Below are 72,089 nucleotides of genomic sequence, written 5' to 3'. Positions count from 1 at the left end.
GAGGGGACTTTTGGAGAATTTTGAAGAAGAGACCACTGTAGCTCTTTCTTCTTAAAAAGAAGAAAGCAAAAAAAAAAAAAACCTACGGGACTACTGTTCATCATCTTCTTCTTAAACAAGAAGAAGAAGCAGAAGCAAAAACTCCATCAACGGACCATCTTCCTCCTGTCCAAACAGCTACCCCACCGACACACCTCCACTGTCCACCTCCATAAAACCAACCAGTTCCAACCAACGACGAAACAACCACCTCCATCGTCGAACCCCCTCCTCCGCCATCGTCAACAAACCACGCGAAAGACCCACCAACTCATCTCCGTCGTTACTGCCCCAAACCCTCACTGTCCAAGCCAACCAGTCCTACACCCTAAAACCATCGTCAAAACCACCCGAACCAGCTTCCCCCGACGCGCGAACCACCGGCCCCGTCGAGCAGCAGCTGTTGCTGCTGCTGCTGCTTTGTCACCTTCCCTCCGTCGACCATGACCACTCCTCCATAGCTGCTTCTTCTTCCTGAAGAAAGTAGAACAAAAACCCTACGCCCACACGTCCGAACCCACCAGCTCCTCACCACAACCCAACACCACGACCAACAGTTTCCCCCCGTCGTCAAGTCCTCCATTTTCAGTCCAAGGTCATCAACCTCCAAGCAGTCGTAACTGCGTTTCGCGAGCAGTTGTGGGTCGCTGCGATCCCGCCGTGCCGAGTTTTCTGTTTTCCGTCGAGGTTCGGTACGTCGAGGTTGTTGTCCGAGGTTTCGTCGCAGGTCCAACGCACCGGACGTCGATCGCAAGTAGGTATCCCTGCCCGTGTCCTTCATGTTTTATGTTAGTAATATATATATGTGTTTGTTGAAATACAATCCTAGTTCATGCGAATAGTATGCAAATGAGCGAGACATATTCACATGATGTTTGTAAGTTGCTATTCCTTGTTAATTAACTCCGTATGATATTGAAATTTGTTCGGGAATGTATTTCTTTTGTTCCGTCATGTTAAGTAGTTATTCGGCATTTTGTTTCTTCACGCTCAGATTGTTGTTATCTCAATGTTTGTCTTAATAGTTGTTTGAACATGTAGTAGCAGTGTTAAAATCATAGTAGTAATTTAATCCCGCGGAAAAATACTCGTTTCATCAAATAAGTTTAATCTACGATCCATGACCTCGCGAAATAGCAAAGAAATGTAGTCATTTTAGCCTTGTCTTTTTTTTAAAAAAAATAATAATAATATAAAAAAAATATATAAAAAATAAATAATAATAATAAAAAAATAATAAGTAAAATGAGACGAGCCTCGCCAAATAAAAGGGACAAATTGCGGGGCCCTCTAAGTGTATATATTAAATACTTAGATTCCGGGACAGGCCGTTAGCAAATTTCACGGCCCTACCCAAAATAATAATGCGCTAGTTGCTCTAGGCGCGCCTTTAATAATTTAATTTTCCTAAATTCGGGTGCACATTTATGTGACCCAAATCTAAATCTCAACGAAATCGAAATGTGTCTTTAATCACGGGTACATTGACTGTGACGTGGTATGAGATGCATTTCCATGACGTTGCAAATTCCTTTTAAAAAATAAGAACGAGATGAGCCTCGCCGAATAAAAAACACAAATTGCGGGGCCCTCAGTAAATACTTGTTTAAAATTACTTAGAATTCAGGAGGGTCGTTTAGCAAATTTTACGGCCTCCGCAAAAATAATAACGCGATAGTCTCTTTAGGCGCGTGTTTAATAATTTACTTTCTTAAACTTGGGTGTGCATTTCATGTGACCCAAATCCAAATCTCAAAACATCAAATAAAATGCGTTCCGGATTGTGGGTGCATTTCATGTGACGCAGTCCAAAGACGCGTTTTAAGCGATGTTCACATTCTTGTAAAAAATAATAATAATAATAGCGGTCAAGAGTTTAAAACTTGCACATAGGTTTAACATGTATAAAATCAGATAATCAAGCCAAATATAACAGTTGAGCGACCGTGCTAGAACCACGGAACTCGGGAATGCCTAACACCTTCTCCCGGGTTAACAGAATTCCTTATCCGGATTTTTGGTACGCAGACCATAATATAGAGTCATTCTTTTCCTCGATTCGGGATTAAAATTGGTGACTTGGGACACCCTAAATCTCCCAAGTGGCGACTCTGAAATAATTAAACCAATCCCGTTTCGATTGTCCTTTAATTGGAAAAACTCCCCTGCGCCCCCTGTGGCGCGGAAAAAGGAGGTGTGACAGTCGCCCCCTCTTCGTCCCCAGTTGTCCGCTCGGGTACCCCAAGTCTAGACCAAAACCCCAGGATTTAAACCTAGAAAAACAAAGCCTCATGTCGGATCCCTAGTAGGAACGTTTGATTGCATCATGTGCATTTGACTTAGGGGACTCAACACAGGGGTTAGGTCCATCTAGGACAGGTGTACCCAAAATAACAGACCATCTTGATGCATCCTATGTGCTACATGTTGCATTTATTCAAGGGTAAAAGGGTCATTTGGCAGACCAATGATAGTTGAGGGCAAATGAAAAAAGAAGAAAAAGAGGGTGAAGTGTGAAAATAAATCGAGTGGGGCCCAATTATTTTTTCTGTCACATTTTTGTTAAGAATTAAAAAAAAAGCTTGAAAATTCAAAAAAAAAAAGAAGAGATTTTGCACTTTTCATCATTTTCCGAAAAATCAAAAATCAAAAAAAGAAGGAAAAAGAAAATCCATAAAAAGATGTTGCATGTTTTATCATTTTCAAGGAAAAGTCAAAAAATATATTTTCTCTAAATTAGTTGTTCTTGTTTTAATTCTCGCCCTTATCCAATCAGCCCGAACTACGCATACCTGATTCTCGTCTTTCGGGCGGGATACGTAGGCAACCCACATAGGGTCCGATCTTCCTAGTAAATCTTATGTTCTTGGTTTTGCGGGATCTTAGCCAAATTTTGCACTTCTAGCCACCTTTTGGCCAAATAAGTCATTTTGCAAAAATAGTCCCAATTATGTCTTGCATGTATTTAATAGGGAGTGTTATTATCTCACATCGTGCTGGTTAAAGTTTTCTCATAAAGGTGTGGATTTACACCCCGTGACCATCCGGTCAGGATCACTCAGTCAGGAGTTGCTTAAGGAGATTTATTTTATTTTTATGTTTTGAGTCTGTTTTTCATTTTATGTCGTCTTTTACTTTCTAGTTTTGCACAGTAATGTCAAGTCTTTTGTTATTGTATTTTCTGCTTTATATTTGAAAAAATGTGTTGTAACTCAAAATATAAAAAAAAGATGTTAGCATTTATATTTCCGTTATAAGTTTTCTTTAGAATGCTAATTCTAGAAATGAAAAAAAAATTAAGGTTGTTTTTCCTTTAGGCAATTAATATCTAGGACATAAAATGAATTGTTTTTATGTTTCCTTTAGTATATTAGGACCAAAATTCAAAAAAAAAAAGAATTTTATTTTAGTACTTCTTTAAAAGCTTTCTTTAAAGTGTTAATTCCAAAATCCAAAAAGATTTTCTTTTGAGGTGTTTCTTTGGGAAATTAGTTAAAAATGAAAAAAATTCTTTTTATTTTCATTAGAACTTTAGGATATTGTACATAGAAAAATACTTTATGTTTTGTTTATCATTAGAATTTCCCCTTTAGGTAATCAAAAACTGAAATCCAAAAATATCTTTTATCTTGTTCATTTGTCGTTTCGAAATCCTTCTTCAGGGATATCAAATGCAAGTTCAAAAAAGGATTCTCTTCTAGGGTTTGTTCCTTAATAATTTCCTTAGAATATTTGTTTCAAAAAGAAGAAAAATTCAAAAAGGGGGTTTGCTTCTTTTATTTCTCTTTTCTCATCAGATTGTCAAAAAAGGGGGAAAAAAGAAAACGTTGGTTTGTTTACTTTATTTCCGATCTTTCAGAACTACGCAAAAATCTGATTCATGCGGCGTCATGATACGTAGGCAGCCTACATAGGGTTCAATCGAATCATTTTTTTTAAACTGTTAAAAGAAAGGAAAAAAAGGGAAAAAGGAAAAAGAGAAAGAAAAAAAGAGATGAAATTATGGGATGTGAGAAATGAGAGAAAGAAAAGAGTGATGATTAAAAAAAAAGACAAGAGGAAGGAAAATGAGCGAGCTAAGAAGTGCTAGAAAAACAAAGAAAAGAGAGGCTAAAATGAACGAATTGGGATGATGACAACTGACCTTTGTACCCTCGAAGTCATTTTAGAACCGATAACTATGGCTAGGTGCATTGCACATGAAGTGAGATTATCTTATGTTAAGTGCCCTAACGCTAACGTGATGGTTTCATTTTGTTATATTCATAGAAGAATCAACCGTTTGGTTTGTGGTTTTAAAGTGGTAACTCTTCTCTACAACATAAGGTCAAAAGGCAATGGCAGACAACAATATAACTGAGTTGGTTGATATCGGCACTCAAAAGCAGTTGGTTGAACAGGACAATGGATTGGTTGAAGAGGTAAAGATGTTAAAACAATACATGGCTGACATGTATCAGTCTTGGATGACTGGGAAGGTACCACCCCCGCCACCACCTAGCCTCCTAGATGTCGTCCTTACCCAAGCTCCAAACACAATGCCAGATGATCCTCCATACTCTCCAGATCTACCCGCTTATCACAGCTTTCCCAACCGTCTTAGTAGCTCCATTACTCATCCTCCAATTACCTCTCCCAAAATTGTCCTCCTGTCACATCTACTATCCCCGACTATGAATACTCATTCAAAGCTCATGATGCCCAATATTACCCCTCAGAGGTTGCCCACAAGGTTCCCAACTCATATAAGCAGGGTCCGCGGAATAGGTCTCATGTTGTAAATGAAGAGTTCACAGGAAGAAAAGGGCGAGATGGGATACCCAGGAGGCTGAAAGGCATAGAACAGTCTTCAAAGAACAAGCAAGGAAGGGAGACCAGGGTAGCATGTCTTATAAAGAATTGTCTATGTCCCCCGATGTTCATCTGCCTGCGAAGTTTAAAGTGCCAAAGTTTAACTTGTATGATAGGTGTGGGGATACGGTAGCCCATTTGAGGGATTACTGCAATAAAATGAGAAGTGTTGGCAAGAAAGATGATTTGTTGATGGCGTACTTCAGTGAGAGCCTAACTGGGGCAGCCTTGGAATGGCATAATCGCCAAGATGTTGGTAAGTGACCTACATTGGGTGACATGGCTCAAGATTCTGTTCGATACTTTCACTACAGATCAGGTGTTACCCCAGACCGCTCCTCCCTATCTAAAATGGAAAAGAAGCTGGAGAAAATCTTTAGGGAGTTTGGGCTCAGATGGAGGGAGCAAACTGCTCGAGTCAATACCCCGATTGGTGAAGAAGAAATGGTTGAGCTTTTCCTACAAGCCCAAGGGCCCACCTACTTCAGTCATTTGATCCCGGCCTTGGGAAAGTCTTTCAAAGATGTATTAAAAATAGGGGAGCTAGTGGAAGAGGGAATCAAGTCAGGCAAAATCATGAGTTGTTCAAAAGATATTCAGAACATCCTAGTAAGCTTGGGTGGAAGAAAGAGAAACAGAAAAGATGATCCGATGGGCTTTCCCGATCAACACTTCCAGCCTCGACATCGTCCCCATGGATATCCTGATGCCCCAGATGATCCTCCCCAATGCCACTTCTCTCCACAGAACTCCCAAAATCGTACATCACTCTCCCAGTACCTAGCTCCACAAAATGCCTATCCACCCCCACGAGCCTATCGAAAACCCCCTGGATCAGGTTTTCGACCCAATCAAGCATTTAAGAATGAGAGGTTGCTGAAAAAAGAAAAGGCTTTCACCCCATTGGGAGTGTCATACGCCAGTTTGTTCTAAAAGTTAAAGCAATTGGACATGTTGAAGCCGATCTAGATAAAAATGCCAAATCCTCTTCCAAAGAAGTTTGATTTTTCTCAAAGGTGCGCATATTGCTCAGATTCCCCGGGGCATGACATAGAGAAGTGTTGGAATCTGAAGAAAGCAATTCAGAAGCTTATTGATGCAGGTGACATTGTCGTGCAAAATCTAGATGCAGCAGACACTAGCCAAAGTCCATCGCCTGCTCGCAATGAGACGCATATGGTGAGTATGATTTGTTTTGGAAAAGAATATGAAAATTCTTCTGAGATCCTCGAAGGTCCACGCGCTGCAAAGTTTTTAGTGCTATCAGAGGCTGATCTTAAGAACGAGCCAGCAAAGGGAACCTAAAAGCAATTTGTTAAGAACAATGTGATGGAAGTTTGTGAAGGTCCTAGTAATGTTGATGCAGAATTCAGTGGCTAAGATACCGAGCTTGGCAATTGGAAATATGCTCCTGTCTTGGTTAGCTAGGGGGAGTTTTGGTGGTTTATTTTGTTGTCATTTCTGTTGTCCGGGTTATTTTAGGGTTGTAATCAAGATATTGTCTTGTGACTCAAACCCTTCTGTCCTCTTATTTTGCCTAGTTTGTTTAGTCTAGTAGCCTGCTTAGTGTTTTCTAGGTTTGTTCTAAGTTTGTAACCCCAGTCTAGTTTGTCTGTTTTGTTGTCCAAACCCTTTCACCATCCGTCTAATGCAAGTTTCTGTTTTCTGTTATTTCCAGTCATTTTTGTTTAGTTCTCTTTTCCTTTTATGGTCCTTTTCTTGTTAACTCTAGTGACGTGACATGCACGCATAATTCTCAGTCTGGTTTTAAAAGTCAGTTTAATCATGAAGCAATGAAATAAGTAAAGACATTTTGAGATTACTTCAGGCCCGAATTGTGTGAAATCGGGGCAGGTAGAACATAAAAATATACTATTGAAATGCATCATGCTGCATCAGGTGAAGATAATGACAAGTTTGCCCCAAATTTTTAGGGGTCCATTCGCGGTAATGAGAGTGAGAATGTTGTCTAATGGTGTTTTGTATATAAAAAATGTAGAAGGCGAATGTGTGGGTATGGTCATCAAGTCTGGCGCGACCAAAGGATGTTACGAATGTTTTTCTTGATTTGCTTAATTGTGTTGTTTGTACTTAGCAGGTTTTGAAGGTTGGAATGACGAAGGCATTTTGTTCCGCTATCTAAACACTTTATCCCTCATCACCCCTTTTGAGCCTTATTTATTTTCTTTCATACCCCTCTTTCGGAATCAGTAGCGAATATCAGAAACACAAGCATGAAAGATAAGAAAAGGAAGAAAGAAAGAGAGAAAGAAAAGGAAAGAGAAAGAAAGAAAGAAAAAAAAAGAAAAAAGAAGGAAAGAGAAAAGAAAAAGAAAAAGAGAAAAGAAGAAAAAGAAAAAAGGAAAAAAAGAAAGAAAAAACAACAAAACAACAAAAAGAGAAAAAGGAAGAAAGAAAAGAAAAGAAAAGAAGAAAAAGAAAAGAAAAATCACAACAACAAAGAAATTCCTATGTCATGAACTACGTTTGACCTGATTCCTTTTAAGGATACGTAGGCAGCCTCACGGTTCGGTCTCATCAAAATAAAAATCCAAAAGTTCCCAAGCAAGAAACTGGGGCAGAAGTTGTGGTTGTTGTAAGAAATTTGGTTCCGAAAGTTGTAATTTTGAACGCATGATGAGTTGTTTTGAGCCTTTTGATACCCTTTCTTTTTAACCCTATCCAAAAGCCCAAATTACAGTCCAAAGAAAGACCTTCCGATCAGTTTTCGAGAAATGCCAAGTCAAGCAAGGAGAGGTAATGCATATCGGGGGCAACACTCTGGTCCAAGCAGAAAAATATTGATAATGAGAGAGTCTTATTGATGAAAACCCTTACAGACACCGTACGGCGACAGGAGCTGAGAGAAGTCAAAATGAGAGAGTCTTATTGGTGAAAACCCTCGTGGGCACCGTAAGACGATGGTAAGTTGAGAAAAAGAAAAAAATGAGAGAGGCTTGATGGTGAAAACCCTTCCGACACTACAAGTTGAATAAGGATTGTGAATCAGATTGGATAATCGGAGCATTGAAGCCCAGTTTCACTGTTTAGAGGTATAACATGAGTTGAACATCAGACTTGCTCAACATAATAGGCTATAGGTGCATGTCATGGTCATTAGAGTTGGTATCCACATCTGATAGGTTTCTACTTTGTAGTTTTTTTGTTAGGAATCACCTCTTTCCTTTGTCCTTTACTCTGTTCCTTTTGTCTTGTTTACTTCCTCTTCCTGAGTATGTTTGGTCAAAACAAGGAGAAATGGCTTCAAAATCTGCCACCAACTTTCCAATTGCACAAAACGGGATTTGGCCAGCACATCAGTATCATAAGTCAGGAAAGAACTATAAGTGCACCGCGTTGGTAGCAATCAACATGCTTTGGGGTCTATGAGAAATACAAAGGTTTGGTATATTTCAATTCGCGAACAGTGCAACAGATAGAGGATGTTAGGTGAACGGGTCAAAGGTATTCTCTGTGATGATGTCAACAAAGAAAGTGTTTAACCAGTGACAAGCGAGGTCTTCCAAGCAGAAATCAAAGTTATCGTGACAAGCGAGGAAACAATAGACTTCAAGGCTAAGGCCAGTGATTTACGTCAGGAAAGAACAGCATGCACACTAAGTGGATGGAAATTAACGTGCTTTGGAATTCATGAGAAATACAAAGGTGCAGTACATGTCAACACAAGAGCACGATGCAACAGATGGAGGATGTTAAGTGAACAAATCAAAGGTATTTTCGGTGAAACACAAAGGTTGGTAAATGTAAGTTCATGAGCAATGCAACGGACAAAGGGAATTGGGTATGAACAGAGAAGGGGTATTTTCTGTGATAAGGATGACAGAGAAAGTGGTTAGTCCATAAGAAAGCAAGGTCCTCGAGTGGAATCAGTTATCATGGAAAGTGAAGGAGCAATCGCCCTCAAAGTCGAGGCCACAAACCAACCACCACATTTTAAACTAACAAGATCTTTCTTTGATTGAAACAGGGGCAGGAAGTTTCGGTTGTTTCGGAGAAACCCTTCGTGGAGAAAGGTAGTCACCAAACAGGTTTGGTTTTTTTTAATTTTCAGGACCCTCCTGGAAAATGGGACCTAGTTTAAAGTTCAAAAATAGCATAATCTAGCATAAATGTATCCCAAAAAATATAAGTCAGCTTAGAAGTTTGCATGTTCGAGATAGGATTCAATTAGGAGTTTCCAGGACTCTCCTGAATAATGGAACTTAGCTTTAAGATTTCAATTAGATAACAACATTTAGCGTAAAGTCTGTTGTAGGGTAGTATAATTCAGCCATAAAAGTTGTCACTCTTAAGATAAAATTGGACTTTTGATTCTCAGGACCCTCCTGGATAATGGGGAGTAGCTTAAAGATCCTCTTAGATAGAAAGATTTAGCAGAAGTCACACCTGTAGAAGATATAACTTAGATTTAAAATTGTCATTTAGTTAAGAGTTGTAGGGACCCCCCTACATAATGGGATCTAGCTTTCAAATTCTTAGTAATATTTGGCAATATGATTCAGTTTAACAGTCACATATGTGCCCAGTTACCAAACTGGGGCAGAACAATTTTCTTTATTTTTGTCTATTTTGTTGAAATCAGGTACCCGCTTGGAGAACATGGAGAAGACATTCAAGTTCAGCAGTCAAGAGCCCGCCTGGAGAGCAAGGAATACATTTCAACACAGCAGTCAGGAGCCCACCTAGAGAGCAGGGAATACTTTCAAGTCAGCAGTTAGGAGCCCGCCTGGAGAGCAGGGAATACTTTTAAGCGCAACAGTCAGGAGCCCGCCTGGATAACAAAGGAGTACAATTTAAGTTTTAGCTTTCAAATTCTTTGTTTTGTCTATTTTGAAGTCAGGAGCCCGCCTGGAGAGCAGGGAATACTTTCAAATGCAGCAGTCAGGAGCCCACTTGGAGAGCAGGGAATACATTCAAGCGTAGCAGTCAGGAGCCCTCCTGGAGAACAAGGGAGTACAATTTAAGTTTTAGATTTTAAATTTATTGTTTTGTCTATTTTTGAAGTCAGAAGCCCGTATGGAGAGCAGGGAATACATTTCAAGTTAAAGTCAGGAGTCCGCCTGGAGAGCAGGGAATACTTTCAAGCGTAGTAGTCAGGAGTCCGCCTGGAGAACAAGGGAGTACAATTCAAGTTTTAGTTTTCAAATTTGTTGCATTGTCTATTTTGAAGTTAGGAGCCCGCTTGGAGAGCAGGGAATACATTTCAAGTCAGCAGTCAGGAGCCTGCCTGGAGAGCAGGGAATACATTTCAAGTCAGCAGTCAGGAGCCCGCCTGGAAAGCAGGGAATACATTCAAGTTTAGCAGTAAGGAGCCCGCCTGGAGAGCAGGGAATACATTTCAAGTCAGTAGCCAGGAGCCCGCCTGAAGAGCAGGGAATACATTTCACGTCAGCAGTCAGGAGCCCGCTTGGAGAGCAGGGAATACATTTCAAGTTTAGCGGTCAGGGGCCCCGCTTGGAAAATAGGGCCAGTCTTTACTTTAGTCAAGCTTAGTTTATAGTTTTCCTTGTCTATTCTTTAGTTTACTCTCATCATTGCATCAATAGTACAAGTGGTTTACAATTTTGCTAACAACTCACAAATCTTCTTAGTGCAAACTGGGGCAGAAAAAATTTCTTTTGTTTTGTCTGTTTTGTTGTAATCAGGTGCCCACCTGGAGAACAAGGGAAGACAACTCAAGTTTTTAGGGAAAATAGTGTTGAAGGAAGACAACTAGAGTTTCAAGGGAAAGTAGTTTCGAAGAAAGACAATTCAAGTTTCAGGGGAAAATAATTCAAGGTGCAAGGTGAAATAGTGTCAAGTAACAAGAGAAGACAGTTCAAGTTCAGCAATCAGGCACTCACCTGAGAAGAAAAAAGTGGAATTCAATTCAGAATGCAATTCGGGTCAGCAACAATAGAAGCTCGCGCCAAGAATGTGAGTCAGCAGTCCTAGATGATCAACAGAAGTTAGTCACAATCCAGAATAAAAAGAAAAAAAACAAAAAGAAATACAAGAAGTGAATCCAAATGCAGAAATTAATGAAAGATGTGAGCTGATCAAGACATGGCTGAGGTCACAAGCTCTGCATGTCCCGTCTTGATTTGAAAAGATGAAGAAGATTGAACCAACACCTGCAGCTAACAAGCATCAAGATTCAGATCAGGGTCTGCATGAAGAATCAACCAATACTCAAGATCAAGCTTTAGAAGACTCATAGATAGGAATCTTGTAACTCGTAGCTGATAGGCTTGGTTAGTCTTTTTCATTTTTGATTTTGATGTGATAACATGGACCGCGGACCGGAACCTCGGTGGAATGGCACCTCGACCGAATCTCCACCTCGGCATACTCCGTCATCTCACTCATTTCTGAACTACACGTGGCCTGATTCCTTTATAGCCAAGGATATGTAGGCAACCCAGATACCAGGGCTCGGTCACATTCCCCTTTTCTCTTAGTTTTAGTCTCTCCAAATAAGGGTCGGGTCAAAAACCTGTCTAGTCAGTCTTTGTCTGAAAACTCCGTACGTTTCCAGTAAAGAGGGGCAGCTGTAGACATGTGATTTTTGACCCTCCCCAAGATTTTTTATATATTAGCGTAAAATATTTAATTTAGGCATAATATAGATATTTTAAGTAATTTTGACTCTTTTACTCTATTTTATTACAAGAAAACAAAATTTACAAAAATAGGTTCATTAAGGTTTTGTAGTCATTTTTAATCCAAAAAATATACAAAAAAATGTATCGTATTTTTATTTTAATATGATATTTGAAAATACCAAAAATAGATTTGTTTTAATGATTAGTTTTATTTTAATAATTATTTGAATAGTAGGACTGATTAATAATTGAGATCGTATTTTTAGTCTTGTTTGCGAAGAAAGGATAGAACTTGGGCTCGAGCAACCCGCTTTTAGGCCTAATTTTGGACCTAGCCCACAATTTCCAAGCCCACAATTCCTAGGCCCATACCCCTTAACCTAAAAACCCTACCAAAAAAACCTAAACTATATATAAAGAATAAGAACGAAGAAGGTTTAGGAGAAAATACGCAGGGCTGCGCAGACAAAAACGACCCCCCGCCCACCCCCGCGTCGTCTTCTTCAAGCACCCCCACCCCTGGCTTTCCATCTCCTTCCACACACTCCATCCTCTCAAAGAACCAACCACATACATCAACAGATCCCTCCACACCGTTCTGTTTCTTCGGGAACCAAACGACCTTCCCCATCGACACCGGGTTTCTTCCTCGTTCTCAAGACCAAAACGAACAGACCCTTCCCTGTCGTCCTCATCTTCTTTCAAGTTAAATCTTGTGTTTGTGAGTTCCTTTTCACTTGACAAACAAAACAGGGAATGAAATAATAACATAGAGCTCTAATGGAGTTTTAGCCGCAACAACCATGAAAGAAGCTCCACCCCAATGTCACTGCCTCACCAAGCAAACAACCCTCACCATGCCAGAAATCAAACCAGAGCCTCGGCCACACATTACTGCTTCTTCTTCTTCGTCCGTCACTGCTCAGCAACGCACACACATACATAAATACAGGGGATAAATAAGAACGAAACCAAAAAAAATGCAAAAGAAACTAAAAAATATATGTGTACATATATAAAAGAGCTTCTATTGTTTTTCTTCTTCATTTGATTTCGGTTTTGGATTCAAAATCATGGAGTTTGTTTAAGGTCCGAAAGTCTGCTGATTCTGGTTGCCGATGCGAGGTCCGTCGTTGAATGTTGTCACGTTCCCGGCTAGCTTCAGGATATAGGTTGTAGTTCCGTCGAGGCTTCCGACCACTGTTTTGGTCATCAACGGCTCGTTCCATTTCTGTTGGAGATCCACTTTGAGGTCCATATCCTTCACCTTTGTGTTCTATACTGATGAATGCAAATATGTTATTACTGAAATTTTGTTGAAATTTGACTTGATGCAAATGCAAGAACATTTTGTGTAAAAAATAATTCAATGAGTAGACCTAGTGGAGACTAAAAAAAAGATCAGCAGCCGTGGCTTCTTCTCTTCTTCGAAAAATCCCTTCTTTTCTCCTTCTGCCTGTGCACATACATAAAACTCACACACAGTTTTCTCGTGATAGCTGTTGAATTACAAGCTGTTAGTGAGTAAAAAAGCTAATCTTCGTTCGTGTAGTGCACCTTGCGAAAGAAGTTATTGCAAATTTCAAATTAAACCAATTTGATTCCCTGGAAAGGTTTGTGCGTTTTATTTACTAACTAATTGATATCATAACATTTTCTTCCTTTTTCTAATCACGTCTATGTGGTATTGTCTTTTATTTGTTTTTTTTTCATTTTTTTGTATATTAGATTTCAACTGTTCTGCTAATTTGGATAGTTTTAGTGTACTTAACGCTATGTGAATTTGCTATTGGTTATAGCCTATAAGATTTCTATTGTCATTATTTTTTAATTCGATTTGATTTGCTACACCTAGATTAAGATGTCCAAATTAAATTGAGGTATGCGTTCGTGCAACTTCGGCCAAACTTTCTTACTAATAACAAAGCGTTATTAATTGTGGACACGTTAGCGTGACAGGATCTTTGACATGCCAAACAAATAGGTACACATACGCATGACCTGTTTCAAGATAACTTCCTAATTAAAAGCGGCTAATGCACGTAAGATCTAAAATTAGGTAATTAAACAATTTGATTAAGCCAAGTATGATCAAAGCGACCGTGCTAGAACCATGGAACCCGGGAATGCCTAACACCTTCTCCCGGGTTAACAGAATTCCGTACCCGGATTTCTGTGTTCGCAGACCGATAATAGAGTCAACTTCCTTGATTCGGGATTTTAAACTGGTGACTTGGGACACCATAAATTATCCCAAGTGGCAACTCTGAATCTTTAAACAAATCCCGTTTCGATGGTCCTTTCATTGGAAAAACTCCCTTATATTTATACCCTTCCAGGGGTGTAAGTAAAAAGGAGGTGTGACACCTGGTATATCAAAAGGAAACACATCGGAGAACTCCCACACCACGGGCACTGAAGTAGTGACAAGGAGTCGACATTTACACTTACTAGTGGGCAACTTACATAATGTACAAGAATATTAAATAGGCATGACATACAACATCAATAATGGAATAAGAGGCAACAATTAAATGATCCTTTAGCAAAATAACAATTAAACGTCCCTAAACATCACATTCTAATCTCAATAAGTAAAGCCAACATGTATTTATAAATTCTCAAGTCATGGGAGATATATCAAGTATAATCAGACTCCGAGTGGCAACACGCACGAGTTATGCCAAGGTTGTACGGCCTGATCCATAATAATCGTGTACATACACTATAGAGGTCGTACGACCCGATCCATGGATGCATCTCATAATATTTATAACTATTGCTGAGGTGTTTGGCCCGATCCACATGAATAAGGAAACTCTTCGAATTATGGATTATGTATTTACAATCTCTAAGGTAAACCCATACAAGAACATAAATTTCCATCAATAATTAAATATTCTGTCAAATCTCTAAGTAATGAAGCTCGATTTAATATAATCTTTAACCAAATTCTTACTTATTAATACAAGAAATTAAACAAGCAAATTGAGTTCAAATAGTTCAAGTATTAGCATAATAAAGGCATATGTCTACTCGGACATAACATGAGTTTGATCTACGCACTGACTCTTTCTGTGTACGTAGCACCCACAAATATGTAGCAAATAATAATTTAAATAGTTATGGGGTTAATTCGATCTTACAAGGTTAGGCAAGAGACTTACCTCATTTTCAAGTCCACTTTTTGTTCCACAAATCACCCTAAAAGCCTTAAGTCAGTGCCGAACAATCCGAAACTAGCTAAATGTTGTACAAACTAATCAATAATTGCTCTAAAGTTCATAATTTAATAATTAGAGTGATTACACAACCCAATCTAGAAGGTTCCTAAAAGTCATCCCCGAGCCCACGTGCCCGGATTCCAAAAGTTTTTGTAAATAATTGTTACCCACAACCTCACGAACACAAATATACAATTTTTACCCAATTCTATAATTATTTTTGTGGTCTAATCTCATTTTTATCAAAATCTAGGGTTTTTTCAACAAACTCCTAAAATTTTATATTTTTTCATGTTAAAATCTACCCATAATCTATGTATTTAACTTACATTGAATAAAAATCACTTACCTTCAATAGCTAGGTGATAACCCCTCTCCAAGAAGCTCTAAAATCATCCAACAAATGAGAGAAATGAACAAAATGGCCAAATTCCCGACTTTTTAATAAAGGTACAGCCTAGTTATCCCTTCTTCGCGATTGCAAAACGGATCTCGCGATCGCGAACGCGATAGGGTCCTTCGATCACGAAGGCGAGACTAGACCAAGCATCCCGAACACAACCAACCCTTCGTGAATGCGAAGAGCAATGACCCACAGTACCTGACCCTAGCCCCATAACCCTTCTTCCCAAACCCCGACTAGGCCATCGCGAACGCGAAGGTCACAAGTCTTAAAGCTTCGCGAACGCGGTTTCTTCTTCGCAAACGCATGGAGAAAAAACACCTAGTCCCCAAATCTTTCATCACGAATGTGAGGGTCCTTCTACACTCGGGAAGAAGGAAACCAGAACCAGCATACCAACAGTTTTGGATTTAGCTCTGGGAAGTCCAAAATACACCCGAGCTCCAGATACCCCGTTCAAATACACCAACAAGTCGATAACCATAATACGAACCTGCTCGAACCCTCTGAACACATAAAACAATATCAAAACTAAGAATCGCACCCCAAAACAAAGTTAAATCAACTTATGAACATCAAACTTAACTGACTCTGAACGCACCGAATCAAACATAGACTACTCGGAATCACCCCAAAATTTGTGTACAAGTCATAAATCACCATACAAAACTATTCCCGGGGTCATAATCCCAAATGAACCTCGATAACACCAAGGTCTACTCCAAACTAAATTTAAAGAACTAGAAAACCTTTCAGATTAAGCGTCGAAATGCTCTCGGATCACCCGAAACCCAGTCTGAACAGACGTCGAAGTCCAACATAATCATATGAACCTATTGGAATCGTCAAATCCCAGTACCGAGGTCATTTACTCAAAATGTTGACTCAAGACAAACTTGGCCATCTTAGGCCACTATTAAGGAACTATGTGTTCCGATTTGAACCCGAACCTTTTCAAACCTAAACCAACTATCTTTGCAAGTCATAAAATAGTAAAATAATATATGGATAGTCTTGTGAGTAAAGGAAGAACACAACAAAATAACTTTAACAGGAAAAAAAACAACCGCCAAATTGAAGTCTACAACAAAGAAGCAGAACTGTTATGAGTGCGGAGAGCAAGGTCAATACAAAAGAGATTTTCCTAAGATGAAACAGAAAAGAAGGAAGCAGAAAGTAGGTAATTGTACAATATTGTTGACACTTGCAATAATTCCGATGATAGTAACTATGTAGGGGGAGTTTGTGTCGTGAGTTCTAGTCATGGAAGAATTTCGGGGTTCTTGATTCTGGTGCTACTTTCCACATATGTCCACAAAAAAATTGGTTTGCAACTTACAAATAGATGAGTGGGACTGTCTACATGGGAGATGATAATCCATTACCAATAGAGGGGATTGGTAACACCAGATTGAGAATGTTCGATGAAATTATCAAAAATATTGAGTGTTAGTATGTTCCTCGAATAAAGAAAATTTTGATTTCCCTTTCGACTTTGGATAATCAAAGGTATAACTTCCACTTAAAGAATGCAAAACTTTGGGTGTATTTGGTACGAAGGAAAATATTTTTCAATTTTTCCATATTTGGTTGGCCTAAATGTTTCGAAAAATATTTTCCTCATGAACTCATTTTCCTCCAATTGGACCTTCCCCACCCTATCCCTCATCCTCACTAACCCACCCTCACATCCCATCCAACCCTGCCCCACCTCAACCCCAAACCCCGCCCCACCCCTTTCACCCCAACTCCATCCTAAATAAAAATATTATTAATAGTACTTTCTTTTCATGTTATAGATATATTCTTTTCTTCATTTCAATATGAGTATATTTTTTCATGATATAAAAAGAATTCTTTTTCATTTTAACAAAAAAAAATTCTTTTCATGTAGAAAAATATATTTTTTTATTTCAACAAAAAAATATTTTTTTTCATTATGTAAAAAAAGTATTTTTTTTCATTTCAACAAAATGAGTATTTTCTTTTCATAATCTAGAAAAAGTATTTTATTTTAATTTAATAAAATAAGTACTTTATTTTCATGTTGTAGAAAGAGTACTTTCTTATTCAACCAAAAAAAAAATATTTTCTTTTTAGTTTTTGAGTGTAGACATGTGATTTTTGACCCTCCCCAAGATTTTACATATTTTAGCATGTAAATATTTAGTTTAGACCTAATATAGTTATTTCAACTAATTTCGACTCTTTTACTTTATTTCATCACAAAAATAAAATTACAAAAAAATATTTTTATTTCTATGTACCTTTCATAGAGCTAAACAAATATACAAAAATAGTACCTTATTTTTATTTTAATATGATATTTGAAAATACAGAAAAAATAGGTTTTTTAACGGTTAGAATTTCAGTCAATCAAAGTCTAATTTTCAGGTCCATCCCTTTTCTTTTTTCACTGTTCTTGTGAATTTAGTGATTGAAATATAATATGAGCCTACAGTGTAATTTTTATACGATTTGTGATTAAGTTCGAGCATAGAGCATGGCTTTGATTCACTAATTTGAGTGCTTTTAGCTGGTCTATATGTTTAATGAGTTATATGTTTCTCCTTTATTTTCAATTATACTTTGAAGTATTAAAATATTTTGGAGCTATTATGATGTGCTAGGAAATTTGCATCTTAAGTATTTAAAGCTTCAGCATCGCTTTGACTAATTTCTTTTAAATATTAATACTAACTTTCCATGTCCGAAAGATTAATGTTGAAAGGTTGAGTTGGCTAAAGTGCTTGAACCACTGTTTTGGAATGCAAATCCTTTTAGATTCAAAAGAGAAGATTTCTTCTAAGTGATTATAACTCTTGAGTCTAGGGACATATTTTCTTGGATATTAAGTTCAGATCATTTTCTTAAGCGTTGGTCATTCCCGTAGTATCGAATTAGGCCACTTTTCTGGATGATATTGTCGGTCGATGTAATTCTTAACTTTAAGATGGGATCATATTATATTTTAATCATTTTTATTGTTGTTCTTATTTTAGATCCATGATTGTTTAACTGTTCTTGTATGATTTTATTTGTTTAGTTGTTCTATGACGTTATCCATGAGAAATACATAGCACTTTGCGTAGGTAAAGGGTTAAAATATTGGCGTGAATTAAATTTTCTTTTATTTAGTTTCCTTTTATTCACTTTACTTGATTATATTGTTCATCGTATCTTGCTTTAGGCGCGACTTAATCTATCATCGTGATTGTGTACACGTTCGCATGACAAGATTTTGATCCTAATAACAAAATCGAGGTATGCGTTCACGCAACTTCGGCAAAATTTTCTTAATAATAATGTAGTGTAATTAATTGTGAACACATACGCGTGACATGATTCCTGACACACCAAATGAAATGAGTACACGTACGCGTGACTTGTTTTTCTTTTAAGATGATTCAATAATTAAGAGTAATTAAGCAAATAAAAGCAGTAAAAAGGTAAATGCACATAGGTCCTAAAATAAGTAATTAGACAACTTAAGCCAGGTAATAATCACTAGTGACCGTGCTAGAACAACGGAACCCGAAAATGCCTAACACCTTCTCCCGGGTTAACAGAATTCCTTATCTAGAATTTCTAGTTCGCAGACTTTAAAAAATAAATTTTTTCTCGATTTAGGATTTTAAAATAAACCGGTGACTTGGGACACAAAATAAACTATTCCAAATGGCGACTCTAAAAAATTAAATATTCCCATTTTGAATAATATCACTTTAACTGGAAAAACTCCCTTGTACCTTCCCTCGGGCGGGTAAAAAGGAGGTGTGATAGCTCTGGCGACTCTGCTGGGGAAAAGAACCCAAAATTTCTTATTTGGCTTTGTTATCGATATCACTGTATTTTGTGGACGTAATGTGCTATACCGCTTTGATATTACTTGAACTGTATTTAAATGTCTTCTTAAGCCTCCCTTCTGAGTCTTATAAAAAACGGTGCTCACGTTCGCGTGACCCACTTTTCTGTTAGAGTTATACCAAATAGAATGGGGATGGGACATCAACAAGGCCGGGTAGACTTTCGTGCTTCCGGTACGCTTCCCTCTCTCGGCTCGAGTTGTTCGCTTGAATAAGCTAGGTCTAGAACACAACCCCAGGTTTAAACTTAGAATAACGCAACCTCATGCCGCATCCTTAGTAGGAACGATTATTTGCATCACGTGCATTTGACCTTGGGGACTTAACACAGGGGTTGGGTCCGTCTAAGACAGGTGGACCCAAAACAACCGACCATCCTGATGCATCTTACGTGCTATGTGAACAATTTTTTGTTTCGGCTTGCATGTTGACCGGCTAGGAAAAGAAAATCAAGAGAAAAAACAAAAGTGAGGTATGTATTTGAAAATCCTGAAACTCTGCCGAAAGTTTGAAAAAAAAAGAAGAAAAAGAAAAGGTCTCTTCAAAATGAGCCAAAATTTTTAAGTGTCATATTTTCCGTGTTCTGTTACCAAACTACGCGGGTCTGATTCTCACCGGATGTGAGATACGTAGGCAAACCTTATTGGTTCTCGGCCCAATTTAAAATAAACAATTTCCTTTAATGTCGTCCCTAGAAATATTTCCTTAGAAAATTCAAAAACACATATATTTTAAACTCAAAAAAAAGAGTTTCCTTCTTCATGAAGTCTTTCATATGATAAAAAATTAATCAAAAATCAAAATTCAAAGTGCGGGTTTCCTTTATTTTGAAGTATTTTTCTCAAAAAAATTGAAAAAAAAAATGAATTAAAAAAAAAACTTTTCCTTGTTTAAAAGTCTTTCTTTAAAAAAAAATTTGAAAAATCGATGTCCAAAAATATTTTCGCTTTTCTTTAGAAGTGCTTTTATAAATAAATAAAAACTCAAAAATCTAAAATATTTTCTTAGAAGTCCTTCTTTCGAAAATTAAGAGACAACATCCAAAATCAAAAAATATTTTCTTTCTTCTTTAGAAAAAGAGAAAACAAATGAAAATTCAAACAAAAATATTTTCTTTTTTACTTTTAAAATTCCTAAAGTTCAAATCAAAAACAAATGAATTTTTAGAAGTCTTTCTTTCAAAAAAAAAATCAAAATCAAAAAATCAAAAAAAATATTTCCTTTCTTGTTTTAAAGCATTTCTTTCAAAAAATTCCAACCAAAAAAAATTAGTTTATTTACTCCATTTTCAATCTTCCCGAACTACGCAAGATCTGATTCATGTGGCGTCATGATACGTAGGCAATCCTCATCGGATTCGATCATAGCCACAAAATTATATGAGTCAAAAATAAACTGAAAAAAAAGAAAGAAAAATTGAGTGAAAAACCAAAGAGTGAAAAATAAAGAGTGACAAAAACAAAACAAAAAAAGAAAAGAGAGTGCCAAAAAATAAAAGAGCAACAAAAACAAAAACAAAAAAAAAGTAGAAAAGAGAGTGCCAAAAAAAATAAAAGAGCGACAAAAACGAATTGAAAAAAATCAAGAGTGATTAAGAGAGACAGAAATAAATGAAAAGGGGTACATAGTGAAAGGGTTAACTAAGGCCGGGATGAAACATGCAACCGTTCAAACACATGGTAGAAACGTTTAACTGTTTAGGTGCATTGCATCCAAACGTGCGATTTCCTATCTGTTAAGCGTCTCAAAACTAACAAGGTTGTTGGGTGTGCAAACTAGCCAGGTTTTGGTGGTTGGTTTTGTAGGTAGTCTAGTCTTCCCCCTCCACAAGATCCAAAGGCACAGATGTCCTCTGCAAGCAATCTACCAATCATCGGTCCTGAGGATAGCCTGGCATCGGCTATTCTGTAGCTAGAATCAGCAGTTGCTGAAGAGAATAAGATGTTGCGTCTCCACATATTGGAAATATGGGACGCCTAGTCTAATGGTAGGGAACCACCAAGTGCAATCCTTGGGTTCCCTGATTTGATCCCCAGGTCGGGTGAGGTTACCAATGCCCATGTGCCCAATCAGCTTATCCCATGCGGGCACCCTCTAATGCCGTTCAATGATCCTCGCATGCCTTCTGTGGTTCGCCCCCAGGCTCCAGTTTTCTGAGCACCTCCAATATTGTTCTCTGGAGCACCAGTCTACACCATAACACAACCAACTTTACAACGACTGTATGTTGAGCCTCCAATGTTCAGCTTTCAGGTCCACAACTTCAATCAGAAATAACATATGTGACCCCGTACTCTTTCACTCAACCTCCGCAATATGATCTCTGGGGGGAGCAAGAAAAGGTTGTTAAAACTCCTGAACAATAGGAAATGGCTCGGAAGATGAAGAGCCTAGAACAAAGTCTGAAAAACATGCAAGGCCTGAGTGGCCAAAAGAGTATCTCATACTCTGACCTCTGTATGTTTCCCCATGTCCACTTGCCATCTGGCTTCAAGATGCCAAAATTTGAAAAGTACAACGGGCACGAAGACCTGGTCTCTCATCTGAAACGATAATGTAACTAGTTGAGGGGTGTTGGTGGAAAAGAGGAGCTGCTGATGGCCTATTTTGGGGAAAGCCTCACCGGAATCGCTTTTGAGTGGTATACGGATCAAGAAATTACCCATTGGCACGTGTGGGACGATATGGCCCGAGATTTTGTTTGCCAGTTCCAGTATAATGTGGACATCGTTCGCGACAGAAACTCTTTGTCCAATTTGAAAAAGAAAACCACGGAAAGCTTCCGCGAATATGCTATCAAATGGCGTGAGCAAGCTGCTACGGTAAAGCCTCCAATGGACGAAACTGAAATGGTCATAGTTTTTCTGCAGGCCTAAGAGTATGACTAATTCCAGAACATGATTTTTGTTGTGGGTAAGCTGTTCGCTGAGGCTATCAAAATTGGGGAGATGGTAGAAAATGGGCTAAAAACGGGTCGAATCTTAAGTCATGTTGCTTTTAAAGCCACATCACCAGATGTTCAAAATGGTTCAGAGGATTTGATAAATGGAAACGGGAGAGAAGAAGGAGCCATGATAGTTTCGAACTCGAGGGGGACCCGCAGGTCATCCAGCCGATCATATATGCTTCCTAAGGTCCCTCAACATTATTATCCTCTTCAAGATGCTGCTTATGCCGTGGAACCACCTCTTATGCAGTGATGAACGCGCAACCTTACACGCGGCCACAACATCATACACAAAATCGAGCTTCACCTCCCATAAATGCCCATCTTTACCAAGCTCCATATAATCCCCAACCAGATGTTCCCCAGTACAATCCTTGCCCAAGAGAACCTTTCAGAAAGAATCAGTTCACCCCTATTGGTGAATCGTATTCAAGCTTGTTCCAAAAGCTAATCAGGCTAGATCTATTGCAACCAGTGGCCCCAAGCCGACCGAACCCCGAGTCCCCCTCGCACCGAGCTGATGCTAGATGTGAATACCACTCAAAAGGGAAGTTGAAGATTTGATTAAAGCTGAAAGAATCATTTTTCAGGATGAAGAAGCTCATGATGTGATGAACAATCTATTGTCTGTCCACAACATCAGGCCAATAGTCGGAATGATTTGTGAAGATGAAGAATTTGATCTGGCACTGAAGGCCATTGCAGCCATAGCCGAAACAGAAGAAAAGCCGAAAAATGGTCGCCAAGCCTGAAAGTTCCCCATCAGACGGGAGTATCGGTAGCCAGTCTTGCTATCCTTTCTATGTCCGGATTATCTCAGGGTGTGATCTGGATGTTTTACTTTATTGTCTTACTGTCCAATGTAAACCCTTCTATCTTCAAAATTTTTAAAAAAAATTAATAAAAAAAAAAACAAATAAAATTAATATTTCACTGTTCAGGAATTTCTTTTTTTCTTAATCTTGTCGCTTTTCTTATTCTCTTTTCAGTTATGTTAAATGCAGATTTCAATAACATGTCATGCTTGCGGACTTCATTCCTAGATCCTGAAATGTTGTCAGACATCGAAATAATGAATCAAGAATTGGATCGCAATGAAGATAAGTTTAATGAAATAAAATAAAGAGTTGGAACAACTGAAGGAAAATTGGTTCCAGATTGGAAAGGTCCATATATTACAACAAGAGTACTGCCAAAAGCGAGCGTTGTACCTGGGAAACATCGAAGGAAATGTCCCCAAAGCAATTGTCAATGCAAATGCAATCAAAAGGTACTATGTTTAATCCTCCGTATAATATTAATATTCTCCGGTTGGGATGACGAAAGCTTTCATTATCCTTATCCAAACATCATTAACCCTTTTGTAAACCATTTGAGTTGGTTACTCTTCTTTGATTACCCTCTTCGGAACCTGCAAGTGTTATTGGAAAAAAAAAAGAAAAAAAATTGAATTGAAAAAATGAGATGAAAAAAAGAAGAGAAGAAAAAGAAAAAAAAAAGAGAAGGAAGAAAATACAAAGAAAATGAAATGAAAAAAAAAAATAAAAAGAGAGGAAAAAAAAGATAAAACAAAACAAAACAAAAGAAAATAAAAAAAACAAAACAAAGTTCGCTGAACTACGTACGCTTTGATTCCGAAAGGAAACATAGGCAGCCTCTCTCTGGGGTTCAGTCACACCAAAAATAAAATCCAAATTCCCCCAAAAGTGAAACTGGGGCAGATGTTATAATGGCTCGGCGATGATCCCGCTTGAATGGTTCTAAAGTTGTAATTCAGTCCATATTCTTTTTGCCCCAAACCCGGTTCAAGTCCTTCCAATCAATCATTGAGAATATTCAAGGATCGGAGAACGCAGCTACTTGGGTCCGATGCAATCAAAATGAGAGAAGTAAAATGAGAGAGTCTTGTTGGTGAAAACTCACACGGGCACCGTAAGGCGATGGTAAGCAGAGAAATGGAAAATGAGAGAGTCTTGTTAGTGAAAACACGCAAAGAGAACTATAAGGTGATGGTGAGAGGAGAAATGAGAGAGGTTAGGTTGTGAAAACCCGCAAAGGGCTCCCCTGATCAAAAAGAGGATCCTCACAGCCATCGGCATCGATAAAGTCCTAGCAAAGTTCCTTAATTTTGAGGCAAATGTTGTGATGAATTTCTTAGAGTCGGACGGTTTACACAGATCAAGCATCCAGTCCAAAAGGCATGTCATGTTCATTGAAGTCCGCATGTACTCCGGATAAGTCCTTATTTCCTTTCCTCGAAAGGGACACTTCTTGTTTTAAACTCATTCTCCATTCCATTGTTTGTTTTCTTTGAATCCCTTTCGGTCTAACTCTGTTCCGAAACTAAGACAAAGAAAGGATGGTAAGACTGATTTACAGGGTTCTTATTTGATACAAGCCATTATGCAAAAAGGCACCCAACCTCGTCAGGGGCATCAAGTTGACCTCGACCGGCCATGGCAGCAAATATTTTGAAATTGAAAAACTACTGAAAAGAAAGGAAATCAAAGTCAAAGGCCTATAAAGGCAAATGAAGTTGAAAAGGTTAAGTCCCGCGTGGCTCGCTATCTCGGAAAAGGTTTGAAAAGCCAATGTACCCCAAATGCTCTGAAATTGAAGTTGGAATAAAGAATCCATAAATGAAAGGCCTATGAAGGTGAAATAAAAATGGAAAAGCTAAGTCCCACACGACTAGCCGTTGCAGCAAGTTTGAGGAGCCAAAATGTTCCACGATGCTCCGAAGAAAAAAAAAAGAAAAGCAAGTCAGAAAGGAAAGGCCTACGACGGCAAAATAAAGTAGAAAAGGTTGAGTTCCACCGACCAACCGTCATGGAAAAGTCTGAAAAAAAATCAGAGGTTCTCTAGGGCCTGAAATGAAATCGGTCCTCAGGGAACAAGCAGTTGCAGTTGAGATCTTCATCCAAGAAGTCGGACTGAGATCGAGTGATTGAAACAATCAAGGCCACAAAACCAACCACCATTTCAAACTAACAATTGTTCTTTGTTTGAAAATATGAAATAGGTGCAATCCAAAGCAACATTGCAAGAAGCAGGTGCAACCAAAAGAAACTGCGCAAGGGCTAGAAACAGTTTTGCAGCAATAATCAATCCAAAAAGGAAGTCTCTTCCAAATTCTTTCCTGCATTCTTACTCATTGTTTTCTTAAATAAAGTAAATAAATAAAAAAATAGAAGAAAGTTCAAAAACATGGTAGACTAGGGTCCCCAATCTTTAGTTCTGTTTTTCCAACATAGGGTTTTCACTCCCTAGTTGATCTTATTTTAGGCATAGGGTCTCCACTCCCTAGTCTGCTTTTCCAACATAGGATCTCCACTCCCTAGTTGAATTTATTTAAGGCATAGGTTCTCCACTCCCTAGTTGATTTTATTTTAGGTATAGGGTCTCCACTCCTAAGTCTGCTATTCCAACATAGGGTATCCACTCCCTAGTTGATCTTATTTTAGACATAGGGTCTTCACTCCCTAGTTGATTTTATTTTAGACATAGGGTCTCCACTCCTTAGTTGATTTTATTTTAGGCATCGGGTCTCCACTCCCTAGTCGCTTTTACAACATAGGATCTCCACTCCCTAGTTGATTTTATTTTAAGCATAGGGTCTCCACCCCTTAGTCTATTTTTCCAACATAGGGTCTCCACTCCCTAGTTGAATTTATTTTAGGTATAGGGTCTCCACTCCTAAGTCTGCTATTCCAACATAGGGTATCCACTCCCTAATTGATCTTATTTTAGACATAGGGTCTCCACTCCCTAGTCGCTTTTCCAACATAGGGTCTCCACTCCCGAGTTGATTACATAGGGTCTCCACTCCCTAGTCAACTTTTCCAACATAGGGTCTCCACTCCCTAGTTGAAGTTATTTTAAGTCATAGGGTCTCCACTCCCTAGTCGCTTTTCCAACATAGGGTCTCCACTCCCTAGTTGATTTTATTTTAGATATAGGGTCTCCACTCCCTAGTCACTTTTCCAACATAGGGTCTCCACTCCCTAGTTGAAGTTATTTTAGGCATAGGGTCTCCACTCCCTAGTTGATTTTACTTAAGACATAGGGTCTCCACTCCCTAGCCGCTTTTCCAACATAGGGTCTCCACTCCCTAGTCGCTTTTCCAACAAAGGGTCTCCACTCCCTAGTTGATTTTATTTTAGACATGGGGTCTCCACTCCCTAGTCGCTTTTCCAACATAGGATCTCCACTCCCTGGTTGAAGCTATTTTAGACATAGGGTCTCCACTCCCTAGTCGCTTTTCCAACATACGGTCTCCACTCCCTAGTTGATTTTATTTTAGGCATAGGGTCTCCACTCCCTAGTTGATTTTATCTTAGACATATGGTATCCACTCCCTAGTCGCTTTTTCAACATAGGGTCTCCTCTCCCTAATTGAAGTTATTTTAGACATAGGGTCTCCACTCCCTAGTCGCTTTTCCAACATAGGGTCACCACTCCCTAGGTTATTTTATTTTAGACATAGGGTCTCCACTCCCTAGTCACTTTTCCAACATAGGGTCTCCACTACCTAGTTGAAGTTATTTTAGACACAGGGTCTCCACTCCCTAGTTGCTTTTCCAACATAGGGTCTCCACTCCCTAGTTGAAGTTATTTTAGACATAGGGTCTCCACTCCCTAGTCACTTTTCCAACATAGGGTCTCCACTCCTTAGTTAATTTTATTTTAGACAAAGGTTCTCCACTCCCTAGCCTCTTTTCCAACAAAGGGTCTCCACTCCCTAGTTGATTTTATTTTAGATATAGGATCTCCACTCCCTAGTCGTTTTTCCAACATGGGGTCTCCATTCCCTAGTTGATTTTAGTTTAGATATAGGGTCTTGACTCCCTAGTCATTTTTCCAATATAGGGTCTCTACTCCATGGTTGATTTCATTATAGATATAGGTCTCCACTCCCTAATCTGTTTTTCCGAATGATACACCATCCTGACTTTTATTGCTTTCAATAAAGAAATAGTTTAGATTTTTGTTATAATAAATCATGAAATTTTCCTAGTGAAAACTGGGGCAGAAAATTTCGTTCGTTGGTTTTCTTTGGTGCATGAAAATGTTTTCACCGTGAGGCACAAGGTTTGAAATGACCAAAAGAAGAAGTCTTAACCCAAATAAAAGAAAAGAAGAACAAGAAAATAAGTGAACTCTAAGTGTAGAAGCGAAGAAAAGACGCGGACTGCTCAAGATATAATTGAAGTCACAAGCTTTGCATGTCCCGCCTTGATCTAAAAAGCTGAAGAAGAAAGAACTAGAACCTGCAGCTAACATGTATCAAGATTCAGATCAGAGTCCGCATGAATAACCAACCAAGACTCAAGATCAAGCTTTCGAAGACTCATAGATAGGAATCTTGTACCTCGTAGCTGATAGGCTTAGTTAGTCTTTTTAATTTTGATTTTGATATAATAACGGGACCGCGGACCGGGACCTCGACGGAATGGCACCTCAATCGGTTCTCCACTTCAGTACTCCATCACTCTTCCTAATTCTGAACTACACGTGATTTGATTCATTTATAGCCAAGGATATGTAGGCAGCTCAGATACCAGGGCTCGGTCACATTCTCCTTTCTCTTAGCATTTGGTCTCTATAAATAAGGGTCGGGTCAAAAAATCTATCTCGTCGCTCTTTGTCTGAAAACTCTTCGCGTTTCCAGTTAAAGAGGGGAAGCTGTAGACATGTGATTTTTGACCCTCCCCAAGATTTTACATATTTTAGCATGTAAATATTTAGTTTAGACTAATATAGTTATTTCAACTAATTTCGACTCTTTTACTTTATTTCGTCACAAAAATAAAAATTGCAAAAAAAATATTTTTATTTTTATGTACCTTTCATAAAGCTAAAAAAATTATACAAAAATAGTACCTTATTTTTATTTTAATATGATAAAATACCAAAAAATAAGTTTGTTTTAATGGTTAGTCTTATTTTAATAGCTATTTTACATAAGTAAGATTAATTAGTAAATGAGGTCGTATTTTTAGTCTCATTCACCGAGAAAGAATAATTTTGGGCTCAAACAACCCATTTTTAGGCCTAATCTTCGGATCTAGCCCATAATAACCCAAGCCCAATACCCCTAAAACCCTAGACTTAGACTATAAAAAGACCTAACACCCTAAAAAGACCTAGGACCTAGACTGATAGAAAAGCAAAAAATGAAAACATCGCATAGGAAAAACGGCAACCACTGCCAAGGCCAACCATTGCTAAGATATTCTTCTTGTTTGTTCTCATAATGGAAAGAGAAAGAAACACACACACAAAACAAAAACAAAAGCAGCACATACACCAAAAACAAAAAGAAAAGAATGGCCACCCCATCCTCTCAAAAAGCTCATAGGAATTTACTACCCTTGTTTTCCATTTTCAAGTCAAAAAAATATCAAAAATCTACACAAGCAAATTGCCGTTCATTTTGATTTTGAATTTCGAGTTTGGCTTCAAAAAGAAATGGAATTCAATTGAGGTTGAGGTCGACTCGAGTTCATCCGTATGAAGCTCACTCGTGGTTCCTTCCGAATTTCTGTCATATTTTAGTTTCGGCTATAGCGTTTGGTTCATTTGCTCGTGTAATTGCTGAGAATTTCAGTCAATCAAAGTCTAATTTTCAGGTCCATCCCTTTTCCTTTTTTACTGTTCTTGTGAATTTCATGATTGAAATATAATATGAGCCTACAGTGTAATTTTTATACTGTCTGTGATTAAGTTCGAGCATAGAGCTTGGTTTTGATTCACTAATTTTAGTGCTTTTAGCTGGTCTATATGTTTAATGAGTTATATGTTTCTCCTTTATTTTCAATTATACTTTGAAGTATTAAAATATTTTGGAGCTATTATGATGTGCTAGGAAATCTGCATCTTAAGTATTTAAAGTTTCAGCATTGCTTTGACTAATTTCTTTTAAATATTAATACTAACTTTCCATGTATGAAAGATTAATGTTGAAAGGTTGAGTTGGCTAAAGTGCTTGAACCACTGTTTTGGAATGCAAATCCATTTAGATTCAAAAGAGAAGATTTCTTCTAAGTGATTATTACTCTTGAGTCTAGGGACATATTTTCTTGGATATTAAGTTCAGATCATTTTCTTAAGCGTTGGCCATTCCCATAGTATCGAATTAGGCTACTTTTTTGGATGATATCTTCGGTCGATGTAATTCTTAACTCTAAGAGGGGCTCATATTATATTTGAATCATTCTTATTATTGTTCTTATTTTAGATCCATGATTATTTAAATGTTCTTGTATGATTTTATTTGTTTAGTTGTTCTGTGACGTTATCCATGAGAAATACATAGCACTTTGCGTAGGTAAAAGGTTAAAATATGGGCGTGAATTAAATTTTCTTTTATTTAGTTTCCTTTTATTCACTTTATTTGATTATATTGTTCATCGCAGCTTGCTTTAGGCGCGACTTAATCTATCATCGTGATTGTGTACTCGTTCGCATGACATGATTTTGATCCTAATAACAAAATCGAAGTATGCGTTCACGCAACTTCAGCCAAATTTTCTTAATATTAATAAAACGTGATTAATTGTGAACATGTACGCGTGACATGATTCTTGACGCGCCAAATGAAATGTACACGTACACGTGACTCTTTTTTTTTTAAGATGATTCAATAATTAAGAGTTCTTGAGCAAATAAAAGCGGTAAAAAGGTAAATGCACATAGGTCTTAAAATAAGTAATTAGACAACTTAAGCCAGGTAATAATCACTAAGCGACCGTGCTAGAACCACGGAACCCGGGAATGCCTAACACCTTCTCCCGGGTTAACAGAATACCTTATCTAGAATTTCTGGTTCGCAGACTTTAAAAAATAAAATTTTCCTCGATTTGGGATTTTAAAATAAACCGGTGACTTGGGACATCAAATAAACTATTTTAAGTGGAGACTCTGATAAATTAAATAATTCCATTTCGAATAATGTCACTTTAATTGGAAAAACTCCCTTGTATCTCCCTTCGGGTGGGAAAAAAGGAGGTGTGATATTGAGCACAAATTTCAACGTTATTTTTGTGAAAAAGAGTAAAGCAGCACATTAGTTCCTTTGGGTTTGTGTGAATTTTTAGAGACTTGGGGGAGGGGGAGAGGTGTGGAGAGTAGCTTAAAAAAATATTTTCCTAAAAAAATATTTTTCACTCACCAACCAAACAAAGAAAAACAAGTGATAAAACCATTCATTTTTCATGAAAATATTTTCCATGGAAAATATTTTTCTTCATACCAAACACACCCTTAAAGAGTGTAAATGCTCCATTGTACTCATGAAGGATAAACTGCATTCTAAATTATATTATCTTTACGCCAGTGTAATTGAAGGGGGAGCTGCTATAGCTTATAGAAAAAGTATTTTGATTCAGTTTCAGTTGTGGCACTTGCAACTTGGTCATACGAGTAACAAGAGATTGTACTTGTTGAACAAGTAGAATTTGTTGTCAGTACAAAAATTAAATTTTGAATTTTTGTGAGCATTGTGTGTTTGGTAAATAGACAATAATAAAATTCAGTAAGAAGGAAGGGCACAAGACCAAAGACAAGTTAGATTATATACATTCATATTTGTGGGGTCCAAACAGAGTTTTCTTGAAGAGTGGTGCAAGGCATTTTATGACATTGATTGATGATTACTCAAGGATGATTTTCTGAAAATAAAAGATAAGCATTTTCGATATTTGTTAAATGGAAGACGATGTTGAGAGGTAGATAGAAAGAAAAGTTAAGCGTCTTCGGACTGACAATGGGTTGAAATTTTACACTTTTGTGTTAAATAATTTCTACAGCAGAGAGGGCATGGTGAGACATCGCACTTTCGTTGGAACACCATGTTACATCCCGTATTTTAATATTAGGATAAGTCGTAGTAATTTATATGAGTTCTAAGGGATTATGTCTATTAGAAGGTTATATAGGGTTTAAGACATTATTATTATGAGACCCTGTAAATTTACAACCTTAATATCGTTAGATATTATGTTAGTGTAGTATTTTCTTTTAAGTGGAGTATTTTAGTAAAAGTTTTATTAGTATAATTTTGGATAGTTACCATTATTACTATTTTCGTATATGATAAATTATACACATAATATAAAAAAGTTTATGAGATTTTTGTTATTGTAAAGATAGAAATTATTTTCTCACAAGAAAAGAAGGTTTTTCTTTTTACCGTTTTAAGAATTAAGCGTACGATAATTTTTACTCTTTATATGAGATTAGAAAAATTATAAGTTGAAAAAATATATGTATTTTTACATTGATGTTTTAATATAAAAATATATGTATGTATTTATTTTATGTGGTACCATATGATCATGATAGTAGGATGTATAAAATATCTTAAAAATAAATAAAATTTTAAGTAATTTAAAATAATTTTTAATTATATTGGTAAATTATTAGATAACGAAATATTACCTAATTAATTAATTAGTTATGGGATAAGATTAAAACCCCTCCCCACCCCCACGTGGCAGCAAGTAGAGTTAGAGTTAAGTGACTCTTGCCTTTGCACAAGGTAATTAGTAGGCACTTGGATAACATACCTTAGGCCATTTACACGTAAGAAGTGTAATTACATTAGTCATCCGTAACTTTGCCTTTATATCAAGGGTTCTTTTGTTGTTTTTGTTGGCAAACAATGGTTCTTTAAATATCATAAATTCATAATTGGTAGTGCTAAGTAGACTACCTACTTAATGCTCCTGTTTTACAAGGTTGTTGTAGCTGGTATGAATTCAACAACTTCGGGTTATTAATTGCTTGTGCAAGTACTAGTAAAGTGAAAAATTTAGTGGTTGAGAGCACCGAGGCAGACAAAGCTCAGTGAAAGAGTGTAAGACAAATAAGCTAGAAACTTTCCAAGTTCTTAGTGAATGAAAATGATAAATTATGGTTGGGAAGGAAGTGTAAAGTTCTAGCTAGGGTATAGGCATTTCATAACTCCTCTTCCCGATAGGGAAAGTGAAGTATCCGTCAAAGTGGGGTTGGGTGAGTTCTTCTTAACAATTTTAATGGTTTTTGGATGAACAAAATTTTGTTGCGAGGACATAAGCTGGACATTCTAAAGGGAGGAAATACAGAACAGAAAGAAAAAAAAAATCTTTGTCAAAAGAACCGGCCCAAGTATGTTAAGACTATCCCAAATATGATAAACTTATTTTAAAGTGGCATGTCATATTTCCAACATAAAATATAAAATTCACGTGATATTCATTTTTTGGTTATTTAGTCAAAGTTGAATGACTTTTATGTGATAAAAAATGGAGAAGTGACTTTTTATTATAAACTTAAACTTAAATCTTTTTTATGTAACGAAAATTTAAAATATGACTTATGTATTACAAACTCAAAGTTGAATGAAAACCGATAAAATTTACCCTCATTCACAAGAGTATAAGTTTATAAATAGTGCACTATCGTCACGGCTTCTAATTATTGAAAAAATATATGCATGTATACTGAAACTTATTTTCTATGACCAAACTTGTAATTAGTTAGCAAAGAAACCATATTCTTACAAAGCCACGACAAGAACGTTGGCAAAAATTGCATAGGTGCATTCAAATCCTTGAAGGCTGGTAGATATGATATAAAATTTTCATTCTCATTTCTTTTGCTTTATCTATTGATTTTGGAAACGATTGAATGTCATTTTTAAAGAGTCAATAGTCAGTGATCACCTAAAGAAAAACAGCGCCATCTATTTATTCTCTGTTTGACTATAAACCTTAGGTCAAAATAGAAATAATGGATTGAGTATATTTCTTCCTTAGTTTTCTGTAATGCCAATTGGTAACAATGGTTATTTTATTTATGAAGTTAACCAATTGCAATACGGATTCGATGTTTCATTCGCTCTAATGACATTCCGAAATTTTTTATTAACGTACTTCTCATGTATTGCATTCATTTACATGTGCATTTACCCATGACACATACGATGTTATATACGCGTATATATGTATATATATGCATATGGGATATGGGAAAAGGTTACAGCGTTATATATGCATCACCACCTGATCAGCTGGTATACTGTAACGATCCGACTGGTCGTTTTACTTTTTAGAACCCCGTTGCCTTAAATAAAACATCCCGCACTTGCTTTAACTAATTTACGACCTGCGGGGATGGTTGGTTCCGGATTTGGAAGAGTTTGGGTTGAAAAATACTCATTTGACCCCTTAAGATTTTCTTAAAAGGTTGAGTTTGCCTTTGGTCAACATTTTTAGCAAACAGACCCGGATTCGTATTTTGACGGTCACGGAGGGTTCGTAGAAAAATAGGGGACATGGGAGTATGCCCGGAATCGAATTCCGAGGTCCCTAGCCCGAGTAATGAATTTTTATTAGAAATTGTTAAACTGAAATTCTAAGGATTTAAAGAAGATGATTAATGATTGATCACGTTGGTATCGGGCTCGTATGTTGGTTCCGGAGCCCAGTACAGGTCCAATATAACATTTAAGACTTGCCCGCCAAATTTGGTGTCAATCCGAGTAGTATAAGTACGTTTCGGCACGTTATAAGTGATTCATAAGTTTGATTCCATTTGTTTTAGGAGGTGATTCGTAGATTTAGCGTTGTTTCGGGTGTTCCGAAGGTTCGAGAGGGTCCGTTTCATGATTTAAGACTTGTCGGTATGTTCGGGCGAGGCCTGCCCCGAGCGTCAATCGGACGAGGCTCGAGTGAAGTTGGAAAAGTTGAAAAAGGCTGAAGCATCTAGTATATGTCATAACCGCACATGCGGTTGGACGACCGCAGGTGCGAGACCGCACAAGCGGTAGCCCTATCGCAGATGCGGCCAAGGCAGGCCAGGCCAAAAATCGTAGAAGCGTCTCCCAAGCCACAGAAGCGGCTCCGCAGAAGTGGCTTCAAGACCGCAGAAGCGGTCCCAGCCCGTTTGGCATATTCCGCAGATGCGGTCTCTTCCTTACAGAAGCGGGACTGCAGATGCAGTCCTCTGACCGTAGATGCGGAAATCGTTGAAGTAGTGAGCTTCATTTAATACGGGTTCTAAGTCATTTTTACCACTTTTCAATCCTCTATTGGCGATTTTGGGGGCTTTTGAGAGAAGACTTCCACCTAGCATCTTGAGGTAAGTTATCACACCTATTCCTAGTCTAATACTTGTGTCTTAGGTAGATTAAACACTAGGATTAAGTTAAAATTATGGGGTTAGAGCAAAACCTAGGGTTTTAACAAAAGTTAGATTTAACCACGAAATTTGTTATGAAATGAATTAGAAATCGTATATTATTGGCCTTTATATTATAGAGAATAACTTTTTCAAAAAACTTCAGAATTCGGGCACGTGGGCCCGGGGTCGAATTTTAGAAAACTTGTGTTTAAGGGTGGGAAATTGCTTAAATAGTTAGAATGAGATCTTGTGGGCTTGTATTGACTAGTTCCTACCTCGTTTATTTAGTTTGGGATCGTTCGGCTCCAACGGGCTCGTTCTTGGCATTGGAAGTGCACTTTGGAGCGAGGTGAATCTCCTATCTAACCTTGTAAGAGGGAATTGTCCCCATATGTGGTGTAATCTAATAATTTTCCATTAAATGTGGGGCTACGTACGCACTAGGTTACGAGAGTTCGTACGTAGCTACTATTATGCTAAGTCCGTGTAGTTTAGGGCCCAGAAGCATGCTTTATGTAGTATTCTTGCAACCCTATATTTAATTTGGATGGCTTAAATCATGGTGATTATGATAAATGAGACTAGTTAAGAGGAACATGATCTTTCTTGGCCTTTTTAAAGAGAAGTTGATAACTCAGTGAGTAATTTCTCCCCAGTCATGGGTTCTTGTCTTCTTGTTGCTGTGTTTAATTACATCGATCGCGTCACATGGTTGATTCGCGAGCGGGGAAATAGATGCATCTATGATTCGTGTCGTTCGACCCTCGGCAGTGCACAATTTACTTTTATGTTGGATAGGGTCGTACGATCTCAGCACTACTTGCGCATGCTTTACTCAGTATTATTCTATGAATTGAGTTTATTAGTTGTCCTGAATGGGAGTTGCCAGCTGTGACATTATCTAGGAGAGGACTTGTTAGTTCTTTCTATACACTGCTAATTATTTGTTTTATCCATGCTCAGTATAATTCATCTCTCATATCATTTGACCCTAGTAAGTGTCAAGTCGACTTCTCGTCTGTACTTCTTTGAGATTAGACAGGATACTTATTGGGTACATATTGTTTATGTACTCATACTACACTTCTGTACTTAATTGTACAGGAGTTGAGGCAGGTTCATCTGGCTGTCAGACCGATGCGCGTCCCTGATCCTAGTTCGAGACTTTCACTGTGAGCTACTTCCCTTCCTGTGCCGATCAACAGCTGGATGGAGTCTTCTTTACTTTTGATTGTCTATTCTGTTCCAGATAGTAGGATAAATGTATTATTTTATATATTCTACTAGTTGCCCACAGCTTGTGACACCAGGTCTTGGCACACACATTAGTAGACGTTTCTTTTGGATTGTATGATTATAATTGAATGTTGCATATTATCAGCAGCTTTTAAATTGCAGATTAAGAAAAATGTTGTAACTGTTTTGGGTAAGTAAAATAAGAATTCACTAATACTTTCGCATTGGCTTGCCTGACAATGGTGTTGGGCGCCATCATGACCTATTATGAAAAATGGGTCGTGACAACATGGAATCAGAGCACTAGGTTCACGTAGGTCTCACAAGTCATGGACAAACCTAATAGAGTCTTGCGGAACTGTATGGAGACGTTTGTATTTATCTTCGAGAGGCTATAGGGTGTTAGGAAAACTATTCTTTATTCATTTCTATCGTGCAGTGGTTGGTATACTAAATTTTCCTCTTCTATTCTCTCACAGATGGTGAGGACACGCACTGCTGATGTTCCACACTCGGGAGGGGCTGCTCCCCCCGTTGGCAGAGGCCGGGGGAGGGCACTGGCCCGAGGTAGGGGACGAGGGAGTCCTAGAGTTATCCCAATAGTACCACTAGTAGACCCTGTAGATGATCCTATCACCAAGGAGCAGGGTGAGGTGCCCGCAGCTGAGCCTACCCCGACGAACTTTATGAAAGTACCGGGTTTCCAAGATATCATGGGCCGTATGCTGCGGTTTATGGATTCCATGACTCAGGTTGGTTTATTTCCAGCGGATCCAGCTACATCACAGGTAGGAGGGGGAGCACAGACACCTATTGCTCAAGCTCCTGGTCATGCAGCTATAGTATATCAGACTCCGGGTGCACTACCCGTAGATAGGGCCCAGCCTGTTACTGCAATGGTGCCCCAGCCTAGGCCAGCTGCGAATAGAGACCCGCAGAAGTTGTTGGATAGATGGACCAGACTTCACCCTCTTATCTTCGGTCATGAGCATCACGAGGATGCCCAATACTTCATAGATATGTTTAGGGACTGACTACACAACATGAGGATATTGGAGTCGCATGAGGTTGACTTTACTACTTTTTAGCTAGAGGGCAGGGCCCATAGATGTGGCAGTCTTATGTTCTTGGCAGGCCAGCAGGTTCTCCTCCCCTCACTTGGGGTCAGTTTCACACAGTTATTCTTGGATAGGTATATTCGACCCTCTGAGAGGGAAGTGCTGCGGTATCAGTTTAAGTATCTTGAGCAGGGTCAGATATCTGTGAGCGATTATGAGGCGAGGTTTTCAGAGTTGTCTCGCCATGCACTCATGATACTTCCCACAGATGCAAAGAGAGTGCAGAGATTTGTTGTGGGGTTGCATCCCGGTATTCGAGCTAGCATGGCCCAAGAGGTGGAGATGGGTACTGAGTATCAGCTAGTGGTAGAGGATTGAGGGATATTGCCAGAGGGGTAGAGAGCAGATTCAGCAGGACAAGAGGGCCTGATTTTTGGGAGAGTTCAGAGGTGCCCCAGCTAGGGGTAGAGGTCACTTCGGGAGGGGTAGGCCCAGCAAACCCCCGTATTCAACACGACCACCTCCCCGAGGTGCTCCAGTGAGACCTTATTTTAGTGCGATGTCGGAGAGTTCTTACCACCCACCAGCTATTCAGGGTTCCTCCGACGGGTATTCTGGTTATCAGGGTTCTTTTAGTGCTCACTTCAGTGCCATGCCAGAGAGTTCATATCGCCCACCAGCCATTCAGGGTTCTTCTAGTGGATATTCGGGTCAACGGGCTCAGACTTCAGGGCAGCAGGCTATGGTGTCGAGAGGGTGCTACGAGTGTGGAGATCCAGGTCACATGAAGAGGACCTGACCTAGACTTCGGGGCAAGACAATACAACAGGGTCAGTAGCCATGATTTTAGCACCGGTTGCCCAACCTCCCAGAGGCGAGGGATAGATAGGTAGAGGCCTCCCTAGAGGTGGAGGCCAGGAAGGGAGAGGTCAGTCAGCTACTACTCAGTCAGGCGGAGGCCAGCCAGCAGGCTCTCCAGCTAGTATATATGCCCTTCCGGCCAGGCCAGATGCATTGGCCTCAGATACCGTCATCACAGGTATTATTTTCGTCGGTGGTAGAGATGCTTCGGTATTATTTGATCCCCGGTCTACTTATTCATATGTATCATCTTTGTTTGCTCGTTTCCTGGTTATTTCTCCTGAGCCTTTAGGCACTCATGTTCATGTATCCACTCTTATGGGCAATTCTGTGGTTGTGGATCGGATCTACCGGTCTTGCGTGGTCACATTCTGTGGTTTCGAGACTAGAGCAGATCTCCTGTTACTTGATATGATCAATTTTGATGTTATCCTAGGCATGGATTGGTTATCTCCATATCACGTCGTCCTATATTGTCATGCCAAGACTGTTTCATTAGTAATTCCACGGTTGCCAAGGTTGGAGTGGAAGGGTTCCACAGTTGATACATCTAGTTGGGTTATCTCTTTCCTGAAGGCTCGGCATATGGTGGAGAAGGGGTGTTTGGCTTATCTAGCTTATGTTCAGGACACCACCGTAGAGTCTCCAACGATTGATTTAGTTCCAGTAGTTTGAGAGTTTGCCGATGTGTTTCCTTCTGATCTTCCTAGCATGCCACCGGATTGTGATATTGATTTCTGTATTGATTTGGCTCCAGGCACCCAGCCTGTATCTATCCCATCGTACCGTATGGCTCTGAAAGAGTTGAAGGAGCGGCTTAAGGAGATGTTAGACCCAGTGTATCGCCTTGGGGTGCACCAGTGTTATTTGTGAAGAAGAGGGATAGGACTATGCAGATGCGCATTGATTACCGCCAGTTGAACAAAGTCACCATCAAGAACAAGTATCTGTTTCCTTGTATTGATGATTTGTTTGACCAGTTGTAGGGTGCTAGGGGTTCTACAAGATCGACTTGAGGTCAGGGTATCATCATCTGAAGATTCAGGACTCGGATGTTCCGAAGACTGCATTCCAGACTAGATATGGCCATTATGAGTTCCTGGTGATGTCCTTTGGCTTGACTAATTCCCCAGTAGCATTCATGGACTTGATGAATAGGGTATTCAGGCCTTATATTGATTCATTCGTCGTCCTCTTCATTGACGACATCCTGATATACTCTCGTAGCTTGGGGGAGCACGAGAAGCATTTGAGGGTAGTGCTTCAGACCTTGCGAGTGCAGAAGCTATATGCTAAGTCCTTCAAGTGTGAGTTCTGGCTAGACTCAGTGGCATTCTTGGGGCATATTGTGTCAGGAAAGGGTATTAAGGTGGACCCCAAAAAGATTGAGACAGTTCAGAGTTGGCCACGTCCTACTTCGGTGACCGAGATCAGGAGTTTCCTGGGGTTAGCAGGCTATTATAAACGATTTGTGTACGGTTTTTCATCTATTGCATCATCTCTGACTAGATTGACCCAGAAGGGTGCTCCCTTCCATTGGTCTGATGATTGTGAGGCGAGCTTTCAGAAGCTCAAGACAACCTTGACTACAACACCAGTTCTTGTGTTGTCTTTCGGCTCAGGGATATATGTGGTATATTGCGATGCTTCGCACGTTGGATTGTGATGTGTATTGATGTAGGAAGGGCGAGTTATTGCAAATGTTTTGCATCAGCTAAAGATCCATGAGAAGAATTATCCCGTGCACGATTTGGAGTTGGCTGCAATTGTTCATGCTCTAAAGATATGGAGGTATTATCTGTACGGGGTATCATGTGAGGTTTATACTGATCATCGCAACTTACAGCATTTGTTCAAGTAGAGGGACCTTAATTTGAGGCAGCGCAGATGGCTCGAGTTACTGAAGTATTATGACATCACCATTCTTTATCATCCGGGAAAGGCAAATGTAGTCGCAGATGCCTTAAGTAGGAAGACAAAGAGCATGGGTAGCTTGGCATTCATTCCAGCAGGAGAGAGGCCACTAGCTTTGGACATTCAGTCCTTGGCTAACAAACTTGTGAGCCCAACCGAGTTCTTGCGTGTGTGGTTGCTTAGTCTTCATTATTGGAGCATATCAAGGCCCGACAGTTTGATGATCCACATTTGGCAGTTCTCAGAGAGACGGTGCTATAGGGTAGTGCCAAGGAGGTTTCTATCAGCGAGGATGGTGTTTTGTGACTCCAAGGTCGCCTATGTGTTCCTAATGTTGAAGGTTTGAGGGAGAGGATACTAGAGAAGGCACAGAGTTCGTGGTATTTCATTCATCCAGGTGTTACGAAGATGTATCGTGACTTGAGGCAGCATTATTGGTGGCGGAGGATGAAGAAAGACATAGTGGAGTATGTGGCTAGGTTTTTGAATTGCTAGCAGGTCAAGTACGAGCACCAAAGGCCGGGTGGCCTACTTCAGCAAATGCCTATACTAGAGTGGAAGTGGGAGCGCATTACTATGGATTTTGAAGTTGGCTTGCCTTGGACCTTGCGGAAGTTTGATGCAGTGTGGGTCATCGTGGATAGGTTGACCAAGTCGGCACACTTGATACCGGTTGTGACTACTTACACTTCGGAGAGACTGGCTCAGATTTACATTCGGGAGATAGTCCGGTTGCACGGTGTGCCTGTTTCCATCATATCAGATAAAGACCCTCAGTTCACTTCTCATTTTTGGAGAGCTGTTCAGGGTGAGTTGGGGACCCGCATGGAGCTTAGCATAGCATTTCATCCACAGACCAACGGGCAGTCAGAGCGGACAGTTCAGATCTTGGAGGACATGCTTAGAGCATGTGTGATTGACTTTGGAGGGTAGTGGGATCAGTTCTTGCCTTTGGCATAGTTTGTTTACAACAACAGCTATCAATCCAGAATTGAGATGGCTCCATTTGAAGCTTTATATGGTCGATGGTGTCGTTCTCCTATCGGGTGATTTGAGCCAGGTGAGACTAAGTTATACGGTACAGATTTGGTGCAAGATGCCTTGGACAAGGTAAAGTTGATTCAGGAGAGGCTTCGCACAGCTCAGTCCAGACAGAAGATCTACGCAGATCAAAAGGCGCGTGATATATCATTCATGGTTGGCGAGAAGGTTCTCTTGAAAGTCTCACCAATGAAAGGCATTATGAGGTTCGGGAAGAAGGGCAAGTTGAGCCCAAGGTTTATTGGCCCCTTTGAGGTGTTAAGTCGAGTTGGGGAGGTTACTTACGAGCTTGCTTTACCCCCCCCCCCAACTTATCGGGAATTCATCCGGTTTTTCATGTATCGATGCTTCAGAGGTATCATGCCGACTTATCCCATGTGTTGGACTTCAGTACTATTCAGCTGGATGAGAGTTTAGGTTATGAGGAGGAGCCAGTTGCCATTATTGATAGACAGGATCGACAGTTGAGGTCCAAGAGGATATCTGCAGTGAGGGTCCAGTGGAGGGGCCAACCGGGCGAGGAGGCGACCTGGGAGTCCGATGAGGACATGCGGTGCAGATATCCACATTTATTCAGCAGCTCAAGTACTTTTCTATGCTTGTTTGAGGACGAATGTTTGTTTAAGAGGTGGAGAATGTAACGACCCGACTGGTCGTTTTGCTTTTTAGAACCCGTTCCCTTAAATAAAACATCCCACGCTTGCTTTAACTAATTTACGACCTGCGGGGACGGTTGGTTGGGGATTTGGAAGAGTTTGGGAAGAAAAATGCTCATTTGACCCCTTAAGATTTTCTTAAAAGGATGAGTTTGACTTTGGTCAACATTTTTAGCAAACGGACCCGGATTCATGTTTTGACAGTCCCAGAGTATCCGTAGGAAAATATGGGACCTAGGCATATTCCCGGAATCGAATTCAGAGGTCCCTATCCCGAGTAATGAATTTTTATTAGAAATTATTAAACTGAAATTCTAAAGATTTAAAGAAGACGATTAATGATTGATCACATTGGTATCGGGCTCGTATGTTGGTTTCGGAGCCCAGTACATGTCCAATATAACATTTAAGACTTTCCCGCCAAATTTAGTGTCAATCCGAGTAATATAAGTACGTTTTGTCATGTTAGAAGTCAAATTAAGAAATTGAAGTTCATAATTTTGATTCCATTGGTTTTAAGGGGTGATTCGTAGATTTAGCATTGTTTCGGGTGTTCCAAAGGTTCGAGCGGGTCTGTTTCATGATTTTAGACTTATCGGTATGTTCGGGTCTGTTAAATTCGTAGGGATTTAACAAAAGTTAGATTTAACCACGAAATTTATTATGAAATGAATTAGAAATCGTATATTATTGACCCTTAGGTTATAGAGAACAACTTTCTTCGAAAAACTTCAGAATCTGGGCACGTGAGACCGGAGTCGAACTTTAGGAAACCTGTGTTTAAGGGAGGAAAATTGCTTAAATAGTTAGAATGCGATCTTGTATTGACTAGTTCCTACCTCATTTATCTAGTTTGGGATCGTTCGGCTCCAAATTGAGAGTTCGGGCTCGTTCTTGGCATTAGAAGTGCACTTTGGAGCGAGGTGAGTCTCATATATAACCTTGTAAGAGGGAATTATCCCCATAGGTGATGTAATCTAATAATTTGCCATAAAATGTGGGGGCTACATATGGACTAGGTGATGAGAGTCCATGTGTAGCTATTATTATGCTAAGTCTGGGTAGTTTAAGGCCCAGAAGCATGATTTATGTAGTATTCTTGCAACCCTATGTTTAGTTTGGATTGTTTAAATCATGGTGGTTATGATAAATGAGACTAGTTAAGAGGAACATGATCTTTCTTGGCCTTTTTAAAGAGAAGTTGATAACTCAGTGAGTAATTTCTCCCCAGTCATGGGTTCTTGTTTGCTTGTTGCTGTGTTTAATTACATTGGCCGCGTCGCATGGTTGATTTGCGAGCAGGGTAATAGATGCATCTATAGTTCGTGTAGTTCGACCCTCGGCAGTGCACAATTTACTTTTATGTTGGATCAGGCCGTACGACCTCGACACTACTTGCGCATGCTTTACTCAGTATTATTCTATGACTTGTGTTTATTATTTGTCCCGGAATGGGAGTTGCCAGCTGTGACATTATCTAAGAGTGGACTTGTTAGTTTTTCCTATACACTACTAATTATTTGTTTTATCCATGCTCAGTATAATTCATTTCTCATATTATTTGACCCTAGTAAGTGTCAAGTCGACTTCTCGTCTCTACTTCTTCAAGATTAGACAGGATACTTATTGGGTGCATATTGTTTATATACTCATACTACATATTTGTACTTAATTGTATAGGATCTGAGGCAGTTTCATCTGGCTGTCAGACCGGTGTGCGTCCCTAATCATAGTCTGAGACTTCCATGGTGAGCTGCTTCCCTTCCTGTGCCGATCAGCAGCTGGATAGAGTCTTCCTTACTTTTAACTGTCTATTCTTTTTCAGACAGTAGTATAGATGTATTATTTTGTATATTCTACTAGTTGTCCAAGACTTGTGATACTAGGTCTTGGCACACACATTAGGAGACGTTTCTTTTGGATTGTATGATTATTATTGAATGTTGCATATTATCACCAGCTTTTAAATTGTAGATTAAGAAAAATGTTGTAACTGTTTTGGTTAAGTAAAATAAGAATTCACTAATACTTCCGCGTTGACTTGCCTTACAACGGTGTTGGGCACCATCACGACCTATTATGAAAAATGGGTCATGACATATATGATGATGATGTTGCCCACAGTTGCTGAAATGATATGATCAGATGCCCTCAGAGGTTTGATGATGTTATGTACGTACAGACTTATGCATTACATGATATTTATATGCATACGCATGACCTTAAAAATATTTCATGATTTACAGAGCTATCCAAATTTACAGGTTGAGTCATTTACTCCACATTTCTTTCATGTCCTTTATATACTTATTTACATGTCTTACATACTCAGTACGTTATTCGTATTGATATCATTTTGTTGGGGACGATGCATTCATGCCTGCAGGTATAGATAATCAGTTGACGAGCCCTCATAGTAAATGAGATTGGCATTCAGTGAAGGATTGGTAAGACTCCACCTTATTCGGTGTACAGCTGAGTCTATGAGTCATCGTGTCAGAGTTTGCTATAGGATTTACGAGTAGGTCGGTACCCTGTCCCATTTGATGTCAGTTAATCTTAGAGGCTTTGTAGATAGAGGTTCATTTTGTATAGTACGTCAGAGGCCTTGACGACCCATATGTATTCATGTTTTAAGAAAAATGATTCAGGGATACAGTATTTTCCCACTTATAGTTGTACATTATGAGTTGTGGCAATGTTGGCCCATGATAGTTACAAAAAAAATAAAAGACTTGCAGAGTGGTTCACTCGAGCCAGTGCGGCATCGAGTGCCAGCCATGCCTCCCCATGTTTGGGGCATGACACACCACAATAGAATGGTATTGCAAAACATATGAACATTACGTTTTGCGACAGGGCACAAAACATCCTTTCACACTCATGTGTTAGCAAGGATTTTGGGCTGAAGCAATCAATACAACTTATTATTTGGTCAATAAATCTCCTGCACAGCTATTGATTTCAAAACTCCTATTGAGGTATAGTCCAATTCGCCTGCTGATTATACAAATTTGAGAACATTTGGTTGTCCGGCTTATGCTCATGTGAGGGATGAAAAACTTAAGTCATGGGCAATATATATATATATATATATATATATATATATATATATATATATTTAGGGTATGCAACTGGAGTGAAAGGTTATAGGTTATGGTGCACAAATCAAAAGTCTCCAGAGTTAACTATCAGTAGGGATGCGACATTTAATGAATATGTCTCACTGGACAGTCAGAGGGAGAAGGCAGTAGCAAAAACAAATCGTGGTGTCCGTGACCGCATGGAGCTAGAAATTGAATCTCCACTAGCTCAACCCATAGTTCTAAAGGAAAGGAAGTGGATCAGAGGAGGTGCAAAATATTGTTCAAGATGATAATAGTAATGCTTCTGTGCAACATCAACTATGTACCATTTCAACAATTAGAGAGAAGAGAGTGATCAACCGACCGTAAAGGTTTGCAAACATAGTTGATGGGAATCTTCTTGAATATATGAATCCTATGAGATTTTCTTTGGTAGTTACAGAAACTGTTGATATGCTTGAGTGTAATAGCTTTCCAGAAACTATTTATGATGACCCAATAGGTCATCTCGTATTTTAAAACCTAATTCGGGGTTCTGATCCCTTCAATATCCTATTTTCTTTCTTCTCTATTTGCGTGCACAGTCCAGGCACATTTTCGAAAAATCTTTATGCGAAAATTTGAGAAAATACAAGGTTTTACCTTTAAAATTGATTTCAGTTGACTTCGGTCAATATTTTGAGTAAACGGACTCGAACCCGTGTCTTGATGGTCCCGGAGGGTCCGTATTAAAATATGGGACTTGGGTGTATGCCCGGAATTGAATTCCGAAGTCCCTAGCCCGAAAAATGAATTTTTGAAGAAAATTGTTAAACTGAAAATATAATGGTTTTTAGAAATTGAATAATGTTTGGTCTTGTTGGTATCGAGCCCGTATTTTGGTTCTGGAGCCCGGTACAGATTTATTATGGTATTTAAGTCATGCCTGTGAAATTTGGTGAGAAACGGAGTTTATATGACGTGATTCGAACCCTCGGTTGTGAAAATAGAAACTTTAAGTGTTCTTGAGAATTTCATTGATTTTGATGCTAAATCCGTAGTTTTGGGTGTAATTTTAGCGATTTGGTTGCCCGAGCAAGTTCATATGATGTGTTAAGACTTGTGTGCATATTTGGTTTGGAGCCCCGAGGGCTCGGGTGTGTTTCGGATAGTCTACTGGATGTCTAGGCTTAGAAAAGACCTGGTGTAGGATAGTTGCAGAGTTGCAGGTCTCTAAACCTAGGAGTGCGGACGCGTTTGAAATTTCGCATACCGTGGTGCGATTTCGCGACCGCGGTGGAGGGCTTCGCGGACCGTGGTGGGTAAGTCCAAATTTTCGTGGCCGCGCCCATTAATTCGCAGACCGCGGTGAGGTTCGCGGCCACGCCCAGTATTTCGCGGCCCGCGTAATGGGGATCAGAGAGAGCTATTTAAACGGGACTTTTTATCCATTTTTTACTTTTTCAATACCCTAAAACATAAGAGGCAATTTTCCAAATACTTTTTCTTCCCCAAATCATAAGTAAGTGATTCGTAACTCATTTCTTTCACTCTTTTACTTCCTTTTACAAGATTTCATCTCATAATCTAGGGTTTTCATGGTGGAATTGGGGATTTTTGGGTAGAACTTAGAAATTTCGAAATTTGGAATTTAGACCTCAAATTGAGGTCAGATTCCAAAACCAATTGTGTATCCGGGCTCGAGGGTGAATGGGTAATCGGCTTTTGGTCCGAATTTTGGGTTTGGACCAAGCGGGACCGAATGTTGACTTTTGTTGAGTTTTTCATAAATGACCTAAATTGAATTCCTTGCTATCGTGGGTAGTTCTTAAGGCTTAAATTGAATCGTTTGGTTGGTAATTTGGTAGATTCTATTGGTTCTGAGGGTTGTGTGAAAGGAAAAGTTGTGATTGAGCTTTGAGATCGACTGTGGAATCAAGGCAAGCTGTGGAAAAGATGTGATTGTTGCCTTATTTGCTACATGTTTAGTTGTTGAGTACGACCTATAGGTGAGGTGACGAGTATCTATACGTCGTTATCGGGTCATAGCATGCGAGTGAGTCTTGTACTTGTGACTGCTGTGTTTCTTTATATGTATTGTTCATGCTTAAATGAGTTATTCTTCATGTTAAACAAGTCTTATTATGTTTTCCTGGTATTGAATATTTGTTGAGTATTGACTCAAGTTGAGATTTATATTTTGAAGTTAGATATTGAAACCAGGCTATTTAATAATGATTCCCTTATTAGGTTGCTATTGTTTCTGTTGTTTGGGTGAGAAAGAGTGTAAAGCACGAAGGGTGATGCCGTGCAATATTTTGTGAGTGAGTGATAAAGTACGAAGGTGATGTCTGCCATATTCTATGAATATTAATGCATGAAGGGTGATGTCGTGCCGTATTCTGATATTGATAATGCACGAAGGGTGATGTCGTGCCATATTATGAGAGAGTTAATGCACGAAGGGTGATGCCGTGCTGTTTCTGTTGTTTCTTATGGTAAGGACGAGAGTAAAAGCACAAAGGTGATGACGTGTACATGTTGCTATGTTATTATTTTCGTTGGTTCAAAGCATGATATTTACTGTGTTTCTGTACTGTACAATTTTCAGAATTTGACATTCCCCTCAACATGTTTTCCCCTTCCCATTATTATCTGTTAGATTTCCGTTATTATTGTTTTCTCATATATAATTAAATTGTACAGGTTCATGTTATTTGTCGTGTCCTAGCCTCGTCACTACTTCGCCGAGGTTAGGCTCGGCACTTACCAGTACATGGGGTCTGTGCTGATACTACACTATGTATTTTTTGTGCAAAACTCGGTGCCGGATCTTATGATTAGAGTTAGGTTGTTGGCTTCAGTCCACCAGGAGACTCAAGGTAGATCTGCCGGCATTCGTAGACCCTGGAGTTCCCTTCCATATATCTTAGTTTTCCTGTCTCCTTTCATTTCAAGAATAGATGTATTTCTTTTAAACCAATATGTGTAGTAACTCTTAGAAGTTCGTGGATTGTGATACCAGATCTTTTGGGTAGTCGTGTATTAGTGGATTAAACTGCTATAAAATTTCTGCACTTCTTATTTGTTTGGTTTAAGTTATGGTTAGTTATTGTTTTGGCTAATGATTAATGTGTTAGAACTGTATCTGTTAGCTTGCCTAGCATTATAAGGGTTGGGTGCCATCATGATCCCGATGGTGGAAAATCCGGGTCGTGACAAGTTGGTATCAGAGCACTAGGTTACTTAGGTCTCACAATTCATGAACAAGCTAGGTAGAGTCTCAGGGATCGGTACGGAGACATCTGTGCTTATCCACCAGAGGCTACAAAGTTTAGGAACAACTACACTTCTATTCCTCTCTGTCGTGCGGTTTGATTTCTCAATGCTAATTGAACTTTCTACTCTGGTTCTTTCGTAGATGGCAAGAACACGTACCGCTTCATCAGCTGACCAGCAGCCCGAGCCCCCAGCAGCAGCTCCCACGAGGGGCAGAGGACGAGACCGAGGCCGTGCCAGAGGCCGAGTCAGAGGCAGGGCTCAGCCTAAAGCTCGAGCAATAGCACCAGTAGCGGAGCCTCAAGTAGAGTTTGATGAGGAGGCTCCCACCCAGAGAGTTCCAGTAGGACCAACTCAGGTCCCGGAGGGGTTCATATCAACCCCATGCTTCAGGATGCTTTGGTCTATCTAGTGGGCCTGATGAAGAGTGTAGCTCAGACCGATATATTTCCTGTAGTACCAGCCATCTCTCAGGCTGGGGGAGGAGCACAGACTCCCGCTACCCATACTCCGGGGCAGTTGGCTCCTCAGTTTCAGACTCCGGTAGCTCAACCAGTTGGAGTAGTTCAGCCAGCTATTGCGTCACAGGATGCTGGTAGATCAGTTATGTCTTTCGAGGCTTTGTTGAGGTTGTACAAGTTCACCAAGCTTTTTCCGGTTCATTACAGTGGGGCACCTTCTGAGGACCCCCATGATTATCTTGACCACTGCCATGAGGTGTTGCGGAACATAGGGATAGTAGAGACTAATAGGGTCGACTTTGCTGTATTCCAGATGATAGGGTCCACCAAGAGATGGTGGAACGACTTTGTGTTGACTAGACTAGCTAGGTCGCCTTCCTTGACTTGGGACCATTCTCTCAGCTATTTCTCGAGAAGTTCCTTCCTGTTACTTAGAGAGAGGACTACCGCAGGCGGTTCGAGCATCTTCAGCTGGGTTCTATGACTCTCACTTAGTACAAGACTAGATTTGTTGATTTGGCTCATCATGCTCTTCTTATACTCCCCACAGAGAGAGAGAGAGAGAGAGAGAGAGAGTAAGGAAGTTTATTGAGGGACTCACTCGGCCTATCATATTGAAGATGGCTAAAGAGACTGGGAGTGAGATTTCTTTTTAGGATGCGGCCAATGTGGCCAGGCGGGTTGAGATAGTTCTAGCTCAGGGGAGTGGTCAGGAGTCCGACAAGAGGCCTCGTCATTCCGGTAGGTTCAGTGGTGCCTCGTCTGGAGGCAGGGATTCTTTTGGTAGAGGCCATCTTCCCAAGCCATTCATCCATCACTTCAGGCTTCTCACGGTGCTTCAGTTGGTCGTGGCTCTCATATTGAGTATTCTGATCAGCTACCCTATAGTGCATCGCCAACTCCTATTAGTGCACCTCCGTTCCAGAGTTTTCAGGGTGTTTACTCAGGCTGTCAGGGTCAGTTTCAGGGCCAGCAGTCTCAGCAACCGAGAACTTATTATACTTGTGGTGATCCGAGGCACATTGCTAGGTATTGCCCTCGATCATTGAATACTCCTCAGCATCAAGGTTCTCGTGCCATGGTTCCGGCACCCAGTGTTCCACTACCCGCTTAGTCAGGTAGAGGTAGGGGTCAAACATCTAGAGTTGGAGGTCGAGGTGTTAGAGGTGGAGGTCAGACCGCTAGAGGTGGAGGCCAGCCAACAGTAGACTGTCCTAGGGATGTAGTTCAGAGTGGTAGGGCCTAGCCCCAATGTTATGTTTTCCCACCCAGGCCTGAGGCTAAGGCATCCAATGTCGTTATCACAAGTAGGGTTTAAGTTTGCAGTAGAGATGCTTCAGTTTTATTTGATCTGGGTCTACATACTCCTATGTATCATCTTATTTTGCAACATATTTGGTAGTGCCTCATAATTCTTTGAGTGCTCCGATATATGTGTCCACACCGATGGGTAATTCTATTGTTGTAGATCGTGTCTATCGCTCGTGTGTGGTTATTATTGGGGGTTTTGAGACTAGTGTAGACCTCCTACTTCTTGACATGGTCGATTTTGATATCATTTTGGGGATGGATTGGCTATCACCTTATCTATATTGGACTGTCACGCCAAGACTGTGACCATAGCCTTGCCGGGGTTTCCTCGATTGGAGTGGAGAGGGACTCCTGGTCATTTCTTATATGAAGGATCGGCATATGGTCGAGAAGGCGTGTTTGGCTTATTTGGCTTATGTTCGCGACTCTATTGCGGAGGTTCCTTCCATGGATTCCGTACCAGTTGTACGTGAGTTTCCAGAGGTATTTTCTGCAGACCTACTAGGGATGCCACCCAATAGGGATATTGACTTTTGCATTAATTTGGCTTCGGGCACTCAGCCCATTTCTATTCCGCCATACCGAATAGCCCCGCTAAAGTTGAAGGAATTTAAGGAACAGTTACATGATTTGCTTGATAAGGGCTTCATTAGGCCTAGTGTCTCACCTTGGGGTGCGCCTGTATTATTTGTTAAAAAAAGGGATGGATCGATGAGGATGTACATAGATTATCGGCAGTTGAACAAAGTCACCATAAAGAACAAGTATCCATTGTAGACATGTGATTTTTGACCCTCCCCAAGATTTTTCATATTTTAGCGTGTAAATATTTAATTTAGGCATAATATAGAAATTTTAAGTAATTTTGACTCTTTTACTTTATTTTATTACAAGAAAACAAAAAATCACAAAAATAGATTCATTAATATTTTGTAGTCATTTTTAATCTTAAAAAATCTTTAAAAAAATAATAATACAAAAAATAGTACCATATTTTCATCTTTATATAATTTTGAAAATAAAAAATATATATAATAGTTTCATGTTAGCTTTGGCATGGGGTAGTATTTTTATCTTACTTTAAAATGAGTCAATTAAGGTGTTGGATCATAATTTTAAGAGTTTTAGAACCCAATTCTTGGCCCAATTTGGATTAGTCCATTAAGCCTAGGGACCCTTCTAGACTCTTCTTTGGAACAAAAAACAAATAAAGATGACCCTAAGGACTTAACACAAAAGACCTAGGGACTAATGTGAAAAATACACAAAAATACACCTAAACCTAGACTCTACCTATAAATTAATGCTTAAAAATATCAAAAAAAAAGAAGAAGAAGGCATATGCACAAAAAGATGCGCAGCAAATACCGAACCCCCCCCCCACCCTCTGAAGACCATCTTCCTCAACACACCCCTTCCCCATCAGTTCTGCTCCATTCTTCAACAAAATGACCCTTTTCCTTTTGATCCCTAAATTTCCGCCTTCAAACCACCCAACGACCAGACTCAAAACTAACAGCCCTTAAGATCTTCTTCATCAACAACCAAACAAAAATCCCTCACCCCAAACCCGTTATTCACCCCTGAAACCAGCACCACAAAAATGCACATACACACTCACAAACAGAGAGAAAGGAAGCCGCTATTCTTATAATTTTCTTTGGTTTTAGCTTCTGTCTTGCCGGTGACAGATCCGACATTCCCGTCAGCTTGTGTTTTCCCGCGATTTTCAATCCAAAACAACACCTGAACACAAACATTCCGGTCAGAGCTTGAGTCTCGTTGAGGTTTCCATTCGAGATTCGGTGGCGGTTTGGCTTTTGCTCCAATTTTTCTTTTTGATTTTTAGTTGTGCATCAGGTATGAATCTAGATTCGAAATGTTGTAATTGTTGATCCGTTCCTCGGTGTCATAATGATGTTGCCACCATTTTCCGATGCTCTGATGCTTCCTTGGATTGTTGAAACATATATTCATGATTTGCTCATTGATGACTTCAATTTGTGCTAATTGTTTACTGCCTCTATTTTGTTAAAGTGAGTTGCTTCATGTTCAGCCATATGTGAACGCAGTTTTCCTTAAATATGAAGTTTACTATTGTTGTTCATTTTCTACGCACTGCTTCTGTTCTGATTTTGACACCATCCTTATTGGCAAAATTATGTACTAATCTTATTCTTGACCATTGAAGTGCAAGCTTATTTGCTGTACTTTTGTTCGTTTTAGATCTCCATCGTATATAGATACGTTGGTGATGTTCCTCTGAGTTAGGAAGTTATATGGTATAATATTAAACAAATTCATCACTTGTAGAATACTTATCAATAGATCACTTTCACATTTGTGTATGAATGTAGATCATGTATATGTTTATGTAATTCTGTATCCAAACGAGCCTTCCAATGAATGTGTAACTTAAAAAAAAAATTGAACATGTTAGAATTCCTGGGCGCATTTAATTCATTATCGTAATTGTGTACACGCTCGCGTGACACGAGTGCGTTTTTCTTTTAAAAATTATAAATATTCGTCGAAAAGACTTTAGGTGCATTAATTGAATGATTGTCAAGGCTACGGGTACGGTTCCCGTAACGTAGTTGTGATGCTTAATTTCCAAATTCGGGAGTGCATTTCATGTGACCCGGTTTTAATTTCCAACAACGTTAAATAAAGTGTGTCTCGGAGTGTGGGTGTGTTTCATGTGGCGTGGTCCAAAGACGTGTTTTAGATGACGTTGAAATCTTTCTTAAAATAATTAAAAGCGGTTTTAAAATTAAAATGCACATAGGTTTAAAAGTGTATTAGAATCAGATAATAGGCCAATTATAACAGTTGAGTGACCGTGCTAGAACCACGAAATTCGGGAATGCCTAACACCTTCTCCCGGGTTAACAGAATTCCTTGCTCGTATTTCTGGTTCGCAGACTGTTAAACAAAGTCAAGCTTTTCCTCGATTCGGAATTCAACCGGTGACTTGGGACACCATAAATCTCCCAAGTGGCGACTCTGAATCTTTTCATAAATAAATCTAGTTTCGATTGTCCTTTAATTGGAAAACTCCCTTATATATCCCTTTCGGGGGTGTAAGTAAAAAGGAGGTGTGACAGCTCTGGCGACTCTGCTAGGGATCGAACCAAGAATCTCTGGTTCAGGGTTCAAGAATTCGAGCTTAGAATAATTGTTATAGTTGGCTTTATCCATTATCCGATTTTGTTACATGATTTGGGCCTAATGTGCTAATTGATTGCTTTTACAGCTTTGATATTCCGTGAACTGTATATAAACTGTTGTGAAACCCCTCCTCTCTCTAAGTCTTCTAAATCATGAAGAAGTGTGCACTTCGTGTGACTTCTTTTCTGTTAGAGTCATATCCCAAATTTAGAACGAGGTTCGGACAAGTTGCAAAGCCGGTGAAGCTTCTGTATTCCCGGTACGCTACCCTCCCCCCCCCTCGGCTCGAGCTGTCTGCTTGGGTAAGTCAGGTCTAGAACAATAAACCCAGGTTTTGAACCTAATATAACAAGACCTCATGCCGGATCCCTAGTAGGAACGTTTGCTTGCATCACGTGCATTTGACTTTGGGGACTCAACACAGGGGTTGGGTCCGTCTAGGACAGGTGTACCCAAAATAACAGACCATCTTGATGCATCCTATGTGCTACATGTTGCATTTTTTCAAAGGTAAAAGGGTCGTTTGGCGGACCAATGATAGCTGAGGGTAAATGAAGAAATGAAAAAAAACAATGAAAAAAGAAAGAAGAAAGAAAAAAACAAAAAAGAGAGGGAGAAGTGTGAAGATAAAGCGAGTGGGGCCTAATTATGTTTTCTGTTACATTTTGTTAAGAGAAAAAAAAGAGCTTGGAAAATTCAAAAGATTTTTGTACTTTTTCATCATTTTTCAAAAATAAAAAAAAAAAGAAAACAAAAAGAAAATCCAAAAAGATTTTGCATGTTTCGTCATATTTCAAGAAAAAGCAAAAAAACGTGATTTCTATAAATTAGTGGTTTTTTTTATTTATTCTCGCACGTATCCAATCTGCCCGAACTACGCATACCTGATTCTCGTCTTTCGGGGCGTGATACGTAGGCAAACCACATAGAGTCCGGTCTTCCTAGTAAACTTTAGGTTCTTGGATTTGCGGGGTCTTAGCCAAAATTTGCACTTCTAGCCACCTTTTGGCCAAATAAGCCATTTTGCAAAAAATAGCCTCAATCGTGTCTTGCATGTGTCCTGTAGGGAGTGTTATTGTCTCACATAGTGTTAAAGTTTTCTTACACAGGTGTGGATCTACTTACCGGAGTTTGAGCATGACAGACACCCCGAGACCATCCAGTCAGGATCATTCAGGAGTCGCTTGAGGGGATTTGTTTTATTTTTAAGTTTGAGTCTGTTCTCCATTTTATGTCGTATTTTACTTTCTAATTTTGTATAGTAATGTCAAGCCTTTTGTTATTTTATTTTCTGCTTTATATTTAAAAATATGTTGTAACTCAAAAATCCAAAAAAAAGAGATGTTACATTTTATATTTCGTTATAAATTTTCTTTAGAATACTAATTCTAGAAATGAAAATTTTGAGGATGTTTTTCCTTTAGGCAATTAATATCTAGGACTTAATATGAATTGTTTTTAAGTTTCCTTTAGTATATAGGGACCAAAATTCAAAAAAAAAAAGAATTTTCTTTTAGTACCTCTTTAAAAATTTTCTTTAAGGCATTAATTCCAAAATCCAAAAAGATTTTCTTGTGAGGTGTTTCTTTGGGAAATTAATGAAAGATGAAAAAAAATTATTTTCATTAGAACTTTAGGATATTGTACATAGAAAAAAACATACTTTATCTTTTGTTTACATTAGAATTTTTCCTTTAGGCAATCAAAATTGAAATCCACAAACATTTTGTTTTATCTTTTTCATTGCTTGCTTTGAAATCTTGCGTCAGGATATCAAATGAAAATTCAAAATATTTTTCTGTGCTTTATTCTTTCGTTGCAATAGGTTATAGAATATTAAGTCTATAAAATTCAAAAACAAAAAAAAAGATTTGTTTCACTTTTCTTGTCAAAGTAGTCATTAAGGTAAAAAGAAGAGAATGTTAGTTTGTTTCCTTTATTCCCAATCAGCCAGAACTACGCAAAGATCTAATTCATGCGGGGTCATGATACGTAGGCAACCTACATAGGGTTCGATCGAATCATTATTTTTATTAAAAGAAAAAAAAGAAAAAAAAAGAAAAGAAAAAAGAGGTGGAATTGTGGGATGTGAGATATGAGAGAAAGAAAGGGTGATGATTAAAAAAAGAGAAAGGAAGGAAAATGGGCAAGCCAGCAAGTGCTAGAAATGCAAAGAAAAGAGAGGATTGAAATGAACAAATTGGGATGATGCCAACTTACCTTCGTACCCTCGAAGTCATTTTAGGGCCGATAACTGTGGCTATGTGCATTGCACGTAAAGTGAGATTATCTTATGTTAAATGCCCTAACGCTAACGTGATGGCTTCATTTTGTTATATTCATAGCAGAAGGGTGGTTGGTTTGTGGTCCTCGAAGTAGTAATTCCTCTCCACAACATAAAGTTAAAAGGCAATGGCAGATAACAACAAAACTGAGTTGGTTTATACAGGTGCCCAAAAGCAATTGGTTGAACATGACAATGGGTTGGTTGAAGAGGTGAGGATGTTAAGACAACACATGGCGGACATGTATTAGGCCTGGATAACTGGGAAGGCACCACCCCCGCCACCACCTAGCTTCCTAAATGCTACCCTTACCCAAACACCGGTCACAGTGCCAGATGATCCCCCATACTCTCCAGATCCACCCGCTTATCATGGCTTTCCCAACCACCCTAGTAGCTCCATCACTCATCTTCCAATTACCTTTCCCAAAAATTGCCCTCCTGTCTTATCCACCATCCCCAACAATGAACACCCACTCAAAGCTCATGATGCCCAATATTACCCCTCAGAGGTTACCCACAAGGTTCCCAACTCATACAAGCAGGGTCTGCGGAATGGGCCTTATGTTGTAAATGAAGAGTTCACAGGAAGAAAAAGGCGAGATGGGATACTCAGGAGGCTGAAAGGCATAGAACAATCCTTAAAGAACAAACAAGGAAGCGGAGACCAGGGTAGCATGGTTTACAAAGAACTATCTGTGTCCCCTGACGTTCGTTTGTCTGCAGGATTCAAAGTGCCAAAGTTTAACTTGTATGATGGGTGTGGGGATCCGGTAGCCCATTTGAGGGATTATTGCAGTAAAATGAGAAGTGTTGGCGAGAAAGATGATTTGTTGATGGCGTACTTCAGTGAGAGCCTGACTGGGGCAGCTTTGGAATGGCATAATCGTCAAGATGTTGGTAAGTGGCCTACATTGGGCGACATGGCTCAAGATTTTGTTCGATACTTTCAATACAGATCAGGTGTTACCCCAGACCGCTCCTCCCTATCTCAAATGGAAAAAAAACCCTAGAAAAGTTTTAAGGATTTTTGGCTCAGATGGAACAAACAAATTGCTCGGGATAGTCCTCCCATTGATAGAAAAGATGTTGGTGAGCCCCGCCGACGACAGGGTCTAGTGGTCGTTCTTGCTAAATGCTTTCTGCCTCAATGTCGACCTCATGGATATACTTGTAATCCTCCCCAGTGCTACGACTCCCCACAGAACTTCCAAAGTCATACATCACTTTCCCAGTACTCTGTCCACAATGTACCACCATATGCTCCACACCCACAAGGCCCGCGATGGCCCGCACCACTTCCCCAAATGTCTTACCCGCCCCCACGAGCCTGCCTAAAACCCCGTGGATCGGGTTTCTGGCCTAATCAAGCATTTACGAATGCGAGGTTGCTGAAAAAAGAAAAGGCTTTCACCCCTATTGGAGAATCATATGCCAGTTTGTTCCAAAAGTTGAAGCAATTGGACATGTTAAAGCCGATTCATATAAAAATGCCAAACCATCTGTCAAAGAAGTTTGATTTTTCTCAAAGGTGCGCATATTGCTCAGCTGCCCCTGGGCATGACAAAGAGAAGTGTTGGAATCTAAAGAAAGCAATTCAGAAGCTTATTGATGTAAGCGACAATGTCGTGCAAAATCCAGATGCAGCAGACACTATCCAAAGTCCATTGCCTGTGCATAATGAGACACATATGGTGGGTATGGTTTATTTTGAAAAGGAATGTGAGAATTCATCTGGAAGCCTCGGAGGTCCACGTGCTACTAAGCTTTCAGTGCTATCAGGGGTTGATCTTAAGAACGAGTCGACAAAAGGAACCCAAAAGCAATTTGATAAGAACAATGTAATGAAGACTTGTGGAGGTCCTAGTAATGCTGATGCAGAATTCAGTGGCTGAGATACCGCGCTTGGTAATTGGAAAGACGCTCCATTTTTTGGTCAGTCGGAGAGGAGCTTGTGGTGGTTTAGATTGTTGTCATTTCTGTTTTCCGGGTTATTGCAGGGTTGTAATCCGGATATCGTCTTGTGACTCAAATCTTTCTATCCTTTATTTCGTCTAGTTCCTTTATTCGTATTATCTCACTTAGTGTTTTCTAGGTTTGTTCTAGGTTTGTAACCCCAGTTTAGTTTGTTTGTTTTGTTGTCCAAACCCTTTCACCATCTGTCTAATGCAATTTTCTGTTTTCTGTTATTTCTAGTCATTTTGTTTAGTTCTCTTTTTCTTTTAGTCCTTTTCCTATTGACTCTAGTGACATGACATGCACGCATAATTCTCAGCCTGGTTTTAAAAGTCAGTTTAGTCACGAAGCAACGAAACAATGTTGAAGATGTAGGGACATTTGAGGGAAATAAGTGAAGGTATTTTGAGATCACTTCAAGCCCGAATTGTGTGAAACTGAGGTAGATATTACATTAAAATACACTATTGAAATGCATCATACTGCATGGGGTGAAGATAACGGCAAGTTTGCCCCAAATTTGTAGGGGGCCATTCGTTGTAGTGAAAGTGAGAGTGTTGTCCAATCGTGCTTTGTATGTAACAGATGTAGAAGGCAAATGTGTGGATATGGTCATCAAGTCTGGCGCAATCAAAAGATGTTACGAATATTTTCCTTGGTTTGTTTAATTGTGTTGTTTGTACTTGGCATATTTTGAAGATTAGAATGACGAAAGCATTTTGTTCTGTTATCTAAACACCTTATCCTTCGTCACCCCTTTGAGCCTTGTTTATTTTCTTTCATACTCCTCTTTCAGAATTAGTAGCAAAGATCAGAAACACAAGCGTGAAAGATAAGTAAAGGAAAAGGAGAAAAGAAAAGAACGAAAAGGGAGAGAAGAAAAATGAAAATTTAAAAAAAAAAAAGAAAAAAGGAGAAAGAAAAGAATGAAAAGAAAAAAAAGAAAAACAACAAAAAGAGAAAAAGAAAGCAAAAAAGAGAAAGAAAAGAAAGAGAAAAGAGAAAATCACAACAACAAAGTAATTCCTATGTCATGAACTACGTTCGACCTAATTCCTTTTAAGGATACAGAGGCAGCCTCACAGTTCGGTCTCATCAAAATAAAAATCTAAAAGTCTCCAAGCAAGAAACTGGGGCAGAAGTTATGGTTGTTATAAGAAATCTGATTCCGAAAGTTGTAATTTTGAACCCATGTGAATTTTTTTGAGCTTTTGATATCCTTTCTTTTTAACCCGATCCAAAAGACCATATTACGGTCCAAAGAAAGACCTTCTGATCAGTCTTCGAGAGATGCCAAGTCAAGCGAGTAGAGGTGAATCATATCAGGGGCAGCACTCCGGTCCAAGCAAGTAAAAATGAAAAATGAGAGAGTCTTATTGGTGAAATATCTCACCGGCACCGTAAGGAGATGGAAAACTGAGAGAAATGCTAAAAATGAGAGAGTCTTATTGGTGAAAACCTTCACGGGCACCATAAGGCGATGAAAGCAGAGAGAAATAAACAATGAGAGAGTCTTATTGGTGAAAACCTTCACGGGCACCTTGAGGCTACTGTATGTTGAGAAAAAGAACAAAACGAGAGAGGCTTGATGGTGAAAACCCCTCGGGCACTACATGTCGAATAATGATTGTGAATCAAATTGGATAATCGGAGCATGGAAGCCCAGTTTCACGGTTTGGGGTATAATAGGAGTTGAACATCAGACTTGTTTGACAGATTAGGCCACTTAATCAACATGTGCATATCATGGTCATTACAGTTGGTATCCACATCTGATAGGTTTCTACTTTGTAGCTTTCTTGTTAGAAATCATCCCCTTCTTTTGTCCTTTACTATGTTCCTTTTGTCTTGTTTACCTCGTCTTTCCGAGTCTGTTTGGTCAGAACAAGTGAGAAATGACTTCAAAATTTGCCACCAGCTTTTCAATTGCACAAAACGGGATCTGGCCAGTACATCAAAGTGTCATAAGTCAGGAAAGAACAACAAGCGCATTGAGCTGGTAACAATCAACATGCTTTGGGACCCTTGTGAAATACAAAGGTTTGGTACACATCAATTCAGGAACAATGCAACAGATGGAGGGTGTTAGGTAAATGGATCGAAGGTATTTTCGGTGAAACACGAGGGTTTGGTATATATCAATTCATGAATAATGAAACAAGATGGAGGGGTTTGGTGAACGGATCAAAGGTATTTTTGTGGTAAGATTGACAAAAGGTGTTTAATCAGTGACAAGCGAGGTCCTCCGAGCAGAAATCAAAGTTATCGTGACAAGTGACGGAGCAACAGACCTCAAGGCCAGGGCCAGTGGTTTATGTCAAGAAAAAACAACATGCGCGATGAGTGGGTGACAATTGTCGTGCTTTGAGATTCATGAGAAACACAAAGGTTTAGTACATGTCAATGCAAGAGCACAATGCAATAGATGAAGGGTATTCAGTTGGAACGGATCAGAAGTATTTTCCGTAATAAGGGTGACAGAGAAAGTGGTTAATCAATAAACAAGCAATGTCTTCGAGTGGAAATCAAAGTTATCATGGGAAGTGAAGGAGAAACCATCCTCAAAGTCAATGCCATAAACCAACCACCATATTTTTAAACTGACAAGATTTTTCTTTGATTTGAAACAGGGGCAGAAAATTTTGTTTGTTTCGGAGAAACCCTCTGTAAGGAAAGGCAAGCACCAAACAGGTTTGACAGTAAATTTTTAGGACCCTCATGAAAAATGGGACCTAGTTTAAAATTCAAAACAATCATTAGTAGCATAATCTAGCATAAATGTAACCCCAAGGAATATAAGTTGGCTTCAAAGTTTGCATGTTTAAGATAGGATTCAATTAGGATTTTTCAGGACCCTCCTAGAAAATGTGACATAGTTTAAAAATCGAAACAATCATAAGTAGCATAAATGTACCCCAAGGAATATAAGTTTGTTTCAAAGTTTGCATGTTTATGATAGGATGTAATTAGGAGTTTTTAGGATCCTCCTGGATAATGGGATGTAGCTTTAAGACCCTCTTAGATAACAAGATTGCGGAAGTCACACCTTTACAAGATATAACTTAGATTTAAAATTATCGTTTAGGTAAGAATTGTCAGGACCCCCCTGGATAACGGGACCTAACTTTCAAATTCTTAGTAATATTTGGCAACATGATTTAGTTTTATACTCACATCTGTGTCCAGCCACCAAACTGGGGCAGAAAAATTTTCTTTGTTTTTGTCTATTTTGTTGAAGTCAGGAGCCCGCTTGGAGAGCAGGGAATACATTTCAAGTTCAGCAGTCAGGAGCCCGCCTGGAGAGCAGGGAATACATTCATGTTGAGCAGTCAGGAGCCCGCCTGGAGAGCAGGGAATACATTCAAGTTTAGCAGTGAGGAGCCCGCCTGGAGAGCAGGGAATACTTTTCAAGTCAGCAGTCAGGAGCCCGCCTGAAGAGCAGGGAATGCATTTCAAGTCAGCAATAAAGAGCCCACCTAGAGAACAAGGGAGTACAATTCAAGTTTTAACTTTCAAGTTCTTATCGATATTTGGTAATGTGATTTGTTTTACACTTACATATGTGCCCAGATACCCAAACTGGGGCAGAAAAATATTCTTTGTTTTTGTCTATTTTGTTGAAGTCAGGAGCCCGCCTGGAGAGCAAGGAATACATTTCAAGTTAGCAGTCAGGAACCCGCCTGGAGACCTGGGAATACATTCGGGTTCAGCAGTCAGGAGCCCTCCTGGAGAGTAGGGAATACATTTTAAGTCAGCAGTCAGGAGACCGCCAGAAGAGCAGAGAATACATTTCAAGTCAGCAATCAGGAGTCCACCTGGAGAACAAGGGAGTATAACTCAAGTTTTAGCTTTCAAGTTCTTATTGATATTTGGTAATGTGGTTCATTTTACACTTACATACGTGTCCAGATACCCAAACTGGGGCAGAAAATTTTTCTTTTTTTGTCTATTTTGTTGAAGTCAGGCGCCCACCTGGAGAGCAAGGGAATACATTCAAGTTCAACAGTCAGGAGTCCACCAGGAGAGCAGGGGAATACAGTTCAACTTCAGCAGTCGGGCGTTCACTTGTAGAAAAGGAAAGCATCTCAAAGTACAATTCGAGTTCAGCAATCATGTATCCACCTGGAGAAAGGGAAAGCATATCAAATTACAATTCAAGTCAGCAACAAAAGGAGCTCACGGCAAAAATGCGAGTCAACAGTCCAAGGTGATCAACAGAAGTTAGTCACAATAAAGAAAAAGGAGAAGGGCAAGAAGTTAATCCAAATGTAGAAGTTGATGGAGGATGTGAACTGCTTAAGACATGGTGGAAGTCACAAGCACTACATGTCCGGTCTTGATCCAAACGCTGAAGAAGAATGAGCTATCACCTGCAGCTAACAAGCGCCAAGGTTCAAATCTAAAGTCTGCATGAAGAACCATTCAAGACTCAAGATCAAGCTTCAGAAGACTTATAGATAGGAATCTTGTAACTCGTAGTTGAAAGGCTTAGTTAGTCATTTTCATTTGATTTTTGATGTAATAACCGGAACCGCAGACCGGAACCTCGGCGGAACGGCACCTCGACTGGCTCTCCACCTCGGTACTCCATCATCTCACTCACCTTAGAACTACATGTGGCCTGATTCCTTTATAGCCAAGGATATGTAGGCAACTCAGATACCAGGGCTCGGTTGCATTCCCTCTCTCTTAGTTTTAGTCTCTCCAAATAAGGGTCGGGTCAAAAACCTGTCTAGTCATTCTTTGTCCGAAAACTCTTCGCATTTTCAGTCAAAGAGGGACAGCTGTAGACATGTGATTTTTGACCCTCCCCAAGATTTTTCATATTTTAGCGCGTAAATATTTAATTTAGGCATAATATAGATATTTTATGTAATTTTGACACTTTTACTTTATTTTATTACAAGAAAACAAAAAATCACAAAAATAGGTTCATTAATGTTTTGTAGTCATTTTTAATATTAAAAAATCTTTAAAAAAATAATAATACAAAAAATAGTACTATATTTTAATCTTTATATAATTTTGAAAATAAAAAATATATATAATAGTTTCATGTTAGCTTTGGCATGGGGTAGTATTTTTATCTTACTTTAAAATGAGTCAATTAAGGTGTTGGATCATAATTTTAAGAGTTTTAGAACCCAATTCTTGGCCCAATTTGGATTAGTCCATTAAGCCTAGGGACCCTTCTAGACTCTTCTTTAGAACAAAAAACAAATAAAGATGACCCTAAGGACTTAACACAAAAGACCTAGGGACTAATGGGAAAAATACACAAAAATACACCTAAACCTAGACTCTACCTATAAATTAATGCTTAAAAAAATCAAAAAACAAAAAGAAGGCATATGCACAAAAAGCTGGGCAGCAAATACCGACCCCCCCCCCACCCTCTGAAGACCATTTTCTTCAACACACCCCTTCCCCATCGGTTCAGCTCCGTTCTTCAACAAAACGACCCTTTTCCTTTTGATCCCTGAATTTCCGCCTTCAAACCACCCAACGACCAGACTCAAAACCAACAGCCCTTAAGATCTTCTTCATCAATAACCACACAAAAATCCCTCACCCCAAACCCGTTATTCACCCCTGAAACCAGCAGCACAAAAACGCATATACACACTCACAAACAAAGAGGAAGGAAGCCGTTATTCTTATAATTTGTTTTGGTTTTAGCTTTTGTCTCGTCGGCAACAGATCCAATATTCCCGTCAGCTTGTGTTTTCCGGCGATTTTCAGTACAAAATAACACCTGAACACAAAAATTCCGGTCAGAGCTTGAGTCTCGTTGAGGTTTCCATTCGAGATTCGGTAGCGGTTTGGCTTTTGCTCCGATATTTCTTTTCGATTTTTAGTTGTGCATCAAGTATGAATCTAGATTCGAAATGTTTTAATTGTTGATCCGTTCCTCGGTGTCATAATGATGTTGCCACCATTTTTCGATGCTCCGATGCTTCCTTGGATTGTTGAAACATATATTCATGATTTGCTCATTGATGACTTCAATTTGTGATAATTGTTTACTGCCTCTGTTTTGTTAAAGTGAGTTACTTCATGTTCAGCCATATGTGAACGTGGTTTTCCTTAACTATGGAGTTTACTATTGTTGTTCATTTTCTAAGCATTGCTTCTGTTCCGATTTTGACACCATCCTTATTGGCAAAATTATGTACTAATCTTGTTCTTGACCATTGAAGTGCTTAGCTTATTTGATGTACTTTTGTTCGTTTTAGATCTCCATCGTATATAGATACGTTGGTGATGTTCCTCTGAGTTGGGAAGTTATATGGTATAATATTAAAGAAGTTCATCACTTGTAGAATACTTATCAATAGATCACTTTCACATTTGTTTATGAATGTAGATCAGGTATATGTTTATGTAATTATGTATCCAAACGAGCCTTCCAATGAATGTGTAACTTAAAAAAAATAATTTTGAACATGTTAGAATTCCTGAGCGCATTTAATTCATTATCGTAATTGTGTACACGCTCGCGTGACACGAGTGCATTTTTCTTTTAAAAATTATAAATATTCATAAAAAAGACTTTAGGCGCGTTAATTGAATGATTGTCATGGCTAGGGGTATGGTTCCCGTAACGTAGTTAAGATGCTTAATTTCCAAATTCGGGAGTGCATTTCATGTGACCCGGTTTTAATTTCCAACAACGTTAAATAAAATGTGTCTCGGACTGCGGGTGCATTTCATGTGGCGTGGTCCAAAGACGTGTTTCAGATGACGTTGAAATCTTCCTTAAAATAATTAAAAGCGATTTTAAAATTAAAATGCAAATAGGTTTAAAAGTGTATTAGATTCAGATAATAGGCCTATTATAATAGTTGAGTGACCATGCTAGAACCACGGAATTCGGGAATGCCTAACACCTTCTCCCAGGTTAACAAAATTCCTTACTCGGATTTTTGGTTCGCGGACTATTAAATGGAGTCAAGCTTTTCCTCGATTCAGGATTCAACCGGTGACTTGGGACACCATAAATCTCCCAAGTGGCGACTCTGAATCTTTTAATAAATAAATCCCGTTTCGATTGTCCTTTAATTGAAAAAACTCCCTTGTATACCCCTTTTCGGGGGTGTAGGTAAAAAGGAGGTGTGACACCTCTGGCAACTCTGTTGGGGATCGAACCCAGAATCTCTGGTTCAGGGTTCAAGAATTCGAGCTTAGAATAATTGTTATAGTTGGCTTTATCCGTTATCCGATTTTGTTACATGATTTGGGCCTAATGTGCTAATTGATTGCTTTTACCGCTTTGATATTCCGTGAACTGTATATAAACTGTTGCGAAACCCCTGCTCTCTCTAAGTCTTCTAAATTTTCTGTTAGGATCATATCCCAAATTTAGAACGAGGTTCGGACAAGTTGCAAAGCCGGTGAAGCTTCTGTATTCCCAGTATGCTGCCCCCCCCCCGGCTCGAGTTGTCCGCTCGGGTAAGCCAGGTCTAGAACAATAAACCCAGGTCTTGAACCTATTATAACAAGACCTCATGTCGGATCCCTAGTAGGAACGTTTGCTTGCATCGCGTGCATTTGACTTTGGGGACTCAACACAGGGGTTGGGTCCGTCTAGGACAGGTGTACCCAAAATAACAGACCATCTTGATGCATCCTATGTGCTACATGTTGCATTTCTTCGAAGGTAAAAGGGTCGTTTGGCGGACCAATGATAGCTGAGGGTAAATGAAGAAGTGAAAAAAAAACAATGAAAAAAGAAAGAAGAAATAAAAAAACAAAAAAGAGAGGGAGAAGTGTGAAGATAAAGCGAGTGGGGCCTAATTATGTTTTCTGTTACATTTTGTTAAGAGAAAAAAAAAGAGCTTGGAAAATTCAAAAGATTTTTGTACTTTTTCATCATTTTTCAAAAAGAAAAAAAAAAGAAAATCCAAAACGATTTTGCATATTTCGTCATATTTCAAGAAAAAGCAAAAAAAATGTGATTTCTATAAATTAATGATTTTTTTTTATTTATTCTCCCCCGTATCCAATCTGCCCGAACTACGCATACCTGATTCTCGTCTTTCGGGGCGTGATATGTAGGCAACCCACATAGGGTTCGGTCTTCCTAGTAAACTTTAGGTTCTTGGCTTTGCGGTGTCTTAGCCAAATTTTGCACTTCTAGCTACCTTTTGGCCAAATAAGCCATTTTGCAAAAAATAGCCTCAATCATGTCCTGCATGTGTCCTGTAGGGAGTGTTATTGTCTCACATAGTGTTAAAGTTTTCTCATACAGGTGTGGATCTACTTACCGGAGTTTGAGCATGACAGACACTCCGAGACCATCCAGTCAGGATCATTCAGGAGTCGCTTGAGGAGATTTGTTTTATTTTTAAGTTTGAGTCTATTCTCAATTTTATGTCGTCCTTTACTTTCTAGTTTTGTACAGTAATGTCAATCCTTTTGTTATTGTATTTTCTGCTTTATATTTGAAAATATGTTGTAACTCAAAAATCCAAAAAAAAGAGATGTTACATTTTATATTTCGTTATAAATTTTCTTTAGAATACTAATTCTAGAAATGAAAATTTTGAGGATGTTTTTCCTTTAGGCAATTAATATCTAGGACTTAATATGAATTGTTTTTAAGTTTCCTTTAGTATATAGGGACCAAAATTCAAAAAAAAAAGAATTTTCTTTTAGTACCTCTTTAAAAGTTTTCTTTAAGGCATTAATTCCAAAATCCAAAAAGATTTTCTTGTGAGGTGTTTCTTTGGGAAATTAATGAAAAATGAAAAAAAAATTATTTTCATTAGAACTTTAGGATATTGTACATAGAAAAAAACATACTTTATTTTTTGTTTACATTAGAATTTTTCCTTTAGGCAATCAAAATTGAAATCCACAAACATTTTATTTTATCTTTTTCATTGCTTACTTTGAAATCTTGCGTCAGGATATCAAATGAAATTTCAAAATATTTTTCTGTGCTTTATTCTTTCGTTGCAATAGGTTATAGAATATTAAGTCTAGAAAATTCAAAAACAAAAAAAAAAGAGATTTGTTTCCCTTTTCTTGTCAAAGTAGTCATTAAGGTAAAAAGAAGAGAATGTTAGTTTGTTTCCTTTATTCCCGATCAGCCAGAACTACGCAAAGATCTAATTCATGCGGGGTCATGATACGTAGGCAACCTACATAGAGTTCGATCGAATCATTATTTTTATTAAAAGAAAAAAAAAAGAAAAAAGAAAAAAGAAAAGAAAAAAGAGGTGGAATTGTGGGATGTGAGATATGAGAGAAACAAAGGGTGATGATTAAAAAAAAGAGAAAGGAAGGAAAATGGGCAAGCCAGCAAGTGCTAGAAAAGCAAAGAAAAGAGAGGATTGAAATGAACAAATTGGGATGATGCCAACTGACCTTCGTACCCTCGAAGTCATTTTAGAGCCGATAACTGTGGCTAGGTGCATTGCACGTAAATTGAGATTATCTTATGTTAACTGCCCTAACGCTAACGTGATGGATTCATTTTGTTTTATTCATAGCAGAAGGGTGGTTGGTTTGTGGTCCTCGAAGTAGTAATTCCTCTCCACAACATAAAGTCAAAAGGCAATGGTAGACAATAACAAAACTGAGTTGGTTGATACAGGTGCCCAAAAGCTATTGGTTGAACAGGACAATGGGTTGGTTGAAGAGGTGAGGATGTTAAGACAACACATGGCGGACATGTATCAGGGCTGGATGACTGGGAAGGCACCACCCCTCGCCACCACCTAGCTTCCTAAGTGCTACCATTACCCAAACACCGGTCACAGTGCCAGATGATCCCCCATACTCTCCAGATCCACTCGCTTATCATGGCTTTCCCAACCACCCTAGTAGCTCCATCACTCATCTTCCAATTACTTTTCCTAAAAATTTCCCTCCGGTCTTATCCACCATCCCCGACAATGAACACCCACTCAAAGCTCATGATGCCCAATATTACCCCTTATAGGTTTCCCACAAGGTTCCCAACTCATACAAGCAGGGTCCGCGGGATGGGCCTCATGTTGTAAATAAGGAGTTCACAGGAAGAAAAGGGCGAGATGGGATACCTAGGAGGCTGAAAGGCATAGAACAGTACTTAAAGAACAAACAAGGAAGAGGAGACCAGGGTAGCGTGGTTTACAAAGAACTGTCTGTTCCCCTGACGTTCGTTTTCCTGTGGGATTCAAAGTGCCAAGATTTAACTTGTATGATGGGTGTGGAGATCTGGTAGCCCATTTGAGGGATTATTGCAGTGAAATGAGAAGTGTTGGTGAGAAAGATGATTTGTTGATGGCGTACTTCAATGAGAGCCTGACCGGGGTAGCTTTGGAATGGCATAATTGTCAAAATGTTGGTAAGTGGCCTACATTGGGCGACATGGCTCAAGATTTTGTTCGATACTTTCAATACAGATCAGGTGTTACCCTAGACCGCTCCTCCCTATCTCAAATAGAAAAGAAACCCAAGAAAAGTTTTACGGATTTTTGGCTCAGATGGAACGAACAAATTGCTCGGGGTAGTCCTCCCATTGATAGAAAAGATGTTGGTGAGCCATACCGAGGACGGGGTCTAGTGGTCATTCTTGCTAAATGCTTTCAGCCTCAATGTTGACCTCGTGGATATACTTGTAATCCTCCCCAATGCTACATCTCCCCACATAACTCCCAAAGTCATACATCACTTTTCCAGTACTCTGTCCACAATGCACCACCATATGCTTCACACCCACAAGGCCCGCGATGGCCCACACCCCCACGAGACTGCCGAAAACCCCCTGGATCAGGTTTCTGGCCCAATCAAGCACTTAAGAATGAGAGGTTGCTGAAAAAAGAAAAGGCTTTCACCCCTATTGGAGAATCATATGCCAGTTTGTTCCAAAAGTTGAAGCAATTGGACATGTTGAAGCTGATTCATATAAAAATGCCAAACCCTCTGCCAAAGAAGTTTGATTTTTCTCAAAGGTGCGCATATTGCTTAGATGCCCCGGGGCATGACAAAGAGAAGTGTTGGAATATGAAGAAAGCAATTCAGAAGCTTATTGATGTAGGCGACATTGTCGTGCAAAATCCAGATGCAGCAGACACTAGCCAAAGTCCATCGCCTGTGCATAATGAGACGCATATGGTGGGTATGGTTTGTTTTGAAAAGGAATGTGAGAATTCATCTGGAAGCCTCGGAGGTCCACGTGCTACTAAGCTTTCAGCGCTATCAGGGGTTGATCTTAAGAACAAGCCGGCAAAAGGAACCCAAAAGCAATTTGTTAAAGTGATGAAGACTTGTGGAGGTCCTAGTATTGATGATGCAGAATTCAGTGGCTGAGATACCGCGCTTAGTAATTGGAAAGACGCTTTATTTCTTGGTCAGTCGGAGAGGAGCTTTTGGTGGTTTAGTTTGTTGTCATTTCTGTTGTCCGGGTTATTGCAGGGTTGTAATCCGGATATCGTCATGTGACTCAAATCTTTCTATCCTTTATTTCGTCTAGTTCCTTTAGTCGTATTATCTCACTTAGTGTTTTCTAGGTTTGTTCTAGGTTTGTAACCCCAGTTTCATTTGTCTGTTTTATTGTCCAAACCTTTTCACCATATGTCTAATGCAATTTTCTGTTTTCTGTTATTTCTAGTCATTTTGTTTAGTTCTCTTTTCCTTTTATAGTCCTTTTCCTATTGACTCTAGTGACATAACATGCACGCGTAATTCTCAGCCTGGTTTTAAAAGTCAATTTAGTCACGAAGCAACGAAACAATGTTGAAGATGTAGGGACATTTGAGGGAATTAAGTGAAGGCATTTTGAGATCACTTCATGCCCAAATTGTGTGAAACTGGGGCAGATAGAACATTAAAATACACTATTGAAATGCATCATGCTGCATTGGGTGAAGATAACGGCAAGTTTGCCCCAAATTTATAGGGGGTCGTTCGTGGTAGTGAGAGTGAGAGTGTTGTCCAATCGTCCTTTGTATGTAATAGATGTAGAAGGTGAATGTGTGGATATGGTCATCAAGTCTGGCGCAATCAAAAGATGTTACGAATGTTTTCCTTAGTTTGTTTAATTGTGTTGTTTGTACTTGACATGTTTTGAAGATTGGAATGACGAAGGCATTTTGTTCTTCTATCTAAACCCCTTATCCTTCGTTACCCCTTTGAGCCTTGTTTATTTTCTTTCATACCCCTCTTTCGGAATCAGTAGCAAAGATCAGAAACACAAGCGTAAAAGATAATTAAAGGAAAAGGAGAAAAGAAAAGAACGAAAAGGGAGAGAAGAAAAATGAAAATAAAAAAAAAATAAAAAAAAGGAGAAAGAAAAGAATGAAAAGAAAAAAAAAAGAAAAACAACAAAAAGAGAAAAAGAAAGCAAAAAAGAGAAAGAAAAGAAAGAGAAAAGAGAAAATCACAACAACAAAGTAATTCCTATATCATGAACTACGTTCGACCTGATTCCTTTTAAAGAAACGTAGGCAGCCTCATGGTTCGGTCTCATCAAACTAAAAATCCAAAAGTCTCCAAGCAAGAAACTGGGGCAGAAGTTGTGGTTGTTATAAGAAATCTGATTTCAAAAGTTGTAATTTTGAACCCATGTGAATTTTTTTGAGCCTTTGATATCCTTTCTTTTTAACCCTATCCAAAAGCCCACATTACGGTCCAAAAAAAGACCTTCCGATCTGTCTTCGAGAGATGCCAAGTCAAGCGAGTAGAGGTGAATCATATCAGGGGCAGCACTCCGGTCCAAGCAAGGAAAAATGAAAAATGAGAGAGTCTTATTGGTGAAATCTCTCACGGGCACCGTAAGGCGATGGAAAACTTAGAGAAATGCTAAAAATGAGAGAATCTTATTGGTGAAAACCTTCACGGGCATCATAAGGCGATGAAAGCATAGTGGAATAAAAAATATGAGAGTTTTATTGGTGAAAACCTTCACGGGCACCTTGAGGCGACTGTAAGTTGAGAAAAAGAATAAAACGAGAGAGGCTTGATGGTGAAAACCCCTCGAGCACTACATGTCGAATAATGATTGTGAATCAGATTGGATAATTGGAGCATGGAAGCTCAGTTTCACGGTTTGGGGTATAATAGGAGTTGAACATCAGACTTGTTTGACAGATTAGGCCACTTAATCAACATGTGCATGTCATGGTCATTAGAGTTGGTATCCACATCTGATAGGTTTCTACTTTGTAGCTTTCTTGTTAGGAATCATCCCCTTCTTTTGTCCTTTACTATGTTCCTTTTGTCTTGTTTACCTCCTCTTTCCGAGTCTGTTTAGTCAGAACAAGTGAGAAATGACTTCAAAATTTGCCACCAGCTTTTCAATTGCACCTCAAACGGGATCTAGCAAGTACATCAAAGTGTCATAACTAAGGAAAGAACAACAAACGCATTGAGCTGGTAACAATCAACATGTTTTGGGACCCTTGTGAAATACAAAGGTTTGGTACACATCAATTCAGGAACAATGCAACAGATGGAGGGTGTTAGGTAAACGGATCAAAGGTATTTCCGTGAAACATGAGGGTTTGGTACATATCAATTCATGAATAATGCAACAATATGGAGGGGTTTGGTGAATGGATCAAAGGTATTTTATACGGTAAGATTGACAAAAGGTGTTTAATCAGTGACAAGCGAGGTCCTCCTAGCAGAAATCAAAGTTATCGTGGCAAGTGAAGGAGCAACAGACCTCAAGGCGAGGGCCAGTGGTTTAAGTCAAGAAAAAACAACATACGTGATGAGTGGGTGGCAATTGTCGTGCTTTGAGATTCATGAGAAACACAAAGGTTTAGTACATATCAATGCAAGAGCACAATGCATTAGATGAAGGGTATTGGGTTGGAACGGATTAGAAGTATTTTTCGTGATAAGGGTGACAGAGGAAGTGGTTAATCAATAAACAAGCAAGGTCTTCGAGTGGAAATCAAAGTTATCATAGGAAGTGAAGGAGCAACCGTCCTCAAAGTCAAGGCCACAAACCAACCACCATATTTTTAAACTGACAAGATTTTTCTTTAATTTGAAACAGGGGCAGAAAATTTCGTTTGTTTCGGAGAAACCCTCCGTAAGGAAAGGCAAGCACCAAACAGGTTTGACAGTAAATTTTCAGGACCCTCCTGGAAAATGGGACCTAGTTTAAAATTCAAAACAATCATGAGTAGCATAATCTAGCATAAATGTAACCCTAAGGAATATAAGTTGGCTTCAAAGTTTGCATGTTTAAGATAGGATTCAATTAGGAGTTTTCAGGACCCTCCTGGAAAATGTAACCTAGTTTAAAAATCAAAATAATCATAAGAAGCATAAATGTACCCCAAGGAATATAAGTTGGTTTCAAAGTTTTCATGTTTAAGATAGGATGTAATTAGGAGTTTTCAGGACCCTCCTTGATAATGGGATGTAGCTTTAAGACCCTCTTAGAGAAAATGATTTAGCGGAAGTCATACCTTTAGAAGATATAACTTAGATTTAAAATTGTCGTTTAGGTAAGAATTGTCAAGACCCCCTGGATAATGGGACCTAGCTTTCAAATTCTTAGTAATATTTGGTAACATGATTTAGTTTTACACTCACATCTGTGCCCAGCCACCAAACTGGGGCAGAAAAATTTTCTTTGTTTTTGTCTATTTTGTTGAAGTCAGGAGCCCGCCTGGAGAGCAGGGAATACATTTCAAGTTCAGCAGTCAGGAGCCCGCCTGGAGAGCAGGGAATACATTCATATTCAGCAGTCAGGAGCCCGCCTAGAGAGCAGGGAATACATTCAAGTTTAGCAGTCAGGAGCCCGCCTGGAGCAGGGAATAAATTTCAAGTGAGCAGTCAGGAGCCCGCCTGAAGAGCAGGGAATGCATTTCAAGTCAGCAATCAATAGCCCACCTGGAGAACAAGGGAGTACAATTCAAGTTTTAGCTTTCAAGATCTTATCGATATTTGGTAATGTGATTCGTTTTACACTTACATATGTGCCCAGATACCCAAACTGGGGCAGAAAAATTTTCTTTGTTTTTGTCTATTTTATTGAAGTCAGGAGCCCGCCTGGAGAGCAAGGAATACATTTCAAGTTAGCAGTCAGGAGCCCGCCTGGAGAGCAGGGAATACATTCGAGTTCAGCAGTCAGGAGCCCGCCTGGAGAGTAGGGAATACATTTCAAGTCAGCAGTCAGGATCCCACCTGAAGAGCAGGGAATACATTTCAAGTCAGCAATCAGGAGCCCACCTAGAGAACAAGGGAGTATAACTCAAGTTTTAGCTTTCAAGTTCTTATTGATATTTGGTAATGTGGTTCGCTTTACACTTACATATGTGTCCAGATACCCAAACTGGGGCAGAAAAATTTTCTTTTTTTTTGACTATTTTGTTGAAGTCAGGCACCCACCTGGAGAGCAAGGGAATACAATTCAAGTTCATGCAGTCAAGCGCCCACCTGGAGAGTAAGGGAATACGTTCAACTTCAGTAGTCAGGAGCCCACCTGGAGAGCAGGGGAATACAATTCAACTTCAGCAGTTAGGCATCCACTTGGAGAAAAGGAAAGCATCTCAAAGTACAATTCGACTTCAGCAATTAGGTATCCACCTGGAGAAAGGTAAAGCATCTCAAATTACAATTCAAGTCAGCAACAAAAGTAGCTCGCGGCAAAAATGCGAGTCAAAAATTCGAGGTGATCAACAGAAGTTAGTCACAATAAAGAAAAAAGAGAAGGGCAATAAGTTAATCCAAATGCAGAAGTTGATA

Source organism: Nicotiana sylvestris, chromosome 10 (genome assembly GCF_000393655.2).
Source record: "Nicotiana sylvestris chromosome 10, ASM39365v2, whole genome shotgun sequence".
Classification (NCBI taxonomy): Eukaryota; Viridiplantae; Streptophyta; class Magnoliopsida; order Solanales; family Solanaceae; genus Nicotiana; species Nicotiana sylvestris.
Note: the sequence above shows the minus strand (reverse complement) of the source record.